Consider the following 72,089-nt stretch of genomic DNA (forward strand, 5'->3'; position numbering starts at 1 on the left):
AAGTGACCGCATATGGGAATTGTATACTTCATATGTCTGCTAAATTACAGCAGATGTATGATGTTTTGCACTCGTAGACGGACGGTCCAAGCTGTTAATCTATGATCTCATCCGAAGGAACAGTTTTGTTAGAGACGAGGCCAATGGCTGGACAAAAGGTGCTTGGGTGAGATAACATCCAATAAGCCTTTGAACATCTTTATCTGTGACACACGCACGCACACGCACACACACACACACACACACACACACACACACACACACACACACACACACACACACACACACACACACACACACACACACACACACACACACACACACACACACACACACACACTAATGAGGTGTTTCTGGCTCTGTCTTCTTGTATTCCCCTGAAGTCTCACTGTCTCTGCCCCATCTCAGTCGCAGTGTTTCAGTCCCTCTAGTGGTGGAAAATGGAGTCACGACTTCATCAGATAGCGATAGCTGCACATCTGAATCCAGCCTTCGTCCCCTAAGAGTGACAAAAAGAATCAGCGTGGTCATGAACGGATAATAAGTGTGAAAGCGTAATGATTTGTTCAAGCTGTGCGCGACTCTCAGGAGACTAATTCGTTCAGATTTCTCTTTATTTTATGATTCATAACAACACTTCGAAAAGCACACGGCTCACCATCAACATGGACACGAAAAACATTTTGGTAGCCTATATCATTATTCATTTGTTTATTTCTCTTAAAAAGTAATAGCATATGACAATAACATGATACAATTATACTAGCAGATGGTTTTACCATGTTACATAGGCCTATTGTTGTGAATACTGTATTATTATACCATGTGGCTATTACCCTTACAAAACAAATTTGTGGTATGGCCAAGCATGGTACAATGATGGTGTCACGGTTTAATACTATGGCATTTTTGAAATTCAAGTAGCCTACCATCGAATTTACATGGTACTCTGGGTTAGGCCTATGTCCAAAAATACCATGGCATTGCCAAGTAAATGTCCCAAAAACATGATATTTCCATTGTAGGCTACACTCTTAAGAAACTATGGAATTATCTTGATATTGTGTCCAAAAACATGGTAACACAACACTGAGTCAGTCAATCCTCACCCAAAATAGTAGATATATATCTACTATGTTCACTATGAATAAACTTGATTATTCGGTTATATTATTCACAATATCATAGTCCTTTGATATATACTAAAGTATAGTGAATGATTAGCATTTAATATACCATGATATTGAGCTAATACCATGGTACAGAAATGGTACTACCATGGGGACAGCAGGGAGCAGGCTAATTACACTATGAAAAATGTTCAAAATGCATTTTGAAAAATACCATGGTACTAAAATTCAAGTATCATGGCATTAACATGGTACTCCAGAGTATGTGCAAGAAAGAATATCATGGTGCTGTGAAAAAAATGGTATTTTTTGTGTACAATGACACTACAAAGACCTTTACTGAATACCATGGTATATTTCAATGGTACTCCAGAGTATTTCCAAGAAAGAATATCATGGTGCTGTGAAAAAAAATGGTATTTTTTGTGTACAATGACACTACAAAGACCTTTACTGAATACTATGGTATATTTCAATGGTACTCCAGAGTATTTCCAAGAAAGAATATCATGGTGCTGTGAAAAAAATGGTATTTTTTGTGTACAATGACACTACAAAGACCTTTACTGAATACTATGGTATATTTCAATGGTACTCCAGAGTATTTCCAAGAAAGAATATCATGGTGCTGTGAAAAAAATGGTATTTTTTGTGTACAATGACACTACAAAGACCTAATAATTTAAGCATAACCAGCAATAACGGGGTGAGAATTTTTACTGTAAGGTTACTGGGCCTCTGAAACACCCAAGAGATGTCAAAAACCCCACAGCATGTGTGTTTTAGAAAATTGACAGCGAGGCAAAGTATGCATGAGCTTGTGCTTGTTTCAGTGTGTGTGTTTGCTGCATATTTGTTCTCTCTTGTGTGCATGTGCTCCGTATTGTATCGGGGGAATGAATTGTTGCTCACCTGTTCACACACACTCTAACAAAAGGCAGGCAGCGGAAGCAGCTGTCTCACAACTGTATTGGTACAATACTCGGGTCACATACTCCTGTTTGCTCAGTACATATTCTCACCCTGGTCAGCTCAAACATCGCTCTCACACACAGTTCTCATGTACAGCTCATGTCTCACAGTTTAAACAGCTGAATATATCCTCCAGCCCTGTTTACCAAACAAATATTGAACGCTAAATTTCCTTGTGCTTCAGGTGTATGTACTTACTAAATCCTGCCAAATCAAACACATCTAGAGAATCTTTATAATAAAAATAAGAGGGATGTGTTATAAAATATAATCTTATACCAAGGTGGCGCTTTAATGTCTTTCAAACACATATTTAATAGTGTTTAGTAATCAATAATACCTATAAATAGTTCATATTTTCCAGTTAGTTCATTAAGACAATAAGTAATTTTGTCCCAATTGTAGGTACAATGTCACAGTTGAAGCATTCATCTTTAATACTCTAAACTGACCTAAACAACTAATTTCAAATGCTAAAAGTTCCTTAAAATTGATCATTCTACAAAAAAATATCATTTTAGCGGCTTCACTTTATTCCTGTGCTTTTATTATATAACTGATAATTTGCTATTCAATTGCAGATCTGAAAGTCAAATAGCCCACAGTTCATCAGTAAATCCCTAAACAATTAAAATTAAGAGTTCACATTAGAAACATTTCATCTCTAAAATGTTGAACAACAGTTTTAAATTACAAAAATATTAAATGATTGAAAACAGCTCGTTGTACAAATGTAAAAAGTAAAAAAAACAAATAACATTTATTCAATCAGTAAAGAGTAAGTCACTCATTCACATACTCATTAATCAGCTTATTAATTTTCTTAATGTGGTGTCAGATGCAGTTGTTCATCCCAAATGTCTAGGCCTCCAAAGCGTCCCAGACAGGTGAACCTGATTTCACCTAGTACAACATGTTCCTGGATCAACATCTTTGTTGATCCTGAAACAACATCCCAATCAAGCAATCAGATTTAAGGGACAAGTTTACGGTTTATGTCAAGTTTAGGCTTACAGCAGGCCTAGGTGCTTTTCAGTGTTATTCACCTACCATTTCCCTCTGATTTTAGGGGTAAGGAACATGTCTTACTTGGCAAAATCCCGGTGACCATCCAAAACAAAATTCTACAGCACTTGGTAATGTGTTTCACTCGTACCCCGCTGACCACCGGCCCTGCATTTCCTGATTTTGCAGAGTCGACGCACTCTTGGGTCAGCATATTTTGTTGATCCTGGATCAAAATTCCTGTCTGAAAATTTACTCCTAACCATATCCCTACCCCTAAACCCAACCAATTATCCTTACAATCTAGGGAAATAATAGGTGTATGACAAAAATCTTCAAATCTAATTGGTTGACTGGTGTGTGTTTTTTCTCATCCGTTTAAATTCTATTAAGCCTTAAAGTTCTTCTTAATTAAGTGCGTGGTCACGAGTGACAGGTGGATTGCCGCTGCTGTCACACTTCTAGCCGTCACGTCACCTCAGCTAAAACCGCCTCTTTGCCCATTTTCGGTTAATCTGGGAGTGACGTGCTGCCAAGATGGCGAGGGGCAAAGAAACCTACGGGTGACATCACGGACACTATGTTTTTTTAGAGTCTATGCTACAATCCCATCATTCTCAATAGGGCAGAGCTGATTGGTTCCTATTGTATCCGTAGCCAATGAGCTTGCATGCTCAACCTTCAAATACTTGGTTAGCATTGACCTTAGCAGTGTGCAGCACTCTTCTAGAAACCCTCCACCTTCCCCAGCTCCACCTGTGTAGATCTGCTAATTCATGTACGCTATGTCGTACAGCAGCAGCATGTCTTACAACATTGTCATACCCATTACCAAGCCAAACACTCAGTTGTCATGATATATATGTACTTTAAATTTCCCCCAGTTGAAATGGACACTACTATGCATGTATGGAGTAAAAATCATGGGTCAGTTGTGAAGTTATTTAATGTGTTCCAACTGTACACCCTATCAGTGAACACCACTCACTTTATTTAAAATCGAATTCCAAATCTGTTATTGCTCAGATTTCCACAAGTCCGTTAGTTTCTGTTTTGAGGAAGACAGTGTGAACTTGTCAAGTTGACAAATGACTGTCCATATATGCATGCAAATGAACACAGAGTCTTAAGGCAAAACTGTAACAGATACTTGAGTCTTTGCAGTACAAAACAAACGAGACACTGGCGTGTGTTCAAGCGCCTATTGCATGTTGTGCGTGTGTGTGTTTGTGCATGCTACCGCGATCTCTAGAAATGATACGCCTGTTGTTCTTTTGCAGTCATGATTGGTAGTGCTGTAACTGTGATGACATGTGCTGCTGATATTTACTGAAGACCTCAGGGGCCGCTGCGCACATCTGGAGTCTAGACTCAGCGGCTCTATAGGCCTGAGACTCCCTCACTCTCTTCCTCTCTCTCGCCACTGTCCACTGTTTGCATAGCTGCTTGTGTTTAATTTAAATTAAAGTTGCCCCCCTTCAAGTGGTTAATTGATTCTAGCGATGAGGGACAAAGTAACTGGAGCAGAGTGTCCTCAAAACACACAGAGAGAAATATTATTATGAGGACCAGCCTGTAAGCATCTGTGTTTGTGAGAGAGAAACAATATGATTATCGCTGGGATTGTTGGACTGAGAGGAGCCATATAGTTGACAATGCATTCCTGTGTTTACACAAACACTCAAAGGCTCTTGTTAGTTGCAGTGTAATGATGAATGCCGTGTCATTGTGGTGCGTGCGGTTGAAGAGGACAGTTTTACCTGTTAATCTCTTTATCCCCTCCCACCCGCTCTATAGCTCATACATCGAGAGCTCGAAAACTTGACAGTAGTTTATTTTACAGACGCTCGCCTTTCCGGCTTCTTCTGTCCTCCTTTTGAATTTGTGTTGAACAGCTGAAATCATCATGCTCATACAACATCCGTAAGGGATATAATGGAGTGAAACATTGTATCCACCACATATTCAAAATGCAAAAATGTGTTTCTTAACTATATGTTTTATCTCGTTTTCCAAATATATCTCTCCTAAACACACAATTTTATATAAATTAAGACTTTCTTTTAATTTTATTATTCATTAAAATTGTTATTATTATTATTTTAATCAAATAATAATAAACAATTTTTATAATTTAATTATTTATTTATTTAAACCTCATTACTATTTATGTTGTGAAAAAGCAATATATATCACACTGTATGTATAGATATATATATATAAATATTTGTTAATGTTCTTGAAAGAAGTCTCTTATGGTAATTTATGTGATCAGAAATCAATAAAAGTAAAATCAATATTGTGAACTATTATTACAAATTAAAATAGCTATTTTATGTTTTGATATATTTTTAAATATAATATATTCCTGTGATGCAAAGCAGAATTAACCCCGACCCCAGAATTTTTTAGAACAATGTAAAAGTCTTTACTATGAGCTTTGGTCAATTTAATACATCCTTGCTGAAAAAATTGTTCAATTTTTTTTCAAGTAGGCTAATTATAAAAAACAAAAATAAAACAAATATATAAATAATACTTATTATTAAAAAATAAAGTCATTTGAGAAAATGTAGTTAAGCATTTTAATGAATTTGCTCTTAGTATATTTGCATTTGATAAATAGCATATATAATGAAAGTGCATACCTTTGCAGAAAAAAATATCATACTAGTTTTTACTTTGGTTTATTTTTCCATAAGTTCCTCACAGTGAGGTAGTTCTGTATTCAAACCCTCAAAATGATGGAAAATCTGGTTGAAATGATCTTTGTGTGTTTGTGAGCGAGGGAGTGAGAGTGAGAGAGAAGGTATACAATGAACCCCTGATTTACAGCCGTCTTTAGGTACAGCCCCTCCTTGTTCCATGTTCACCCCTTCTCTCCTTTCTCTGCCCATAATAATGGACACGGTGTTTTTACGAGAGTACCAGACCAAACCCTATTCACACTGCAGCACTGAGTCGGCACTAAATGGCTCCGTTCAGCTCACTGCTATTAAACAGCTCATAAAAACTGGCCCCACAACTGCTTGAGTCACACAGATGCAACTACACGGCTCCTGATCCCAGCGTGATGCGGTTTGACACAGCTGGCTTTGCCTATTTGCCATCTAATGCATGATGGTTAGGTATCTAATATGACCTGAATCAACTATAACCATGTCATAATTACACTTGGGTATTAAAATCAGTCATGAATGAAAGCGGCCTGCGCACTGAGCATAAAAAGATGCAAAGCGTGCCAGACTTATTACATGACTAAATAACATGAACAAATAATTAAATGCAATACTGATTTTAGTTTCAATTATTTCATTATATGAGAAGAAAGACATACATGATCCATTAAACTAACCCAGTGTGAGTCAAAGGTCACGTAAAAAAGTATTTGACCAATCAGAATCAAGTATCCCATAGAGCTGTGCAACAATAATAATTGTTAGCGCCTTCTCTGAGGGTTGTGGCAATTCAGGTTCTTTCCCACCCTGCTGGCTTTCTCTTTCTTTGCTTTTTCTTTCAGTCTGACACACTGTGAGTGAAGCATATCAAATTCCCCAGAAAGCTCTCGGACAGGTGAGCGCTGCTTTGGGTGACCTCCATCTCTCACATTACGGTGCTAAACTGCAACTCCCTGGGGTTCTCGATTACATGCGCACACACACACACACACACACACACACACACGTGCGCGTGCACGCACGCACACACAGGTGTGATCCTTACACATCATTCTGTTTTTGTTGTCACGGAGTATCATACATCACTAAGGTCAAGAGTATTAAATTCCAGCGCCTTATCATACAAAAGTGTTTTTTCACTGACAATATATATATATATATATATATATATATATATATATATATATATATATATATATATATATATATATATATATATATATATATACTTTTGTATGATAAGGCGCTGGAATTTAATACTCTTGACCCTGTGATGTTAAAGCTGAATTTTCAGCATCATTACTCCAGTCTTAAGTGTCACATGATCCTTCAGAAATCATTCTATGATGATTTGCTGATTAAAAATATTTCTTATTATCAATGTTAAAAGTTGTGCTAAATGATATATAGATATTTTTTGTGTGGAAACTATTTCTTAGGCTTATTTGATGAATAGAAAGTTCGAAAGAACACCATCAACCCCATGTGACCAATTGAATGCACTGCTAAACAAAAGTAGCCTACTAATTCATTTTAAACAAATCTGTATAATCTTGAGATTTTAAGCACTTCTGTAAATGTACCTTGTTTTGATGGTGCAAATTTCCCCCCTGCAATGTTGTCACTTTCTGCACATTTGATATTATTAATACAAAACTTAAATACCTCTTGTTGCCATTACTTTTATCAATAATATTAAATATTTTCACTGACAATATCTTCACTTTTCACTGGAATTTGATACTTAATTGTGAGCCAATGTAAAGAGGTATTGGTATAATAATATTATTTTTATATCACATTAATCTAATAGACACACTGAGCAAAACCAGTCCTGTTAGACTCTCGGTGGGTAGTTACTACACACAAAAGACCAACAAAAGATTCTTATGTGCTCCTCAAGGAGCCAGTATATAATTACCTGTCTGCAACAACCACACATTTGAAAGACAACAGCAGCTTTACAAAGTGATGGAAAAACAAATCAGATGGAAAGCAGAGAAAGAGTAAGTGAGGAGAAAGAGAGGAAAAATAAATAACAGAAAGTTGATCTATGTAATCATCCCTAGATAGGACAACCGTGCTATTGTGGTCAGACTGGAACACTATGCTGAAGTGAAACCTCAAACAGTTTTCATGGGCTTTTTAACATGCTCTTATGAAGCACCTGCACTTTTCAGCTCTCACTGATGCATGAAATGATACTGACACATTCATTTTAAAGAGAGTCAATGGGTTTGTTTTTTTTGCACCCAATTCAAAAGACAATATGTTTAGTATCTAAGCAGACAAACAAGAGGAAGAGCCTACGTTGCATCCAGAATAGGTGGCATTATTGTAAACATGGCCGTTTTAGATACACATTTCTTCTTTTACCTACAGTGACTTAGAAGTTAATACTTCTCTTGTGGTTCTCCTCTATCTCCATCAGGGTTACGTAACACCGAGAGGGCAGTGTGTGTGTGTGTGTGTGTGTGTGTGTGTGTTCCAGGTGCAACCATTCATTTCTGTCAGTCACACTATTGTGATAGGCCTATCTAAGTGCAATGGCGAGGCTGGATATCACTGGCAAATGTTATTTAGGACAGATAATTTACAACAAATTATTGAATATAATGGAACAACATTCGATTACAAAATCTGTGATTTCAAAAAATATACGTCGATATAGCCTAATACAAAAGTTCCGGTCGTGGCTTCTGATTGGTCGTCACCTGTTTATCCCTAAGCAACATTTCGCATAACGAATCGTTATTTTTGTTGTGTAGAAGAGCTTTGGTCAGGGATTTGACTTACAGCGGAATAAATTTTCTCCATAAAATAATATTTTAACGTAAATATTTTATTAAGAACCAAATAAGGTAGCCTATTTGAGGTTGTGTTTTATAACCAAAGCATTAGCAGAACACAACCAATTTAACAGCGACAAATTTCACAATAGGCTATAGCACAGTTTCTAGTAGCCTAGCCTATCTCATTGCTTATATATAATGTAACAAATCCTTATCTGTCTTTCATCAAGAGACTTCATAAGTTAAGTCTTTTGGCGCCATCTGGTGGCTATCATGCCACTGTTACGGCCACACACACAAACACACAAAACAAGACGCACTCACTCACAGACACAAAATATAACTTGCACAATAACAGAAGTATGACATAACATGAGCTGTTTAATTGTATATATTTGAGAAAAGCATTGATACAGGCAACATTCTAAGGTCTGAGTATAATATATTTTTCTGTATATCGTGTGGCATTGCCATTGTAACAGCATGTATAATAATTTATAACAGTTAAAAGTCACATGGTGTGCAATATGTCCTGTGCCCTCACAGCAGTCACTAAGGGCAATGCATGCGTGGATATCTTAACTGCACCTTTTGCTAGTTTTATGCAGCTGGGTTGAACAAACCTAAACAAGTGCCGATGGTGTTAATGTTCTGGGACCCTGTCCCTGATCATAGGTAGTTGACATGAAATTGAAAAGTTGTGACATGCTATGCTCCATTTTAACTATTTTGAACACAATTCTGCAGCATTTTGCTAATGTATTTGTAATTATTGTGCATGCATGTAGCATTTATAACCTTATTTCAGAGCACATGGAATTACTTTTGAAAATTCATTTGTCACACCTTCATTTAAAATGTAGTGAGGCAAAAATGTGATTAAACATGTAAAATAAAAATGGAAAGTAGTAGTAAACAGTACCATGACATTTTTGTCTTAACATAAACCATCAAAAGTCTATTTTTGTGTATTTTATCCAATGTCATGGGTTGATGACATGCTGTTGAGAATAGTGCAGCTCCTCACACGGAAATATAAAACGTCTTAAACTAGTAATTCCAGTTTTAACAAACGCATAACCAGAGAAAACATTCCTATCTTAAAAAGCACATATTACATTCAAAACCTTAATAAAAACAACTTAGCGGTTACCTTACCTATAAAACATACCCATTTTACATACTGAATCCTAAAAATCCGTCATTTTGACATAATGCATCACACAAATACATTTATATAAAAATATCACATGAGTAGTTAACCTAATAAGAATGATATTTATGGGATATCGTACTAAGAAAATGTGCAAGACTAAAGAATGTGTCATTGTACTCTCAGTTATTGCATTCCTTGAAGCCACAAAACAAACGTTTCCTCTATCCGTGTCAAATCTCTCTTCCATTAATTCCTGAATAAGGCTAGTCTTCTTTCTGATGACTGACTATGGTATATATGAATATGTTGTAATAGTTATGATTGTGAAAATGCTTCGTTGCAAACAACATTGTGTTGCAACACAGACACTGTATGGAGGTCAGCATCAGTTGCACAACCCACGTTGTGTTCAAGTTCTATCAGAGAACATTCAAGAGGATTCTCCTTTGTTCAATCTTCAAGGCATCATCACTTAAAATAAATATTCTCTGTTGGGTCATAAATATATATATTCATATCATTCATACACATTCCATCATTCAGTGGGGATTTGTCATGATGGGAAATGTAGCATTTTTCATTTCTTTATCTAACACTGATAAAACAAGCAGGAGTTTGGGAGTCTAAAAGCAAAGTTTCAGTGTCATGCAGGATTTTGGAAATTCTCCCATCTCACTCAGAAGCGGAAACAGTCGTTAGCTTCATCTGGGCAGGCAAAGTTGATTCCTTCACACAAGGAGTCCTCGAAAAAAAAAAGTGTGTGAGTGAGAGAGAGATAGAGATAGAAGTTAAACTTCAATATAAGGAGTATCAGTATTGTTAAGTATCAAATTCTATAATATACATATATATCAAAAATACTATCACTGCCTTCAGAAAATATATAGCCCCTTTAGATTTCAATTTAAAAGACAATTCAAACTACTTTTTTTTATAAATAAAAAAAATAACTCATGCTTATCCTGGATCTATATGCTTGCAGTGTATTACTAGTATTTGACTTGGTGTAATAACGTATTTAAGCATTTGAAAAGGTAAACAGAATTCTCTACAAAGACATGTCACAAACACAGTTCTGAACAGTTACATAATTCAAGTCATAACACACATATAAAAATATGACTGATCGAATCTTCCGACATAAATGCAGGTTATAAGAAAGCTGGCAGAAAAGACAACCAAGAATCAACATACATGTTTGTGACATCACACATATATCGATTAAATATACTCACAGATGACTGCCAACCACACGAGACTGTGAGAACAGAGACAAGGATGAAGGATGAAGGGGGAATAGGAGAGACAAATATGGAGAAGACAACTGAAGCGCAAGGACAAATTTGCATGTTCAGAGTAAAACATGGAGGCACAACATCAGTTTGAAGAGACCGTTCACCCAAAAATGAAAATTAGGTCATCATTTACTCACCCTCATGTCATTCCAAACCCATAAGACTTTTGTTTTTCTGCATGAAATAAAACATGTTGCTCTGCTCGCTTCCATACAATGAAAGCTAATGAGTAAGAATCCTATCTTTTTATTAAGCATGGTCATTTCACAAGCAAATAGAACTTGAGAAGTCGAGAATTGAGGTAGGAAATTTCTGTGATACAGCCTGAAATCTTTTGTGCAATTTGAATATGTCAATTTAAAATGGACTTTTTACTCAAGTCATTTTCGGACATCATTCACTTTCATTGTGTGGAAAAGAGCAGCTAAAAATCTCATTTTTTTATGTTCCACAGAAAATAGAAATCTTTGATGAGAAAGGATGAGTAAATGATGACACAATTTTCATTTTTGGGAAAACTATTCCTGTAAGCACATTAAATATATTGGCAACAACTGACTGATTTTCTTAGGGAGAAATAATCCAGAAAAAGAAAAAAAGATTTTGTTGTTGCTATAAAGATATGTAGGATAATGCCAATTAGAACTGTTAGCTGGTAAGATATGGATATTGTATAGCCGGTGGCAAATACCCATACAGCAAAACAAAAAAAAGAAGCTCAAGCTGAACAAGGAGTTAAGAACATACTGTTACATAAAAAAAAAGGAAAAAAATAGAGGACACTGCCAAACTGAAATTATTTCATGCATTCAGCACAATCAGTACAGGGTGTGACATTCACAGGTGATTCAGAACACCAGGGTGAGGGTGCGTTCATGTCAGGACATCACTGGGTCAATCGAGTCCATTTAATATCCCAGGGTTTCAGATTCGGACACTAACTTGGCTTTGCTGACGCAGCAGCGCCCCGTCTGGTGTGTCAGGGAAGTGCAGGGTGGTGGGGGAGGGGGTGAGGGGCAGCCAGGACCGGTTGCCAGCACTGTAGAGACGGGGCCGCTTAACCTGGTCATGACTGGAAAGTGGGGTGTAACTATTCCGCCTTAGCAGCAGAGGGGCAGAGTCTCGTCTGACTTTCCCCTGGTTTGAGATGGGAGAGACTGGCTGGGTTAAAAAGAGAGAGCGCCTACACCGGAGGTGTCCAATCCTGCTCCTGGAGAGCCACTGTCCTGAAGAGCTCGGCTCCAACCCAAATTAAACACACCCAAGTCTTACTAGGCATGCTAGAAACTTCCAGGCAGGTGTGTTGAAGCAAGTAGGAGCTAAACTCTGCGGGACAGTGTCCCTTCAGGCCCGAGTTTGGACATCGCTGGCCTACACATATAGCTCATCTTTAAAGACCTTTAGCACACATCTCAATAGCGAACAAGACACATCAGTCTTCAGTCTCCACAGTATTCCCAAAGATAATCCACATGAATCAATATATACAGACTAAAAAGTATGATAAATTACTTCAGGTTAACATTCTAAAACATCAAACGTGTCTACAGTGATGAAGAACACATCACTAAAGCACAATGTCGTTCAATGGAGCGTTCAACACATGGATAAGCATAACTCACAAGACAAACGCAGAGTGACATTACTACCACAGGCTGCTGAGACATGTGATTTACACACAAAAACTATAGGCTGTATCACAACTGTACAAATATTCTTGTAAATCAACAACATATACAGGGGAAGGTTGAACCTCACTCTGATGAGGTGAATAAGCACAAGAGGAAGAAGATTTTTAATCAAACCATTTGACTGACAGTTTTGATTAAACATCAGAACATAGCTTAAAAAGTGTTATGGGTTAACAAGTAACCATAGGCAACAATTTTGACCCATCTTTCATTAGAAATAACAAACAATACATGTACAGTGATGCACTTAGAATCATTATCATTTTAGCATTAATATTTTGAATCAACTTTTTTAATACATATTTTCAGTTTTCAATTTGATTTTTAGTTTAAGTAATTTTGCTTTTATTTTACCACATTTTAATAGTTTATAGATAATATTTATATTTTAATAATGTTTTAGTTATTTTAGCATTTCAATTAAAGGGATAGTTCACCCAAAAATGACAATTCTGTCAGTATTTACTCACCCTCATGTTGTTCCAACCCCGTAAGACCTTCGTTCATCTTCGGAACACGAATTAAGATATTTTTGATGAAATCTGAGAGCTGGTTCACTCCTCCATAGGCTTTAAAAGGATTGAAACTTACCTGGCCTTGAAAAGTTATTAAAGACATCGTTAAAATAGTCCAAGTGACTACAGTGGCTCAATCTTAAGTTTATCAAGCGACGAGAATACTTTTTGTGCGCAAAAACAAACAAAAATAACGACTTTATTTCAACTATTCATTTCCTTCTCTGTGGGCCTCTAGTCAGTTAACTTAGTGTAATAGCGTAGAGCTACGTCACACGTAGGCTCACTATTGGCCGACGCTGGTCATGTGTGTGATGCGTGTGACGTACAACAACAGAAGCTTACGCTGTTACACTAGTGAACTGACTCGAGGCCCACAGAGAAGGAAATGAATAGTTGAAATAAAGTCGTTATTTTTGTTTGTTTTTGCGCACAAAAAGTATTCTCGTCGCTTGATAAACTTAAGATTGAGCCACTGTAGGCACTTGGACTATTTTAACGATGTCTGTAATAACTTTTCGGGGCCTGCACGTTCAATCCCTCAAGAAGCCTATGGAGGAGTATGGAGGAGTGATCCAGCTCTCAGATTTCATCATTTTTAATCATTATACACTGCTTAGAGTAGAAGTCTATGAGGCAAGGCATACATGGTTTAAAAACACACGTGTCGTTAAAGAACTTGCATCAGTTTTTCTACAAACGTATTATTTGAGCTGTAAAGTTGCAGTAGAGGTGGGACTATTGTTCCAGGAGGATGAATTAGTCAATTTGTTTAAAATGAGTCAAAATTATTTCCTGTGATAATTGACAGCACATCACAGATGCTGTGGACAGAAAAATGCTTTACCCAAGGTTCTCTAAGAAAAACAAGCATCACAGATGACAAACATGCAGTGATGAAATTGTAATTCCCAATCAATAGAAAGCCTATAAGATATCAAAAGCTGTACCATATGAAACATAGCATGCTTGTTGTAAATTTCAAAAACATTAAAAGAAAATTTAAAATCTGAGAGATAAATGGGGCACCAATTATTTTAAAATGAATATTTAATTACCTCCATTAATATTTCATACTGAAAGAGAGAACACCACAGAGACAGATGTGGACTCACCAGTGGTCGGTCCCGATGTGTATTCACTGCCTCCACATTCAGATAAAACATTTCCACTTTGCAACCTAAAACATAATTCAAAATCATTTGTGAACAGAATTTCCATGTGTATGTTTGCAAAAGTGAGGAAACAAATGTCCAACCCACCGTAGGCAACAGGAGTGAGCTTCATGACAGTGTGAAGGGGACATTTCAAATAGGGGAGATCATCTGAGACAAAATACAAAAATAGGTTTCAGTTGATGTACATTTCTGTGTTGTATTGATCACTGTTGTTGCATATTATGATATATATGGTCTTGAAATGCAAAAAAGCTGTAAAAAAAAAAGCAAAAAAAAAGTCGCTGTAATTAAATTAAATATAATATAAATATCAGATGGAAAACTTAAAATATAATTGAAACTTTGAAATGTTTCCTCCTTATATATATATATATATATATATATATATATATATATATACACAGTATATAAAGCCAGGTACAGTTACAAAGATTAGATTCTTTTCAAAATGCAAATGCATCTTGCCTGCGCTCTTGTCCAAGAAATAAGCTAGTAGGCAGCGCATAACCGCCTGATGGCAGATGACTAGTACATTGCCTTGTCTCTCAAGCTCCATAATCACAGGTTCCAGTCGCTGAACCAGGTCCATATATGACTACAAGAAAAGAGAGCATTTTGAAACACTCTGAAATACTTTTGAAATATGTCTCAGAGAGACATCCTCTGAAGAACTTTAACAAAGTGAAAAGTTCATGACATGCTGTACCTCTCCTCCTGGATATCTGTAGTGGTACTTGTCCTGATCCCTTAAAGCAAACTCTTCTGGGAATGTGTTCTGGATCATTTCATAGGTCATCTCCTCACATACACCCTGTTTCAGAGCAAAAATTGCTGATGAATGAACATACAATACATCTAAACTGCATGTAATCTCCACTGGGACCTGGGCATACTAACGGCATCTATCTCATTGAGGATTTTCCACTGCTCATAGGGAACTCCCAGCTCCTCAGCCGTCTGGATGGTTCTCCTTAACTGGCTGGTCCAAACCTTCAAGTCAGAGAGCTTAATATGCTCCTTAATGAACCCACTCAGGGCACTCGCAAACTACACGCAAAAGAGACAGAAAGTCAAGCATCTTCTGATGAATAACCACTATAAAGGCAGCAATGAATGAGTTCAGACCTGTCTACCCTGGGAGGAGAGTTCAGCGTCTCCTCCGATGCGGCCCTGGACGTTGTGCTCGCTTTCTCCATGCCTGCAGAGGTAGATGGAGTGCGAGTGTACGTGGATGTTCATGAGGTAGTAGACAATCTTGCTCTGGATGTAGTCCTGAACACGGTTTACCAGGAACCGACGGCCCACGTTCATCACCTTGATGAAGGACAGGTCTCTGGAGAAAAAAATAAAGAGTAAATTTTATGATCGTCTTTTCCTGACGTATTGTAATGTAAACCTATTGGATGAAAACAGTGGATGTCTGCCAACTTCCTTCAGTTAAATGATTCCAAGACAGAAGTCTTAATTTTTGGCTCCTCTACTTCCACAGAGGTCGCTGCCAGTAAACTGGGAACTTTAGCTGGCAATCTCCATAAACATGTTCGAAATCTGGGCATTACTTTTGACTCTGCTCTGACTTTTTACAAACAGATCAGTGGTGTGGTCAGAAGTTGCTTTTATCAGTTAAAGAATATTGCGAAAATTAAGTCATTTTTATCACCCAGAGACATGGAGTGTCATGTGATACATGCTTTTATTTCATCAAGATTAGACTACTGCAATGCATTATACTTGGGTGTCTCAAAGTCCCTTTTGTCACGTCTTCAATTAGTTCAAAATGCTGCTGCAAGACTGTTGACAGGAACAAGGAAAAGCGAACATATTTCCCCAGTATTGTTCTCTCTCCATTGGCTCCCAGTTAAACATCGTATTGAGTTCAAAATACTATTGTTTGCTTATAAGGGATTGCATAGGACTCCTCCATACATCTCTGATCTCCTTTCATCCCACCATAATCTTTTTAGAAAACTTAGGTCAACCAGCTATCTACAGCTGACTGTTCCAAGGACATGCTTAAAATTTAAAGGTGATCGTGCCTTTTCAGTGGCCGCTCCACAGCTCTGGAACAATCTGCCATTTTACATAAAGACCCCACCAACATATATTGATTTTAAATCACTGCTTAAAACCCACATATTTACTGTTGCCTATGGTCATGAGTGGGCCTAGTGGTATAAATTGCAGTGTATTGTTTATTTGTGTTTATCTTTACGTTTTACTCATTAGGATACCTGTCTACACTTTGTACAGCACTTTGGCCAACAGTTGTTGTTTTTAAATGTGCTCTATAAATAAATATGACTGACTGACTGACTGACTATTGTAGGAGACCTTTAGAAACAAAATTAGGAACCTTTAAAATAGCGAAATTGTAGCAATTTGAAGGAAAAATAGATAGAAGATTTATTCCAAAGAAAATGTATGTACATTCAGATACGCCAAAATAATGTTTGATTTTCGAATCATTCTTACTTCTCATATTCATCAGGATCTAGTGGTTGGTAAGTGACTTTATAACATTCGATGCGTTTCAGGAAATCATCCATGACTCTCTCTCTGTGTCTTTCTGGATAATCTGGACTTGAAACCTTGACTTCCTGAAAATACAAAAGGCACATAAGAGACAACTGTTGAGAAGATAATGAACAGTAATACTGTCGTGTTGCTGTACTCATTATAGCATCAGTTTAATGAAATGCAAACCAAACATCACAGCATACCAGGATGTTTGCAGCAATAACCTCTGGATCATCACAAACTGACTCCACAAAAAACAACTGCAAACGTAAACACACAGAAATAGGAAAATTATAATCACATATCACTTCCACACAAAGATAACTCAACTTATGAACGTTTAAATTGCACCTTTGGTTACCTTGAATGCATTTTCCTGTACAAAATTTAATATAAGATCCCGCCTCTCCCGGGTTGTGTTTGTGGCATCAAATACCTAAAAAAAAAAAAAAAAAAGAATGATGACAATGTCACATGATTATCTATGTATATATATATATATTTAAATTATATATTCTTAAAATTAATAAAACTCCACACTACAATAAAGTAAATACTTGATGTGAAATCACAGAAAAAGGTAAAACCTTACAGCTATTTGTCCACCTTCCTCATTAAAGTAGGTCTTGACATCTTGCAGGGCCACCAAGGCACATTGTCTATTTGGGATGCAAATATAGTCATAAACTTAGTTTAAAAATATCAGTGGTTCTCAGGAAAAACACAAAACTGTCCTGTCAGAAATGCACTGATGTAACCTTCAGGAAATGTCTTAATCCTTCTGACATCATATTAGTCTAACAGGCTTACTTTTGTCACATTAGTTTCTTGGTTTACAGAAAACAAATACATTATTATTTTATATACACTATTAACACTGTTAAAAAACATTGTGAACTTTTCTACACAGGACATTGTATGAAAGTAAACTTCTCTTTTCACGTTCCACAGATGAAGAACAGGTTTGGAACAACATGAGGGTGAGTAAACAATGACAGAAATTTCATTTGTGGGGGGAACTCTTCCATTAAGGTATAATCCTACTTCCGTATCTTCATGGCTTCCTCATTGTCATGTCTGAAGAAATCATATGACTTGTATGCTTTAACTGCTTCCCTCCGGTACACACCAAGGTTAAACACTGCACAATAAACCAATAAACAAGGAATGATGGTTAATCTCTACATTCTCACATTCTTCATCAGTTTTTGCACAACTGTAATGCATCATGGTGATATCACTCAGTATGTAAAGATGTAAAGTAAGTTACAGTGATTAAAACACTTGTATTGTGGGTCGTGATGCACTCAGGAGAGATTGAATAGAAAGAAGCCATATTATGCCCTTTTTACAATGTCTTGGTTTTGTCTTAAAGGTCTACTAGAATAGGCCTTCATGATTGAATGATTAAAAAAACACATTTTATATATATATATATACACATTACATTGTTGCAGAACCTCTCTTCCCAGTCTGTCATTAACACTGCTTATTTCCTGTCTCTATGAAATGTGCTCTGATTGGTCGGCTGGACAAGTTTGTTGTGATTGGTCAACCGCTTTGAGTGTGTTTCGGAAATGTCACGCCCCTTAACATAACCGCAAGTTTCAGCTTCTCAGGTGTAAGCACAAACACTTGGGCTGAATCCTAAATCGCATACTTCCCTACTATATAGTAGGCGAAAAAACTTTATGTAACAAGAGTAGTATGTCCGAAAAGAGTAGGCAAAAATAACCTTCCGACGAGATTCTTAAGTGTGCATACGATGGACAATTTACTATCCCATGAGGCCGTAACTGACGCTGGTAGGTCACATGATGATGACAACATGGCGAATGTAGTATGTCCAGTTTACATTCATACTACACCAGACATACTATATAAAACATACTTTTTAGCGGTCGTGAAGTAATTACTTATTCAAAATAAGTACCTACTCAAGAGATGATGTGATTTCAGACGCAGCCCTGGACATGGCGAAAGCACACTATTAAAGCAACTCAACCAGGCCTCGCGCTTTTTTGCGTATGCCTTGGATGGGAATTATTTAAATGAGGGATAAATTGTGATGTGTACGTTCCCAGAAGAAAACTCAAGACTACAATCGAGGCGTTTCAGGGAGGTCAGAATCAGTGCTTACTGATCTGAGAATAACTCCGTTTGCAGTGACTTTGTGCTTTGTAACTTTGCAGACCTTATTCATGCTCAAACAGCAACATTACACACTAAGGAAAGTTTCAAATGTAAAAAAAACCATAATAGGTCCTCTTTAAATGTGTTGGCTGCCAATGCAAGTTCAAATTTAACCTCTTAATAGACTATTGATAGAAATGAGGGATATTGAATCAGCTGAGAGTTAAATGGAGCATTTAAAATAGGAGACAGAGGATATTTATAGTGAGTGTCATTTGACATGTTGCAACTTTCTAAATCCAGCTGCCCGCTCACCCTTTGTGGGAACTCCTATCCAGTTGAGGTAGCGTGTGAGCTTCTTCGACATGTATGTTTTGCCTCTGGCAGGGAGGCCGATCATGACAATTAATGTGGGGGAGTTTGTCATGTAAGACGCCCATGCTGTGGTCAGACAAAAAACAGACAGACAATGTCAACAGCACATCATGGACTGGAGGAAGTTATGGTCTCCAGTACTATTAATTATAATCTGCCAAATATAAAATACTAAAATTTCACATACCAACACCAACTGCATCTGCACCAAAAATTACATAAAATCAAACAACACAATTACTTTATGCCTGATGCATGTCAGAATGCAAGAGTTTATGTTTGCACGTTTGTGGTTTATGGTACTTTCCACTACTTCAATACAAAATAGGACCTGAAACTCTGAGACTTTTGACATCTTGTATCAAGGTCGTAATTTGTTTCTTAAGATCACCAAGGATGTTTATAATTATTATTAAATATACAGTAAAAACAATAATATTACAATTTGAAATATTGGTTTTCTATTTTAATAATATTTTAATAAATTATTTAAAATGTAACTTATTCCTGTGATGGCAAAGCTGAATTTTCAGCATCATTACTCCAATCTTCAGTGTCACATGATCCTTCAGAAATCATTTTAATATGCTGATTTGCTGCACAAGAAACATTTCTTATAATTACCAATGTTGAAAACAGTTGTGCTTCTTAATATTTTTGTGGAAACTGTGACAGATTGCATTTTTCAGAATTATTTGGTGAATAGAAAGTTCAATAGAACAGCAATTATTGGAAATTTTGTAACATTTTAAATGTCTTTACTGTCACATTTGATCAATTTTAATGTGTAATTCTTTTAAGAATATGGAGCATTCAATTTCTTTCTAGACTATTGTTAAACAAACAGACATCTGCCTAGTTATTCTGCCAGGATCTAGGTATGTTATTTCCTTCTCAAAGGATAAAAAAAGAATACCACATGCAAATTAAAACCCTTTTAATAATGCACCATTATTGAATATTAGGTATGAAGAAAACATTACCAGTGTTGGGGAAAGTTACTTTTAAAAGTAATGCATTACAATATTGCATTACTCCTAAAAAAAAGTAACTAATTCTGTTACTTAGTTACTGTTTATTAAAAATAATGCGTTACATTACTTTTGCGTTAGTTTTTCTCACCTGGGCTGGGCTTGCTTGTTTGTTTTTTATTAACAACAAAGAAAGTTCTATTTTTGGCAAATGTTAAAGGTGCATTGTGTAATGTTTAGGAGGAACCTTACTTAATGAACCGTTATGTTTTTATTACCTTGGAATGAGCAGTTTCTATCTACATACACCGCAGGTCCTCTTACATTGAAATGTGCCGACATGTTTCTACAGTGGCCCTAAACGGACAAACGCGTTGTGTACAAGTAACAACAATAATATTCGCAAAAACATATCGTTTTACTAAATAATAAAGTAAACATAATTTCTTAAATTATCTTTGTAAAAAAAACTCATTGCTTAACTGGTTACTCTCTGATATCTCAGACGACGACATCTTTTCCTGTCGGCCACTGTAACTTTTCTTGTTTGCAATTCGCAACCTCACCCCTAGATGCCTCTAAAAATCACACACTGCACCTTTAAAGGAACGCCAGAGTTTTTTGAAATAGGGCTTATTTACCGTCTCCCCTACATTTAGATACATGGGCAAACGCATTTTTGTCTTACTCTTAGTTTTGCAGCGCAGACGCTAGCTTAGCTTAGCATAATGAATGGAATCCTTTGTTGCCAGATAGCATGTCGGGAGTAAAAGTGATCCAAAAAAACCCCCTAATTACTTCTTGTGGCCTGCGTATTCACAACGAGTACAAATAGCAATGCAGATTAAGACTAGGCGATTTCCTAGGCAGATATTGACTTGGGACTATATTGGCGTGAAGCACAGGCGAAGCACTGCTACTTGGCCGCAGTGATATCACACAACACCTGAACACCTGCAACGAGTATCTTCGCTTTTGGATTGTGTTGAGTTTGAGAAGTTACAGCTACAGTTACAGCAAACATGGTAATTACCTGCATAGTAAAAGGTTGTGAGAACAAGCAAAGGACATACACAAATGTAATGTTTCACAGAATTCCATCGAATGTAGAACTGAGAAATCAATGGCTAGCTGCTCTGGATATCTGAACTTCAACACCTCTCTACAAAATTAACCAGTATCATGTTTGCGAAGAGCATTTTGCACTGGAGGACCTTTCGCACCAAAAGTGTGCCTCAGGCTGAAGGAAATGCATATTTATGCCTGTACAGTAGAGGGTGCTGCTCAAACTAACCTTTCAGCTTTGCTGCCATTCTGGAACAATAGGATACAGGAGAAGGAAGTTCAACACTCTTATTTCTAACTTTAATCTAAAGTAATTTTTGCTTATTAGTATGGTGGAATTAGATAATTGAAGGTCAGCAGCCAAGACATTGGTTAATAAAGTGAGATTAAATACATAAAGTATATATGTGTAATTTAATATAGTTAATTATAAAAGTTTTGCATAAAAACACAATATTCTTTTCTTAAATCGTTTTGAGGAATACTGAATGTTTTGTTCAAGTTCAACAAGTATAAATGTTAATTTAGTCTAGAACTAAAATAACCATCATGTTTACACAGCGCACACAACAATTCTCTCAACATGGGGACAGTAGAGCTGTCAGTCAATAAATGTGAAAGTAACTAGCGTTACTTATTTGAAAAGTAACTTAGATATTTTGTTGTAAATTGAAAAAGTAATGAAGTACTTTACTAGTTACATGACAAAGTAATCTGAATATGCAATTTAAATTACTTGTAATGAGTAACCCCCAACAATGAACATTACCTCATGTCAGTAATTTGATGACTGGGGAAAAAAACCTAAACAAATGTGCCTCTACCTTGATCTGCAATTTGAAACCAGCATAACAGAGAATGCATATCTAAATAAAGGGAAGCACATCAGGTACATTTCTAATCTAGACCGTCAGTGAACTTCTGTTTTGCAGTCTCAGTGACAGCTGGCACTATAAGGAGGGCAACTGTGATATGATTCATGCCGTCGATTAGGCCTACATACTGGGCCAGGGACAAAACTGTTATGCGCAAAACATTCTCATCAGCTGAAAAGTACCCCAAACCCCACTAAAACTGACCAGCCTAAACAGCTGACCACCTTAGGCTGGTTTAAACTGGGATTCAAAACAACATGTTGTGGAATGTGAAAGCATGTTCATGTTGTGTAACTAACTTACAGCATTTCTTCTCTTGGCCTCTGGGCTCTGATTTCTTGGCTTCAGCAGAACTGGTTGAACCAGCCTCCTGCTGCAGCCACGCCGACATACTGAATCTGACTGACTAAATAACTCGCTTGCTCTTCCTGCTGTAAAAACACAGTGCACCTGCAGAGAGAAGGGGAAAACACTGCGAAATAATGACACTATACGCAACCTACGTTTGTTAAAACGACGTTAAGGGTTTATTCAAATGAAAACTAATGAAAATTGAAAACATTCCCCCTATACAATTATGCTCTACTCAGTGACATGCATCTTTTATTCTCGCCACATTGTCATTTTCTCTGTCATCCGCAGCGCAGTAACAACAAATGTCGCGCAACGTCACTCACAGCAGAGAAAAGGATGCTGAGGACACCATGGTACATCATAACCATAAACAGAGGGTTTGTCAACAATCAGTCACTGATGGTCTAATCCACACGTTTATTAGATCGTAGAATCAATATATTAAACAGACACATTAAAGCACTATGACTATTAAAGTGACACGTAAAACGTGAGACCTTACTGCGTCCTAATAAGCTGGTCACCCCTTCAACCTCGGGGGTCCGTATTTTATCCTGTATCTGCCGGTCCGACCGGCAGGTTCAATGTCTTTGGGAAGGCCGCAGGGTGTCTTTGCCTCCCAGCCGGTTTTGCACTTGATAACCTTCCATGGCAACCAGTGCCAAGCGCGTGGCGTGAGTGAAGGTGTGTCTCTACGTCACCTTTTACTTACCGTAATACCTGCAAAAGAATGACAGCACGTCCGTCTATGCAGACTGAAGCTCAGTTGACTTTAAAGGGATAGTTCACCCAAAAATGAAAATTGTCAATTTACTCACCCTCATTTTGTTCCAAACCTCTGTACGAGTTTCTTTCTTCTGTTGAACACAAAAGAAGAAATTTTAAAGAACGTTTATAACCAGACAGTTGACGACAGCCATTGACTTCCATAGTAGGAAAAAAAATACTTTGGATGTCAATCGGTGCCATCAACTGTTTGATTACCAACATTCTTTAAAATCTATTCTTTTGTGTCCAACATAAGAAACTCATACAGGTTTGGAACAAAAGGAGGGTGAGTAAATGATGACATTTTCATTTTTGGGTGAACTATCCCTTTAACCAAACATTACAGCGTGCTATGATAGTGATTTTGATTCTTCTCAGTGACTCATTTGAATCACCCATTTGTTCTTTGGTGAACCAATTTGTCCAGTCAGTGGCCCTTTCTCGATACTTTAATATAACGTTAAAGCCATAAGAGACTTTTATAATAATATAGAAAAAGACAGCTTAAATAAATATAAGAATTAAAAATGTTTTAATAACGCTCATTCGTAATTTGCATATTAATCATACGTATAGATTTTATGATTTATTCATTCAAAATAAATCGTTCACAAACGAAATACAGAATATATAACCCTTGCCAGTGATTGCAGTATAAAAAGTACAGCAGTAAAATCACTGAATCCACACTTTCCGTTAATGATAATTCAATGAAAACAACAATAACAACAATACATTATATATATATATATATATATATATATATATATATATATATATATATATATATAACATTATTTTTGGGGGGTATATTTAATGACCAGGAATGAAGATTTTCTATGAGTCATCAGAAACACATTGTAATTCAATGGTATTGAAGTTCTATATGTGCCCCCCAACCACAAACTCAAATATTTGATAAAGGATTGATGATTACAGATGACTTTCAGAGAAAGGTTTGTTTATTTGAATACAATGCCAATAAAAAGTGCTTCCTCCAAAAGCTTCAGTGTGCAAATTTTTCAGTACCCTTTTCTAAAAAGTCAACACTTTCATTTAATTGCCCATTCAGCAGTTGACAAATCCATGTCTCATAAATAGCTTATCTAAAAGTCCTGTTATATGCAACTATCCACAAGGCACATAGTGGTTCTGATTTAAGTGGTTGCTTCCAGACCAGATCATACACTTGCAGAGCATTTATGAGAAACAGCGAGCACTGGTTGGAATATAACAGCAAGCTGTTAAGTAGTTACCGTAAGCAAGTGCATCAAGAAAACCCACTGCAGTCCGGCTGTGCTTAATGATTCTACAATTCAAATGACGAAAACTCAACAAGGTTGAGCTGAACACAGGTTTACTCGGACTGGCCGAAGGCACAGAGTATTGAGGAAATGCATAAGTTTGGTCAGTAGATTTGCACAGTTTTTAATAGATAACTTGGTCATTTAGTAGGTTGTGCACAAGGACACTTAAGAGTCTGTCTGGCCCCAGTGTTAAGACGCTGGCAGTGTAAAGGCATCACATCAAGGTTTAATCTTCCAGAGCTGTTAAAAAAAAAAAAACATATGACGGACATTGTTAAACCTGTTAGTTAAAGATTGCTTGTATATTTTGTACTGCTTAAACACTGGTATGATAAAAGTCAAACACTATAAAGAGTGAGCAACTCTAATTGTCCTGATAACAGGAAGTAATACAAATGCATTTATGACTTAAGTCATAAAAAAACAGATCATCAAGATCAATAATTACAGACATCTGCATTTCAGCAGGATAATAAAACAGAGACAGGAAACAGGTGCCGATAACCACTGTACTTAAGAGTGCAATAGTTCCCCTCACCCGGATGTTGAACCCAAGTAAATCGCTGACAGCAGCTGAGATGGCTGACAGGATGACCACTCTTGTGATATTGTAGACGAGCGGATTCACCGTCAGACCCAGCAGGCGAAAAGGAGTGTCCAATTCCTGAAAGCAGCAAATGATGGTCAATGCAAGGCAAAGCATGTTTTATTGTTCTCAATGAATGATGCTTTTCTAATGGTCTCACTTTTAATAATTTCGTGGCCAGCCTCAGTACGTTGTTCACTATGTTCAGCTGGTCCTTCTTGTTTGGTTTCTTCTCCATCTTAAGATACAAGTTTATCTGAAGCAGAAACGCACAGCTCAGCCGTAAGCAATGTTGACCGTATTTATTTGCGCCTCGCTGAACGACCCCTTGTACGTGTGAATGGTTCACTTGTTTCTGAACAATACTGCCTCTTTGTTCTGTGCAGCTGAGATTTTTATCTCACCTGTTCAGTCAGAAGCACAGAAGCGTTGCTATATTTTCGATTGGTCTCTGCTCCGAGGGTAGCGAGGCGTAGGAGGAAGACCGTGAGAGCAGCACACCAGACCATCAACTCCCAGTTGGTCTCGGAGTCCAGAAATGTGTGATGACTGTGCAAAAGCTGAAACACAACAAGCATTATCTTCCCGTTTCCTTTGCCATATTAGACAGTCAAATCTTCAGTAATATGAAATCTTTCAGTTCTTCAAAGCACAGTAATATGATACTTAACCTTATATAAACACCTGAAATCACTTTTACGTCTCTGAAGATGACTTTATAGCACACACAACTAGTCAGGACCATTATGCTTACTACTGTTCTTACTAAATCCAAATTACAGAATATATATATATACATACAGAATATATATATATATATATATATATATATATATATATATATATAAAGTTTGAGAACCTGAGTGACAGTGTTATATTATTATTTATATACTATTAAAGTATTTCTAAATATTTTGAGTTAGCTTTTATTTATATATTTATTTTAAGTTTTAGTCATTTTGTTGTGCTTTTGCATTAAATATTACTATTTTTCTTTCATTTATTTTTATTTCGGGTATTAGTTTTAGTAATTTCAAAACTTCAGCTTAAACATATTTTAATTTTTTTCCCCCCATGTAAGTGTGTATTAGTTTAAGTCTTTTTCTTTACATTTTTATATTTTATTTAAGCTTTAATTCAAGGAACAAAATTAAAACGATTTTTAATAGTTTTAGTTAACAGCCTGAAAACCTTTGAATAGGATGAAGATGTCCAAATTTGTTATTTTGTTTAAATATGATTTTTTTTCTTACATTTAGTACTGCCCTTCAAAAGCAACAGAAGATACTTACAAATTTTCCCGGAAGACAAATGAAGTACAATTTACCTTGATCTTCAAATTCAAAAAGTTTTCAACCCCCACTGTTAATGATTTGTGTTTTCCTCTGGAGCATCAGTGAATGTTAAAACCCTTTTTAATAGTTATGTTTGAGTCTCTCAATTGTCCTCAGTGTGAAAAGATGGATCACAAAATCATACAATCACTGCTGGAAAGGGTTAAAATATACAAAATATGCTGGAAAAACGTCTTTGGTTACTATCATAACCTCGGTTCCCTGAGAGGCGGGAACGAGACATTGCGTAGCTACGCTGGGGAACGCCTCCATTCTCCACTTTTGTTGAAATCTTATGGGCTAACGCCCGCTTGGAACAGCTGGCCAATGGTCGCAAAGTATGCAAATACTGACAGGCTCGCGGGCAGTATAAAATGCATGGGCGCGACAATTGCGTCAAAATCACGACTGAACACTGCGCAGCTAATCGAACACGGTGGCTAACGCAATGTCTCGTTTCTGCCTCTCAGGGAACCAAGGTTACGATAGTAACCGGAGATGTTCCCTTTCAAGAGCGGTTACTCAACATTGTGTAGCTACGCTGCGGGAACTGTATTAGATCCCACCGTGAGAGTAGTGAAGATAAGCCCGGGGAAAACAGGACCAAGCTACACCAGCCACGGAAGAGATCGACAGCCACTAGGAGTGCTCGCATCTGATAGGTGGAATTAGACCAATGAGACATCATTCCCATCCCTATCAAACTTGCATATACAAACGGACTGAAAGTGAAGGCTGCACTGATCCAGGGCAGACACAACACAATAAGCACTCAAGCATGAAAGTAAACACAGTGTCAATGGTGTTAGCGGTAACAACTGTATTAAAAGCTAGTAGCCATATACACAGAGTCAACAGCATATAGCGGTAACTACTGCGTACAACTAGAACAGTTCACAATACATGAGTAAGGGATTTAACTCACCGAAAGCACTTGAGATGCCACAGACGGTACATCCAGGTTGTAAAATCTGGCGAAGGTGTTTTGAGAACACCAGCCAGCAACAAAACATACATTCTGGAAGACATACCTCTAGACCAGGCCCACGAAGAGGCAACAGCCCTCGTCGAATGAGCTCATATGTTGCGGGGGACAACATTCCCCCGCACGTGTAAGCCAGCGCGACAGCTTCCACAATCCAGTGAGAAAGTCTCTATTTTGAGACAGTTGATGTCTTTCCCTTACTACAGCAACCAAAGAACACAAAAAGCTGGCCCGACTGAAGGAAGGCGGCCACGTGATTCACATACATCCGCAAAACCCTTGCAGGGCCAACAGCGCTCTGAGCGTCAGTGTCACCCGAAGATGAAAGCTCAGCAGATAAGCGGGCAGAGAAACATCCTTTGCTTTAGGCACGCAGCCCCGTCTCGGCCTGAGAGTAACACTGAAGTCACCGGTCCAAAACAGATAATATCACAGTCTATGAGAACACGTGTAAGTCTCCAATGTGCTTAGCTGAAGCAAGGGCATGGAGCAGAGCAGAGAATGAGCCCTCAAAACTAGAGCTAGATCCCACGGTGGCACTGAAGGCAGCCATGAAGGACATAATCTCCTTGCTCCCCTGAGAATCTGACCACCAAAGCATGCCTTCCGATCGATTGCCCATAACCGGGGAATGAAACGAAGCAGTAGCGGCCAGGTATTCCTTCAGCGTGGGTGCACTCACATTGCAGGAGCAATCTCCTGCACTCTGTGCTGCAGGAAGCGCCACGGGGGGGAACCACCGGTTAAACGTCAGTATCCTGGCACCATTTACACCAAATCACAGAGTAGGACAATAGCCAATAGCGTCGATCCTCTGGGAGTGCTCACAGCTGATAGGCAGAGCTAGACCAATGAGCTGCTCAGCTCAAGTACACCAGAATGCATATCAGCTAGATTCTTAGGCTGTACTGAACAATACAATGACCAAACAATACCAATTTTATCTGCTTTAGGCCCCCCTCATCCAGCACTGGCCTTGGCCAAGGCTGCTGTTGGAACAACAACTCCCCCGGAAGAGCACTGCAGTGAGACGCTCTTGCGTTCCTTCCCCCACTCCCCACAGACACCTGCTGATTGTTGACTCTTTCTGGGACATGATCAGGGTTGTCTCCATGACAACTTGCTGTGTATCGCTATGACAATCCTGCGGACTTGAGGCACCTAGATTATGATGCCAGGTGTAGCGACTCTCCAGGCCTACACATACACAAACTCTTAAATATATACAGATATGCAAGCAGCACAACATCATAATCACATATCAGTATAGGCTATACATAATCACAGCGTCAGTGGCCGTAGTGACGACAACTGTGAATCAACGTAGTTAGATCAGAATAGCCAGTTGCACTGAAGGATACAGGCCAACATAACAGCATGAACACAAATTAGTATGTACATAAGCACAGCGTCAGCGGCCGAAGCGGCAACGACTGCACAAACCCGTAGTCAAGACTCAAGACTAGGAGATAATTGAGGATAATCACTCACCGAAAGCATTGTTCTGTGAAGATCAGCCGGTTGCAAAGCATACAACCCTAAAGACGCGCACCCATGGTCCATGAAGAGGCGATAGACCTTACATGTTAAGGGGGGTCTTTCCTCCTGAATGTGCACTAGCGAAGTGCCCGGTTGATGGGTCTCGGGTCCAGTATCAGACGGAGTCCTCCATACCTCTTGGGCACAACGAAATAGCGTCTGTGCACTTCCATTCTCAGAACTTTTTAGGTGAAACACCTGGAATTACGGTCCACGCGGCTAAGAAAATGACACCGGCCATATAGTTCTATGGTCGGTTTTGCCAGCTTGTACACTGGAGCCCTGCCCCAGCCAGGCTGGCTGGCGATCGGGCACGAGCAGTGTCGTGCACGGTGGGGGAACATTGGCACTCTCGCGTTTTTCTATCGGGAGGCCAATATAGGCATGAACTGCGACTCCAAGCTGCTCGCGGCAGGGCGAGTGACACAGTGTTGAGTGAATGAGAAGGAAACAGCCCTTTGTGTGAAGGGATATGTGCTCTTATTGTGGAGCTCACACAAACGGCACACAAACATTGCAAATGTCACCTACAGGAACAGAGGGGACATGATGCAGAACACGGCGCTTGGGGGCGGGGCCTCCAACGAACTTTCTCTTCCTTTTGGATGGTTCCATAGGACGAAGGCTTGGCAGCCGAGGATGGCGCTTTCCGTGGTCTGTGACGCTACATTCCCGGTCCCGCCCACTGCCTACGGCGAAGATCCGGCTCAGGAATCATAGCCTTCGCGCTTCTGTGCCTCAGAGAAATGCTCAGTAACTGACTCCACGGCGTCACTAAGGAGGCCGGAGGGAGTTATTGGAGCCTTTCTTTTGCAACCAGATAAGCCGTGAACTTGTACGGCTTGGACTACAAGCTGAGATCCGCTCCCAGAGACGAACGGACGGGCACAGATGCATGGCGACGGTCTCTTCAACGGGGGGCATGCGCACAGAGCCGAGGGCTTCTGCCCCGTCCTTTTAGACGCGCGCCGATTGTGGTGCAGACCACGATTTTAACCTGTGCTTGTGGACGTCGTTTCTGGGTGGGGGAGGGCCCACCAGCGGCTCGCTGGCGGCAGTGGGCCTCGACCCCGTAATAGCAAAAACCCTCTCGACTGCGCATCGGCAGGTCAGCGCAGTGCACGCACGTGGAGTCCAAAAAGGCCGCCTTGGCGTGGACCAGGCCCAGGTGGCACAGTACTCGTAGGTGTGGGGCAGGTCGATGGGGCCCGCACAAATCCTGCAAAGTTTAGCCATCAGATGCGAGGAAGAAAAGGTAACTAGTCCTCAGGTGCATCTTCGATGGTGACACCGTGAAGAAAGAGATTCTGTCGCAATTGTAGCACCCATGCATTTTATGCTGCCCACGAGCCTGTCAGCCTGAAGGATTTTTCAGAAGAACATCGGGCAGTTTAACTGCTCAGGACTCAAGAACAACCATCACAAAAACCCCCCCCAAAAAACAGATGTCGATCATCCGGGTAACAACACACTGTGGAACAGGGTAATTTTTATAAATTCAGCTATTTTATTGTCTTGTGGACTATATTTTATTTCAAATATCTTATAGAGGACAGTACTAAATAAAAATTTAACATGCTTTTCTATGATCCCTTTTATTTTTTTAAAATAAGATTAACATCTTGCAGATTCTGGAAGGTGTATGTAAACTGATGAGCACGATTGTTTGTATACATTTCTCATTTGATTTCAAGGAAAACTTAAGCGACATAATCTCCGGGAAAACACAAAGGGCCTGTTTACACCTGGTCACTTCATGTGTTTTCTCTGGATAGCTATCCGATCGTGAACAGACCAGGTGTAAATGGCCCTCGAAACACTTCCAAGATGGATTTAAATCCGATCCCTCAAACCCCTGCAGGAGGTTGGCCAAGACACATTCCAAGCGAAACTGGATAAGTGTAAATTGCCACAAATGAGTAGCCAAGGCAACGGACAAACTGCCGCAAATGAAACTGAAAGCAAGTCGCAGACGGTCAACACACAATCATCTTCATTAAAGTAGTGAGACTAAATTATCTTACCAGTGCTGATGGCGCTCTCTCTCCTATTGCTGTCTTTGATCTTGAAATTCGCTGATGATAAATAAAATGCAGCTCATATCTGTTATTTTAGTTGGCGTAAAATCCGTTAGATTTGCATGTAGCGTTTTATAATAGTACATCGGATTTACATCGGATTTATATTAGTTTTGTGGAGACGCAATTACATGGCCAAGTGTAAATGGAACCGTTTTAACAAATCAGATCATGCTATCCGATCAGTAAAAACACATGAAGTGACCAGGTGTAAACAGGCCCAAAGAAATTTACAATATAATACAAGGCTCGACAATAAGGGCCCGGGACAGCTTTATCATGCATTTGCACGCGTTTTGCCAATTTCAAATTTTAAACTATTTTGGCGCAAGACAACGCAAAAGAGAACTCAATTCGGGGCGGTTTTAATGAAGCGCGCACACTGAAAGCCGCCTCTCACAGCTGAATTGAGTTCTCCCTCACATGAAAGGATAAATACACACAAAAATATATCAAACTGTTATGGTGGGTATTCATTGTGGGTATTCATCCGTTTTGGTGGGTATTCATTTAAACAGTCGGTTATTTCTTGTACAGTGAAAGTAAACAGTTGGGAGAAATTCACATTTCGATCTGTGCATTAGTTCTTAAAGTGAAAATAGCCTAAACTTGCTGCTGTCTGAGTCCTTAATGTTAATTGAAACAACAAAAGATACAGAGAAAATCACTGACTGTTCTTGACTGGGTAACTTTAGCAGCTTTAATAAGGGTTTATAAAAAGAAGACTATGCACTGTTATTTTACATTTAATTACTTTATTACATTTCTGTAGGTAGTATTTCTTACCTGAATACTACTGTTAGACCTCCCTAAACAACTTAAAGCACTTTTTATTTTGTTTGTTCTATCTGTGTTCTACTTGAAATGGCCCAGAATTTTCCCACAGAGCAAATACTGTGTGCAAATATTAGTGTCACTGTCTTGATGGTGGATCTGGTGAAGAAGCTGCCAGCGATCAAAATATTTATTTTGAAGATGTTGAAAATGATAGCTTTGAGAATATGTTTGAGAATATGAGCCAGATGCTGAATGTCCTGCGAAATGAGCTCTGCTGGTGACAGGGATGATGGTAAAAATTATCTGCTCAAATTGAACTCTTCTTAGTTCCAAAAGCTAACAAAATATACTTAATTTATTATTTTTTAATTGTTATTTAAATATCAGGAGTTTTTTATTGCAGCAGTTAGAGAGCCATCTGCAATAGATATATAGATCCGGGTTGGTAAAGACCCGAATATGTAATAATGATTGGCGAAACATTCATGCATTAAGGGTTGAAGGTACAGATGGAACAGGAATAGTATTTTTTTGAAGTCAAAGCTTAAAAAATATGTCTAAAGGGTGTGTCAAAAGTATTGGGGAGTAGAACAATAGCTGACCTGGGCACAGATGATGAAGGCGATAGACAAAGCCAGGAGGAAAATCGATGACACAATGACATCAACAGAGCGCTGAGGGCCTCGTCTCTGTAATATAGAACAAAGAAATTATTAAATTGATCTTCATATAATGTGAACTAAGTATCTGTAAACTGCACTACACAACACAAATGTCAGCCAGCAGAAACACGCATTCACTGTCAATTGTGCTTAATATAAACAGACTGGTTAAGCAAGTTGGATTAGCATGTACAAGCAAACAAAAAGCTTATACCCCTAAGTCTATAAAAGGACAAAAATTATTTTCATGTTTTGGCTGAAATTAAAATTCTATTCTATGTTGTCTAAATAAATGAAAACTTAAAACACTAAAAACTCAAATCAGTCATTTTCAATGCTACAAGTGAATTTAGCCATAACAACATTATACTGTATACAAAAACAAATATATTTATTTTGAGATTTGATAAAGATTACATTTAAAGGGGTTAATAAATTATTGTTAATAATACTGTTAACATTATGTGAGCATTAGATGACAGGAAAGGTAATGTAAATGTAAAAATTTAACTGATATTAATAAATATCAGTTAAATTTCAGTTTCTTCTTTAATATGTTCGATAAATTAAAAAAATATTGCTAATATCAACACATGATATGGTACTGATATATTGAGCATCCATACATGTAAACTGTAGTAGGAAGAGGATACCTTCAGGAATGATCGAAGTGAAAGCCACATCTTGATATTCTGTACTTTCTTCAGCCGAAAGTGAGGAATCTCAGATTTTTTGGCTTTGCGTGCAGATGTGAGATGGCTGAAAAGTTTCGCAAATAAAAGGCGCTGTGGATGACATCACATTTGTTGAGAACAAAGATCCTGTCTGGCGTTATACAGATTTTGTGGCACTAAGGGGGCGTTTACACGACACCATTTTCAACTAAAAATGGAAAACTTTATGTGATTTGGCCGTTCATTAACGCCACAAAGGTGTTTTTTGGGTCTGAAAATGACTTTTGAAAATGGGATTTTGTACAAGTTTTTGAATATGAAACCGTTTATCGTCTTCATCCAAACTACAAAAACGCAAATTTGTGCAAATTTACGCAATGCACAAGCGTGTTACATGTTCAGTCTACAGGCATGTAGTTTTTATTTTCAAAGTGAAAACGCCAACTACTGGCCTGGCATGCATAATACAGAATTTTTAGTTGTTTTCACAGATCCGTGTGAACGGGGAACGTTTTGACAACACTGTCGCAAAAAAAAAAACGCCAAGTAAAACGTTTCCGTGTTTAGTACATTGTTGTCGTGTAAACATACTAGAGCTGCACAAATAATCGTTAAAAGATTGCAATCTCGATTCAAACACCCACGTGACCTTATTCCTAACTTACAACGATTCTCCAGTGTCTATTAAAGCTTTGACAAAAGCTCACCAGAACATTCAAATCTGCACGTGGCGCTGCCACTAATCAGAAGTACTGGGATAAAAATGTATAGTTCACATATAAACACTGATGCCTACGGTTGAAAATAGAGCAAATCAACTTTTAAAAGTAACTTGTCGCTTAAAATAACGGTTGTATCGATTGCATCGTTACGCCACTAGGTGGCGACAAATTAATGAGATTTTTTTTGTGGTCATAAATTTGAATCATTCTTTCAAACTGATTTTTAAAAATAAAAAATAATGAATTAATAAACATTTTTAAATACTCATTTAGAAATATTTTTTTTAACATTTTGTCAGAACCTCTAGTAAATTACATGATAGTTGTCTTTTCAGAATTGTGGGAGAATCGTGATCTTTATTTGGAACAAAAAAATTGTGATTCTCAACTTATCCAGAATCGTGCAGCTCTAAAACATACCGGCTCAGAACACTTTACAATAAAGTTCAATTTGTTAACATTAGTTAATGCATGTTAGCTCAAAATGCATCAGCTATTGCCCATTTATATAACTTGAAATGTAAAAAAATTATTAGAATATAGAACTGAACATAATGTAACATTATGGAAATTAGCGTTTTAGTCAAATGGTGGCCACAAACATAGCATTAATAATGCAAACACTCCAGAGTGCAACATACAAATTGAAGAGAATTCATTTTCATCTTCACCTGTTTATACGTCCTCTCAGCCACACACATCATGAAGAAGAAGAGTCCAGAGAGGAAAAATCGTTCCATTGTGGTGATGATGAAGAACGCATAAGACAAGGCACAAGGCGGCCCGATGGCCACTGCTGGAAGTTCCTCGAGGGAGACAGAATTGAGATTGGCAACATCCAGTTTCTGTGCCAGTCTGAAGCAGTATGGCAGCAGAGCCAGTGAGGCCGTGACCAAGCTGCCGAAAATAAGATAACCCATCCCTTGCTCAACCACCTTCACCTGGAAACAGAAATCATTCAGCATAAGTAAACCGCAACAACACTGACCTGTTACTTCTGAAAAGCAAATACCAATGCAAATCTCTGAAACAGTCAGGGTTCAAAGGCTTACATGGAGGTGTTTACATTGAATTTGAATAAAATGTACTTTGAGAGAGAAAGTCAACAGTTCGCTTCTCTTTCCAGGCAATGTAAACTACTTAAGAAGAAATAAACAAGGCAGAGAGGTAACGAAGGACTTTACTCGTGTGAGAATGATACCACTGATCTCCAGGACGGACATGTCAGCTTTTTTACACTCTCCTTGCTCCCAGATTATGGCACTGACGCGGTCTTTGGAGGGGTGACAAGCCTGCAGCCATGAGAACTGGTGCTGATGGGAGATTCAATTAAGAACAAAATTAATAATGTAGTCAGAGTCCTTTCTATGCCACCTATATGCTGTTTGATGACGTTGTTAACCCTAGTAACTAAAAGGAAGAATTCCACACTTTAAATGGTTATTCTATGATAAGCATGGTTGTTATTTTTTTTTAAATAAAATTCATTTAGACATTTTTTGGGGGGACATCAAGTTAAAAATGTCAAGGTGGTGCAATTGTCCTGATATCATAATGAATAAAAAATAAGTCTTGAAAAACTACAGCAACAATTTTTTTTTACTGTATATTAAATATTTAAAATTGTCTGGAGAACCAGTAATGTTGCCCAATCAACATGCAGAAGCAAAAAAAGAAATAAAAAAAAGAAAAGGAAATTATGTCATGACTGTCAAGTTCAAAAAGTTTCTTGAAATATCAGATTATTTGAGCTTTTTGTGACATGTTTTTTTGTCAGTTCAGGTTGTATAATGTCATGTGGTGTGAAAAATTTGTTTTTGCCCTGGATTAACATTATCCTGGATTAAGCTAATCACTAGCAGTTAGATTTACAAATTTCACACAACACATGAATAAACCCTGGGTTAACATTATTATTGGCATATGAGGTTGTGCTCAGAATTGCTGGTCTATTTATGGAAATTAAATGCATTTGCTGATGTGGTTCGACATTTTAATCGTTGCCTTCAGACAGACACTAAAATTAAAGATGCATGAAAGTATCTATACAAACTGTGCACAGCAATGAATAATTAATTAGGTAATTATTGTTTATTATGTGATTTGTTACCTGTCTAAACAACTTCTAAAGAGGTGGTCACACTACACTTCACACTACACTTCTAGATCCATTGACTTCCATTCATACTCATACGAATGCGGGAGACAGGAAACGCAAGCTCATGCGAAGAAGTTTCACATTTCGGCATTTTCCAAAGTTCAAGTTTGGTGGACTGAGATTTCGTATCACGTGAAGACGTCTGACCAATAGAAGATCGATAAGCCACGGCTTGACCTCTTGGCTGAATTAAAAGAACACACATTTTTGCAGTAAAGTAGAGCAGATTGTATATTTTTACTTTTATTATTATTATTTGTTACATGTAATTTATGTTTGTAATTTTTTCCCCACAGTAATCTTAATTCGCACTGGAGGTGTTTAAAGTGGTCTTTACAAGGGGTTAAAAAGACATTAAAGTGATAGTTCACATTAAGTGATAAGTGATAGTTCACCCAAAAATGAAAATCATCTCATCATGTACTCACCCTCATGTCATCCCTGACTTTCTTTCTTCAGATAAACACAAACAAAGATTTATAGGAAAATAATCCATCGCTGATTCCATTTAATGGCATTAAATGGGTGCCGCTAGACAAACCACACAGCGATTTTGACACTAATCCATACAACCCCAGTGGATAAATGAATGTCTTCTGAAGTGAAGTTAAGTGATAGGTGTGTGTAAGAAAAATACAAATATTTTTAACGTTTTCTTTTATAATAAATCGTCGTTTGCAATCTGCTGTCATACGAGTGATCACGAGAGGGACGTAACTTGTGGCACGTGACATAAGCGTGTGTATAGCTGACACAAGAAGTGTCTGTCCTCTGTGCTTCGACATTACTTCTAGTGTGAACTTCACAATGTAAAAATATATTACCGCACAACAGTTCACAGCATAATCTTAATTTGAGCTGGAGGGGTTAAAAAGATGTTAAACCAGGGTTTAAGAAATAGTTGACCCAAAAAGGAAAATTCTGTCATCATTTACTCACCCTTTTTTCCCAAACCCTTAAGATTTTCGTTCATTCTCCAGAACACAAATTAAGATATTTTTAATCAAATCTGAGCCAGTTCTGTACTCTCCATTGACAGCTACGCAACTACGCACATTGATGCTTAAAAAAGTTTGTAAAACTAATCGATATGAATCGAGCGGTTACGTCCAAATTTTCTAATATTATATGATGAACAGATTTATAGTTTTAGTCACAACATTGATCAGCGAACATACCGAACCTGCTTGATGAGCGGGTACAAGCCTTACTGGTTCTTGCGGAAGCTCAAACGCACTGCGTAACACATGAGAATGAACCTCATTGGTTAATTTTGGGTGAACTATCCCTTTAAGCAAAGTGTGAAAAGTCACATTACATTTTTTTCAGTAAAACTCCAGCCCACCTGCGGTAAGGCCTCATCCTCATCACTAGTCAGAGTGATGCTGGGAAGAGGGAGGGAGTGGCTATGACTGTGATGCTCCTCCTCCCCACTGTCACTGCTTCCTGTGGAGGCGGAGTCAGGATCATGCAGAAGCTCCTCCCATAACATATCATCTGTGTCAGAGGCTGGACGCGAGCCCTGTGAAGGCCGCAGAAGCTCAACTTCAGGAGGCAGAGCTGTGGTTTCTTTTGGCATCCCATTACTGTCTCCCTGTATGCAATCACACAATGGTAATGAATATTCTGAACTATTTTACAGACCTTTGCCTTTGGTTTTCAGATACTCACTTGAGTCTGTGGTGGCGAATTGTTCTTGGGGACTTTGTGAAGTCTATTCCTGAGCGCTCGGGCATATTTTGGCGGTGCTGATGAGAAGAGTCTCTCTCTTTGCAGCTCTGCTTCATCTGCCTCCTCTTCCTCACTGGAGAGATCTTCAGAAGCCCCATACGGAGGCCTTCTCAGGGAGTTCTGCAAAGCCCACAGGATCTCAATCAACACAAACATGAAGGTTCATGACTCTTCAAAAAGTGCAGTTCAAAGGAAAGTGTTTTACCAGTCTCCTCTCTGATCTGTAGAGCTGGTTGTTGTCTTCAAGTTGCTGGGGTTTGAGTCCTACTATCCCTCCCTCTCTGCTGCCCTCATCCTCAGACCTCTTAGCTTTTCTACTCTTCCTCTGTCTATGAATAAACAACAACAAAAATTAAAACATGACACAAATTGAATTAGATGGAAAAGAATACAGTATTGACCAAACAGAAGCCATAACCTATCCGTTTCATAATTTTAGTAGAATGATGTATCAAATTTGGTGCCTGTTTTGACACTAGGGTCAATGACATGAGTGCAATTTGTTAGATCAATTAATTTATTCAAAAATAAATGAAAATGTAATCCATTCATACAATGACTTGAGAACTTGTATTATGTGTATGTTTTTATGGTAACACTTTACGGTAAGGGTACATGAATTATCATGAATTCATATATAAATTCATGCATGAATTATGCATTCATTCATGCATTAATATCTCATGAATCATCAGGAACTAATACAAGTTCAACGTTTTTCATTCATGACTTCATGGATGAACAACACCTTAATTAAAACATTAACTAAAATGAGCACATCATCATGAATTATGATTTATTTCGCATGATCATGATGTTTTCTTTATTCACAGTTATGCCACCATTAATAGCACATTGTTCATCAGTGTTTCAAAGGACTAGTCACCACTTTAGTTGAGGGGCCACACGAATGATGAAGTCATTGATAGATAATGCTTAGTTAATGATGACTACTTTATTTGAATGTCAACACAATTTGTGTGCTATGAGTTGTGATTGGTCTATTTTGGGGTCTGTCCAATACAGTAGTCATTATTAACTAAGCATTATCTACCAATGACTTCATCATGTCTGTGGCCCCTCAACTAAAGTGGTGACTAGGTCACTGACCTAGACAAAGAACAAAGAAAACATAATGATCATGCGTAATAAATCATAATTAATGATGATGTGCTCATCTTAGTTAATGTTTTAATTAAGGTGTTGTTTATCCATGAAATCATGAATGAAAAACGTTGAACTTGTGTTAGTCCCTGATGATTCATGAGATATTAATGCATGAATGAATGCAGAATTCATGCATTAATTTATACATGAATTCATGATAATTCATGTACCCTTACCGTAAAGTGTTACCGTTTTTATTTTTTGAAATGAAAATATTTTTAATATATTTTTTGTCCTAATATCATTAGAAAAAACACACACGAAAAACAAAAACAATTGTTCTTAAAAACAAAAATTGAAAAGTAGTGTAACCTAATCGCTTCACAGTTTGTTTATATATATATATATATATATATATATATAAAAACATTTGTCACTCAAACTAAAGTCCAACAAACAAGCGCAACTAGAAACAAAGAAAAAATAGGATATGATGTCATAGAGAGGAACCCTGCAGATACTCATGAATGTGTCAGGGTCAATGGGTGCTTCTCAATACTCAAATTGATGCTTCCTCGTTTCCTCGCTCCTCCAGCCCGTGACCCGGAAACAGATCGTACCGAGCCATCTTGAAGGACATCTCAATTCTCTAACTGCATCGCAAGGAGGCGAGGAGCGAGGATGGCACAGGTGTATCCTTCCCTCTCATCCTAAGGGGGTGGAGCTAAGACGCAAGGAAAGGAAATGAGGATGCACAAATGAAAAATGAGAAGCACCCAATAAGCCTCTTAAAATATATGATAATTTGACATGACAGGTTGTAAAATTAAAATGGGTGCAAAAAAACAAACTAGTCATATTTATGAATTAATAATTCTTGAAACATATAAAATATAACTTTTTACCTTGAAAAATATAATAATTATTATAATATACAACAATATAACAATTATTTAATTATAATTAAATTATTATTAATTAATTATTAATTATACAATTTAAAATGTATTATATATTTTAATATTTTTTAAAATAAAGATTTTAAGCTGTAAGAAAAACATGTTCTTACTTTTTACCTGTTTATGACAAAAAATTTTTTTATAGCAATTGAATGTAAAGTTTTAATTAAAAATTATATTAAGTTTTTCAAAACCACATGACATCAACATGAATATAATGAGTACATTTCTAAGAACTTGGCACATGCGTTTTAAACTAGATTTTTCCTCCTGTTTATTGTGGACACTCTTATTTGTCATTGACCCACTGGTGTCAGCTGAACACTGGCACCGCTGATTAAACTGCCAGCCTTGCAGAAGATTAGATGTATTGGCCATTTGATGAGAAAAAAACAAAAAAACACTTGGTCCTTTATGGCTCAGAGTCAGTCTCTCACAAATCTGACACAGCAGTAGCTTAACCTTTTCCTGCGAACAGGGCTGGCTGTCCGGCTGAGGACAGGGCTGTTGTCCGGGCTTCTGGAGGTTTCTGTGGATACTATTTGGCAGTGTACTGTACCCAACAACAGCATGAGACACAATGGACCCACAACCTCACTGGCACAGGCTGCTGGTACCTCAAAATACAACACAGCTCCTGCCACTGCAATGAACACAAATCCATCAGATCATGACATCATATTGAGAATTTTAAGTGGAATTCACTTCCAATGGAAAACCACATGTATAATCTCTCAGCGAAATCTGAAATATTCAAAGAATGACTAAGGAAACTAGACTAAAACTCTTGGATGTACATTTTATGTCCACGTGATTGTTTTGCTGAAAAGAAGAAAAACTGCATACCTTGAAGGAAATACAGAACTAAGATGAGGGTGGAGATGCATTTAGATGTGACTTGGATCCACCACTGAAAGAAGAAAGGAAAAAAGAGGACCCTGACCAAGCCTTTACGAGTCAGAGCGGTCCAAGGGCTCTCTGGTTTGGCCTTGCTAAATGTAGAACCTGCAGTTGTAAAGACACTAGTTCAAAAACAGCATCATGATGTAAAAACTGTAGTCATTTTTAATTAGGAAAAGAACACAACAATGTAAAAGTAAAACCCTATTAATTATTTACCTGTTAGTTGCCATAATCTATACAGTGACATTTTTTAAACATTCAAAAGTTTGCGGTTGGTAAGATTTTTTACGTTTTTGAAAGACATCTCGAATGCTCACAAAGTATTTGATAAAAAATACAGTAATATTATTACAATTTAAAATTGATGTTTTCTTTTTGAATACATTTCTTTTAAATGTAATTTTAATTTATTCCTGTGATGGCAAAGTTGAATTTTCAGCATTACTACTCCAGTCTTCAGTGTCACATGATCTTTCAGAAATTAATCTATTAGGCTGATTTGCTGCTGAAAACAGTTGTGCTGCTTAATATTTTTGTGGAAACCATGATACTTTTTAAAGGACCGTTTGATGGATAGAAAGTTCAAAAGAACAGCATTTATTTGAAAAATAATTATTTTGTAAAATTATAAATGTCTTTTCTGACAGTTTTAATCAATTTAATTTGTTATTGCTGAATAAAAGTATTATTTTTTTCCAAAAAACTTTTACTGACCCCAAACTTTTAAACGGTAGTGTAATTTTACAGTAAATAAAAAAAATATATATTACCTTATAATTTATGGACAATTTACACTTGACATTAATATACTATTAGTTAGTTAAAACTATGTGTTTCCAGTGAAAATTAAAACAGAGTGTTCCCAGAAGCCCCTGTATGATACATTACACTTGATTATCTTTAGTTAACTTAGTAGATGAAATAAGTTGATATATTAATATTGTATATTTTAATTATAATATCCGGTTTTAAACTGTAAAACGTACAGGCATGAAAATGTCATCCTGTGATTGCTGAAACAATGTCACTTTTTACAGTGAATTTCTGGCAACCGTAGCTGTCTGTTTTACCGTACATTTTTACAGCACAGGTATGATTTGACAGCCTATAACAATTACAGATACGCAATAGATTCAGATGCTAAACTTGATAGTAACTCACCCCTCACGAAGTCAACATCAATGAGGTCTGGCTTGATATGGCCAGTCTTCTTAGGTTTGTTTCCAAAGCCCTGCTCAAAAAGGAACAGAGTTTCACACATCTTATTGCATACATTTTACACAATATTCAAGAACCACATCTATGCTGCAAACACAAAGTGACACATTACCTTGAGCTCATTCTGTTCCAGTGATTTTTCCCAAATCTGCTGATCATATGCTCCAATCTTTGACACAAGATGATAAGTGAACATTTAACCACTTTCCACTCACAATCTGTATTTACTGTAAGACAGATGTAGAAAAGCTCACCTTTTTCTGATACCATGCTATTCCTGCCATGTTTGAAATACATTAGGTCTGGTCATCTCAGGCAGTAATGTCAATCACAGAATATTTCATTCCTCGAAAAAGTCAGATATTCGGATTAAAAAAGGAAACTCCTGCTCGCAGTTGAAGGAACAATAGGAAGCGACTCATCAAGTGCAAATAATGAGAAAGGCTGTTTCAAAACCTAAGGATCCGCCGCCTAACGTTACCTAGACTGCATTTGATAAAAATCTCTACAGGTAAAGTTGCTGGATAAGTTCAAGGAAAATTATAGAATATTAAACTTACCTGGAGCCCAATATTCGGTATATGCCTTCGATTCCTCAGCAGCGCGTGTTGAGTCTTGTCAACATTTTCAGATGTTTAACGTTCACGTATGTTGTGGCTGAAACAAACCTCGCCCCCTACTACAGCAAAAGTATCTGACGCTACATCACAAACATCTCATTAAAATGCAAAAACAGCAGTCTAAAGTTGTGAGATAACTTTATTTACTGTCAAACCACCCTGACATCAATTCGGTTAAATCTGATCGAAGATAGAAAGATCTTCTTGTAAAGGAGAAGTGATTGTTAAAGTTCCCACTCTCATCAGCGCCTGAAAGTTTGTGTGAAGTAAGCGACGACAACCAACGTCACATCAACTATAAAAATGGCGGAACTGTATTTTGTACAAAGTAAACTTTAGTAATAAGTCTTAAATAAAATAAAATAAAATAAAATAACATAACATAACATAACATAACATAACATAAAATGAAATAATTATCAGCGAAGATGCTTCATTTCAGTTTTAAGGTCGAATTTATAGAACTCATACACAATGTGAACGTGTGTTGTAACGTTATAGAATGCTATATGCAATTAGTCTGATTCGTAAAAGAGTCGGTTTTTTGAGTCGACTCTTTACGATGAATCAGTCTTAATCGGTCCGAGCGGTCATCGAGTCAACATTGAAACAATACGAGACCCAACATTGAACCAATACTTCATTTTTTTTTTCATGTGAGCGTACACCATTTTAAACTTTTTTCTTCAAAAAAGTGCTTTTGAATTATTTATGTGTAGTGGGCTACTTGAAAAAAAAAACGGTTGTACCCTTACAGATTTAAGTTAGCAGAAAGTTACAGATTGTTGGCGACAAGGCATTTTTGTTGAACTATGCAGAGTGTGTTTAACCCTTAACCCTGTGTTATTTTTAGTCCGTTTTTAACCTTCATATTTTTTTTATACACAAAAATGTAACTACTTATAAATGGAAATTCTCGTTAGATGTCTCAGTAAAAAAACGAAATAACATGCCTTGTCAGTTATCAGAAATGACTATGATTGATCCATCGTTATCCGCGCTGAGTAAAGTAACAGTACCACTGCCACAATAACAAAGTCTCACGAGAATGTACTGCCAGATTTTCACCATTAGATGTCAGCATTTTAATTATTTTAGATTTCATCACAACAGATTAATGAGAAGATTCATTTGGCTTTGTCTATTTTCATCTGAGATGAAGAAGAGTAGATCAAATTTTAAACTTCAATCTGGCACTTCATTCCATTTTTATATAATATCTGTTGTCACTATTCAAGCAAAAAACGAACCCTTCATTTCTATAACTGAATTCATATGCTTGCTCCTCTCTGATAAAAATAAAATTACCGAATGCAATATTTTGACCCTAACTTACAGCATAAATCGTAAGATGGGTGTTGACTTTTATTTCAATAATATTTGTTCATTGAAAACAATTTGAGTCATATGTCTGTAATCAAGACAAACAGGCTTTTCCACTCTGATCTTGAACTTATTGGATAAAAAATGACTGCAGCTAACAAAAATTTTATGATAATATTGTTAGTTACTACTTGCAGTTCTGTGTTACTGTGATGACTGTCTATACAGAGCTTTTGATATAGAAATATAGTCCTACACCCACACTCTTTTGGATGGGTTATGTCACTTTCCTTGAACAATGCTTTGAATAGTTTCACAGCAACCTATAATGAAGGACATGCAGAATAATCACAGTAATCAGCACAATAACTAGTTTGACACCATAATGTCATATGAACAAAAAGAAATTACATGAAGCAGTTATGACAGAGACAAATTGCTGACAGTGATTATTATCTGGACCATGCTACAAGTCTGCAGTGCCTAAAAGCTAATGTTTAAGGATTAACCAAATGGACAAAATACATAAACAGAAATGGCTTTCACTTACCAAATCATGGATGTATTGTTGCATGGAGTCAATATAACAATAAGAATGAATATAAACTATCTAAATTTCTATATATCTAGACCCATATACTTGGGTCTGTACATTCTTCAGAAAGTACTTTGCACATTCAGATGTTTTTTTACCAAGAAAAAATGGCTAATATATCAGTTTCTATCCTTAATTAGTTTAAATTGTACGCATGGCTTTGAATGATCATTTTGAGCCTCTTTTAATCTTTTAAACATAATCATTACACCGTCTTTCAACATAATATTCTAGATAGTTTACAGTTTTTATTAGCCTATATTTTATTGTGTTTTATTAAGAATTATTACTTTATTTTAAAATCTTCTTATTTTTATTTATTAGAATATTACAACATGGAGTAATAGTAGTAAATGTATGCCATTTATTGGTATTATAATTATAAGAAGTATATTATTTATACATATTAATTGTGTTATTTTAATTTATTAGCAGTAGTATTAATAATTTAATTAAAAGTAGTATGCCATTTATCAGCAGACCCCCCCCCCCCCCCCCCCCCACACACACACACACAATATGAAAGCCCTAATAACTGACAAGTATGATTATTGTTAAAAAAAAATGTTTTACCTGGCATGCAGTATAAAGAACTTGATGACGTGTGGTTCTTCCGTCTGTGTAATTTGAATCGAGCAATGAAAGTTTTACCATTAAATTACAGTGAAAGTTTCTAGGAAATCTCAGATTGTTTACATGTGTTTTCTCATTTGAATGCACTAATGGTTTCTGGCCTTCAATATGCCCGTAGATCACCTGCTATTTTGTCCAGGAGTAATTACCCAGTGCTCTGTGGGAGCGTACGTGAGCAAAGTGTATACTGCTTATAGATTTCATTTTGTGAGGTTTCTCTCTCATTTCCCTTGCCTCAGCAAGGTTGTTATTGACCGGTATTATATGAAATGTCTCAGTCGATTTTTCAGTCCACTAATACTGGGACCTGGGGAACTTCATATGAACTTAATGAGACTCAAGCCAGATCTCACCTCCAGCAGTTGGAGAAGATAGATGATTTCACTGTATTTCCTAGTTGTCATGTATATCTGTCCAGTGCTTTTAGACCTCATCATCAAAAGGGGTTTTTATTATTCATGGCACTGTGAAGTAAGAGGTGGGAATAGCAATTTTTAAACTCTGTGTTTTTCTTACATTAATTAAACTTGACTGTCAGTTGTGGGTCGACCACAGGTCTGGTCATCTCATCAGTATGTTACACACACCTAAGCTTTCTTTAATCTCAGTCCAAGCCAAGTAACCGTGTAGCCAAAAATACTGAGGCTGGAGACTGAACAGAAATAATGATATGATTTGTTTACATGCTTTTACAAATTTGACAAGCTGGCTATGAGTATTTATTTAGTGCATTTCACCTCCCTAATCTTAGGAGTTTCTACATCTGCTTCTCAGACACAGCTTGCCTCGAGCACATACATACATACAGACACCTACAGAGGAGATGACAGGAAAACAGAATATTCTGCCACCCTTTGCTCTCTTTCTCTCTTACACATGATCCAACGCAGAAGAAGCACAGAGTGTTTTGTGCTCACAACACCCTGGCCCACAAAGCTCACGCTTTACAAGCTGCTCGCTGACATGGATCACTTTCTTTCCTGAGTTATATAACTAGGAGTGTGTGCACATGTGTATTTGCACAAAATAATGAATAATACAATATAATAAAAAGATACACAGTTACAAGATTACGAGATTAAAGTCACAATGAAATCAAAATGGACAATTCTTGTTTTGTTTTTTTACGGAATATTGCAGTATTTATTACAAATAATTTTTCCTTGCACTTCATTATTATTTTTTTATTCATGCACTATAGTAATCTTTAAAGACCCACTGAAGTGCCTTGAAACCCGCAGCTTTGTATGATGCGTGGAAGTAATTTAATTTCCACTGAAACAGGAAGCTAAGGTGGGACATATTGAATGGCTCCTCCCCCTTTTCAAATAGCCAATAGCGTTTAGTTTACCTCACAGAACTTACCTCACAGCAAGTTGTACTTGACAGCACCATGAAAGCGAATCCGAGCGCTGATGATATGTTAAATTCAATAGTAGAGGATTTTTCTACACCACATTCTCCTGCACTAACGGACTTTGCAGAATCGTCTACTGATGATGAGGATTAAAATGAACCAACCGTCTTTGAGTCAGACCGTATCAGTTTGAGCTTTAGATTCTAGAGAGCATTTGATTGGACAGAAGATGTGATGAGATGCTGAAGTTCGCGGTGATGTCATAAAAATCCGTAGGCTATTCCATTCTAGCGGAAGTGAGAGTCTGTAAGTTTTGAATGCTTATATCTCCTAAATGTGAATTTTGTCATTGTTTTGAAACACACTAGCTTATTCATTACCTTAATGCTAACATATTCATAACATAAATTTTGATTTCAGGGGGCATTTAATGAAAAGAACTTCCCCTCCCTCTTGCGATGGCAACCTGTCACTCACATGAGATCACACAATAGCCAACCACAACCTTCCAATGATCCAATTAATTCATTTTTTTCTTGTTCAAGGAGTTTTTTCACTCAGATATACATCATATAATATATATAGATGTAATATAGTATAACAATATATTGATATAATGGAGTGCAACAGTGCCTGCCCCATTTTTCCAGCGACGCTGGTTTCGGAAGTAATTTTCCATTCATTTTTCCCATAGGGATTTATAAAAATGTTGTTAAAGAGTTATAAGCCATGAACCAAGTCAATCAGCTATGGTGAATCACAACTTTGATTTGAACCAAAAAAGCTTTTGAAAATCAGACAAAATGACAAAGGTACAAGACTGTACTTTGCGGCTTTAGTAAGGGGAAAGAATTACAATCCCATGAAGAATTGCTAACAGCATAATCGAATATGCTATGGAGAAATAAAAAACTAATTTACAAATGTTGATTATGTATGTAAAAACAATATATTTTTTGTTAATTACAAAATATGCATGTATATAAAAACATTTAAGTATTTTGAGAGTGTAGATCGGTCGACTCCATTACTTTGGCAGTGCTTCATTGGAGTGGGCGAAGCTAAAGTGATATTTTGGCATGTGTTGCTTTTTTCAACTTTGGTGTAATTGGTAATTGGTTACAACAATTTTTTTTAATTGGTGTAATTTTCAGTAAAGCATCATGGGTAATGTTTTTTGTTTGTTTGTTTTTACCAGGAATTCATTATTATTTAAAAAATAATTTTAAATTTAAAAATAATGTCTGATGGCTTCAGCAGAAACAAATACCACTGATATAGTTCACAGTAAATCTGACTTTCTGAGGTTTCTTATCGTTAAAAACCAATTTCCCTATGGTGAAAATGAATGGAGTTTTTACTTGCGGAACCGACTACTGTATTCTATTGGGATGAAAGGACTATCCCAACTTCCATTTCATGCCAACTTTAAAGGGGAAATTGTGTTTTTTCACAACTAGTGGCACCAAACGGAATTGTCCTAGAGCATTGAAATCGCATTCACAACCACAATTTTATTTCCATAATGATACAGTATTTTTTTAAATATATTTTTGAGTGAAATAAGATAGTCAATACAAGAAAAAGATTAAACAGGACTACACCAATTAATTGCTATAAAAAGTATTAAAAAGCAAACAGGTTTATTTTGTTTTCATGTTGACTGTCCTGTCTTCATAAGTAAAAGAACAGGTCCATATGGAAATTTTCGATAACGTAAGTATTATGAAAACGAATGGTGTCCATGTACATTTTAGTCTGTGTCTATGCATATTTACAGATACACCCTGTAGGCCCTACTTCTTAAATCATATCACAGTATGAGCAGAAACGGACGTATTGTGGACTAAGATGTAATTGAATGTGCCATGTTAAGCCTGAGGTAGAGAGTAAATGTACCAAAGCAGAGCAAGAGAGAGAGAGAGAGAGAAAGAGCAAGGCTCTAAAAAGACTTCAACAATATTTTCTTTGTGAGTATAGGCCTATATAGCCAAATTCCGGTAAGACACGCATCTTCTGAAAGTTATTTTGGAAAGATGCTGTTTTGAATTATTCTGGTCTTGCACTGCCTGAAACTTTATACGTTTTGAATTGACCTATATACTCATAGGCACTGTAACAACTAGCTATATGGCCCCTTTATCCTGGCATATGTTTGATACATGCTTACTTTCCTTATTTTCATCTGGATTTCAGCCAACACTGTATTATAGCTCACACATAAAGAAACGTAAAGACTTTCTGCCACACAGAGCCTCAAAGCGCACTTTAACACATGCAAGAGACATTAGCATAAATTATGTGCTAGCGTTAGCTGGCTAATCCTTTATCTGGAATTAGCGCTTATAATGGCTCTGTCTCTGTTGTAGAAAGAGCTATTAAATGTGGGCCAGCAATTAGAGGTTATCACCAAAAGTTACGTAAAAAGTTTAAAGCTTATTCTCTTGAGGCAATCCAGACCTTTAATGGTTTGTGAACAGAGCACCTAGCTCTTTTCATCTCAATTTTCATGGTATGTGGTGGTAGGCCCTATTCTATTCTATTCTATTCTATTCTATTCTATTCTATTCTATTCTATTCTATTCTATTCTATTCTAGTCTATTAACAATTTTGGTGAACTTTTTATGTTTTTGACTGTCTGAGCAGTCATTACTCCAGTCTTCTTCAGTGTCATACAATCCGGCAGAAATCATTATGCTGATTTGCTGCTAAAGATGTTAATGATGTAATTAATATAATATTTTTGTGGAAAACCGTGATGCATATTTTTCAGGATTCTTTGATAAATGTAAAAGTTTATATGAACAGAATTCACTTTTGTAACATTATAAATCTTTTTTTAATGTCACTTTTGATCAATTTAATGCGTCCTTGCTGAATAAAAATATTATGCTAATTTCTTTCAAAAAAACATATTGACCCAAATTGTTGAACAATATAATATAATATTATATTTAGTGCTGTAAAATAAATGAATCACAATTAATTGCATCTAACATAAAAGTTTGTATATCTGTTTATATTATATATATATATATATATATATATATATAATGTATGTATATGTGTGTGTGCGTGACAGCACTAATTATATTATATTATATTATATTATATTATATTATATTATATTATATTACACTGCTGAAAAAGTACTTTAAACAAACAAATAAATAACAACAACAAAAGAATCATAATTTTGGAAAATAATGACACAGTTTGTAAGTCCAGAACTCTTTGGAAGCCTGGAATTCCGCAGATATCTCAGATATTTTTCCTCTTTCCTTTGCTCAACTATTTATAAAAGCTATCAAACATACTGTCCTGTTTTTATTTCACTGCGCCTTAGAGCCTGTTCAACCCGTTGTGTCCTTTAGTTGCTATATACAGTGTGTCAGGAACAATATCATCATTTCAAATGATAAAATCCAGATACAGAATCAATGAGCACGAGCGGAAACCGTTGGTGCACAGCGCAATCTTAAAGGAGGGCCTTTACTTGACAAACTGAATAACAGGGCCACACTTAGAAGATTTTGTCATCTAATGTTAGTCTACCCTAAAAATTTTTTTTTAACAAATCACCATTGGTGTTTACTGTAGAGTAAGGTATCTGCCACTAGAGGCAGCAGTGTGGATAGGGAGTGATCTGGACCTTGATCAGAGTTACTTTTTATCTTTTCCACAAATGTGCTTCTTTATAGACACATTTGCTTTAATGGGGCCTATATAAAAAAAATATTTGTGTGTGTGTGTGTGTGTGTGTGTGTGTTTGTGTGTGTGTGTGTGTGTGTGTGTGTGTGTGTGTGTGTGTGTGTGTGTGTGTGTGTGTGTGTGTGTGTGTGTGTGTGTGTGTGTGTGTGAAACCTCCCATACCCTTTGCAAAATTCACATTTAAGGGTACAAAGTCCTCATCTTGCATAACATTCAGCATATTGTGTCTAACCCATGGGCCAGTCGAGGTTATGTGTTTGCTGTAATTCACTCACCACTCATGCTCCAAAAAAAGGAGGAAATGATAAAAAAATGGCAATGTAATTTGTAGGTAATATTGTTATTGAAACTGATCACACCAGAATGAATCTCATCCTTCCACATCACTTTCAAAGTATTCCTGCAGTCTGAGAGGAAGCTGACACTGGAACCATATAAAGAGATACTGGGGCCAAGCAGCATGGTATGGTTTGGAGCTGTTCCAGGTTCTACAGGAGCTTCCTAGACACACATAGTCATACTACATACATAAGAGAGCAGGAGGTGCTCTTATAAAGCTGCGGTTCACTGAATCTGTACAAGAAGCCCCACAAAGTGGGTGGTGAGGAGCAAAAGCCAAAGCAGAATTGAAGCATTGATATAAGCAGATATAGCCTACACTTAAAGGGACAGTTCACCCCAAAATTGAATTCATTTTCAAAATTGTTTGAATATAAAAGGTTATAAAGTTTAGTATCAAGTTTCAAGTATAAAGTTTCAAAGATCATATAGTGTACGATCAATGTTATTGTCTCCCAAATGAAAGGATTAATTCTGAACCGCCTGAAACGAGTCGTCAGTAATTCCAGCCTTATATTCCTGCATGAACCTACAGTACATTTGTAACAAATGTGCATAATGCCAGTCTATGGTCTTCATTTGCTGCCTGCAAACAACACCTACTTTGACTCACCCTCAAACACTAGTTGTTGCTGGGGCCTGGATGACTTTGGTTTGTGTTGCTGACATTTTTGTTTTTTTTGGCGCTGCGAAAATCCACTTTGCATGCACTTCCAAAGGATGAGGACTTGGTATGGTGAAGCTTAAACCTTCGTTACTGTTTGTTTCACTGTGTATCGAGTGCTGAGGAAGCCTCCGGAGCTGAAATTCAGAAATGGTAATCGATGTTTCATTTCTGACACGCACTATAAGCTGTAGACCAGTCAACAGAATGGGCCATCTGACCAATCACAGCAGAGTAGGCTCTCGGAAAGATGGTGTTTAGAGAGACATAAACCTTTATCGAACCATTTTAGACACTGAGAAAAGAGGTGATGCTGCAATGTATATTATGAGAAAATTTAAGTGTTTTTGACCTTGAATGCATGTTAACCAAGAGACAGAAGAAACAAAACTAACTTTAAAAAAACAAAACATAAGGAGCACTTTAGATCCTGTCAACATTTACATGCACAGGAAAAAATTTCACCTGTTCATTTAATTTGTCATTGATACTGATGACAAAAAGTACAAAGCAAAACAACAAAATGGGAGCATGAATAATTGAATACATGAATGACATAAATACATCTGAGTTTTACACCTATCAAAGAAATATGGTGTACAGAGAAAGTTACATGATTGAGCTGTACAGACCCACAAAATATTTTCTCATCTGTGCACATAAACACACTCCCAGGGTCAAAGTCTAAGCAAGGTCACAAAGTTCCTATCTAGACATTTAACATTTCTCTTCAAATAGTCAACAAGATCAAACATAGACATGTTCACAAGGACAGAGGTTCAATTAAAGCAGAACAAAAGCCTTTTATTCATCTTGTTTGTAAAGCCTATCAAGGCTGATTCCAAAGTCCATCCATGTTTTGAGTGACAGTTTATTTAGAATACCTTGCACATCACCGTGAACGGACCATTTTGATTTAATAGAAAAGTTCTTCATGTGCCTCTTTTCATCTAGTAGCCAATGAATTCCAATAAGTTTTGTTTTTAGGTTTAACTGTGTTTTGATAATGACTTTCAAAGAAGGATACAGTGAAACATTTCAAGCTAATCCAAAAATCAAACTGGGCTTAAAAAAAGATTATTTTAATCCACCTGCTGAAGAGTTTTAAGGGATCATATTCTGACCAAAGGATGTTTGAACGGTTTTATGGTACTTTCCAGCAATTTGATAGCACTCAGAGTGCATTCATATTAAGCTAATGAACAGGATTGCAGCCACAGAGAAAGAAAGACAAAGGATAAGACAGAGGAAGAGCAAAGAAAGAGAGATTTGAGCATCCAGTCAGCTGGTTTAGTTAATAAAGATTATGCAGCAAGAGTGATGCTGACATCACTGAATTAATACGTTTACTTGGACACTGTAAATACATAATATCACATTAATGCTCATTTATTTAAATTCACCGTTTTACATTTCATGGAATATAAACAATTTATTTAATTTTCATATGATGGTATGTAACCACACAAAATAATACCTGACAATAATCATTGTTGCCTGTTTCCGGTACAAGTGATTTGATTTATTCATTGTAGTGTGAGTTCAATGTGGGTGTGATGGAAGAAGTGTGGGTGTGATGGTCGTGGGTGTGATGGTCGGCTTGACTGGAACTCATACACTTTATTTACTTTTTAAAAATAGAACGATAATGTGCGCGAGGTGCGCCTTCACCATAGAAAACTCTATAGCAACGTTCACAATATACTCTTTCCACTTATAAATAACTCAGTCCAGCAAGTTTCCTTTTCTCCAGTCACGGGTGGTGTACGAGTCCACAGTCCTTCTCTCTCTCCCCGCTCTCTTGGACCAGCCGGCTTTTAAACCGCCTTTCCCCACGCCAATCACTGCAATCAGAAACAGGTGTTCGTCATTTTGCACTTGACCCACTTACTCACCGCTCGGCTCCGCCCTCGCTCTCCGCTAAAGACTCCGCTAAACCACGCCCCCCTTGCCACATACCCCCACCACCGACTCAGGCCGGGGAGCCATCCGGCCTGCAGCCCCCCCCCCCCCCTCCTCCTCCTGGAGAGGAAGTCAGCCGCAGCCATCTGTGCACCCGGCCTGTGGATCACCTGAAATTTAAAAGGTTGTAAAGCCAGATACCACCGGGTGATCCGCGCGTTGGTATCTTTCATGCGGTGGAGCCATCGCAGGGGAGCATGGTCCGAACAGAGGGTGAACTCCCGTCCCAAGAGATAATAGCGGAGAGTGAGAACGACCCAACTGATGGCAAGACACTCCTTTTCAATGGTGCTGTACTTAGTCTCTCTTTTAGAGAGCTTCCGACTAATGTACAGCACCAGCCCTCCATCTCCTGGGACAGGACAGCGCCCAGCCCCCTGTCCTAGGCGTCAGTCTGTAGGATGAAAGGGAGAGCAAAGTTAGGAGCCTGTAAGAGCGGTCCACCACATAGAGCAGCCTTTATCTGGGTAAAGGCCCGCTGACACTGCTCCGTCCACTGGACGTTATCTGGTGCTTCGTTTTTTGTTAGGTCAGTCAGCGGGCTAGCGAGGTCCGAATAATTAGGCACAAACCTTCTATAATATCCCGCTAGCCCCAGGAACTGCCTAACCTCCTTTTTGGTCTTAGGTCTCGGACAGGTCGCAACTGCTGCCGTCTTATCAATTTGGGGACGCACCTGTCCATGACCCAAGTGGAAGCCCAGATACCTAACCTCCACACGCCCAACCGAACACTTCTTTGGGTTGGCCGTGAGCCCGGCCCCTCGCAGCGTCCCGAGGACAGCCCGCAAATGTTGCATATGACGCTGCCAGTCATTACTAAAGATGATAATATCATCCAAGTACGCAGCGGCATATGCAGCATGCGGCCGGAGAATTCTATCTATCAGGCGATGAAAGGTCGCTGGAGCCCCGAACAAGCTGAAAGGAAGAGTGACAAATTGGTGTAATCCAAACGGCGATGTGAAGGCGTTTTTTTCTTTAGACATTGGAGTTAAGGGGATCTGCCAATATCCCTTCGTTAAATCCAGTGTCGAATAAAATCGAGCGGTGCCGAGCCGATCAAGCAACTCGTCAACCCGAGGCATTGGATATGCGTCGAATTTCGACACAGCATTCACCTTGCAATAATCCACACAGAACCGGACTGAGCCATCAGGTTTAGGTACCAAAACTATCGGGCTTGCCCAGTCACTGTTGGATTCTTCTATTACCCCATGTCCAGCATAGCTTTCAATTCATCCTGAACTATTTTCTTTTTATGTTCAGGTAAGCGATACGGCTGCGCACTACTACACCCGGCTCGGTCTCAACGTGGTGCTGAATGAGGTCGGCTCGGCCGGGCAGGGGTGAGAAAACATCAGCAAACTCCGTTTGTAAATTAGGTATATCAGTGATTTGGAACGGCGAGAGGTGGTCTCCACCAGCGGCCAGAGTGAGAGATTGAGATTTTGAATTCGCTTCTGGACCAAGATCCTCCTCCCCACTCACTACCGTTGCCAACATCCCTGATTCCGCCTCATTCCATTTTTTAAGGAGATTGAGGTGGTAAACCTGATGTGCTCCTCCTCTGTCTGTACGAATAACCTCATAGTTGAGATCCCCGACTCGCCGTGTGACCTCAAAGGGTCCTTGCCACTTCGCGAGTAATTTCGAACTGGACGTGGGAAGTAATACAAGTACTTTATCTCCCGGTGTTAATTCATGTAGTCTAGCTCCCCTGTTGTACAGCCGACTTTGTTTGTCCTGGGCCTGTAACAAATTCTCCATAGAAAGCCACCCCAAGGTGTGGAGTTTTGTTCTCAGGTCCATGACATATTGAATTTCATTTTTGCTATTCGAAGGTCCGTCCTCCCAAGTTTCTCTAAGCACGTCTAGCACCCCGCGGGGCTGACGCCCATAAAGACGTTTGAAGGGGGAAAACCCCGTGGAGGCTTGTGGGACCTCGCGTTCAGCGAACAAGAGGGGTTCTTCTAGCCACTTATCCCAATTTTTGGCGTCTTCTTGAACGAACTTCTGAATCATGGATTTCAACGTGCGATTAAAGCGTTCCACCAGTCCGTCTGTTTATGGGTGATAAACGCTGGTTCGAATCGATTTAATACCCAATAATTCGTAAAGTTCGTGAATTGTCTGTGACATAAACGCCGTGCCTTGATCGGTGAGAATCTCTTTAGGGATTCCCACCCGGGAGATTAAAGAAAACAGCGTGCTCGCCACGCTTTTCGCATAAATATTGCGAAGCGGCACTGCTTCTGGATATCGCGTTGCATAATCCACTAGGACTAATGCAAAGCGATGTCCCCGTGCAGATCATTCTAATGGCCCGATGAGGTCCATGCCAATTCTTTCGAAGGGGACGTCTATTAAAGGAAGGGGGCACAATGGTGCTTTTGTATCGGCCGGTGGGTTCACCAACTGACATTCACGACAAGACACGCACCACTTGCGTACATTCTCGTGAATGCCCGGCCAAAAAAATCGGGTCATTAAACGATTCAGTGTAGCTGCCTGCCCTAAATGCCCAGCCATCGGATTACAGTGAGCCGCCTGGAAAAGCATTTCCCGGCGGCTTTTCGGAACTAATAATTGAGTTGTATCTTGCTTTGATTGAGGGTCCTGGGTCACCCGATACAACTTATCTTTTATGATTGCGAAATAAGGATATGAAAGAGAACGATCTGGATGGAGAGATTGTCCGACGATTGTACGGACCTGATCGAACACATTTTTGAGCGTCTCATCTCGGGACTGTTCCAGAGGAAAGTCATCGCGCTCTGAAAGAGACGTTCTTTCAATAGCACTCTGTCCCTCTGGCACAGGTTCCGATGGTCCCGGTACAACCTCTCCTACCTGAGCGACCGCTCTCTTCCCCCGCCTCTTTTTTCCCCCAGAGGCACCCGCACACAAATGCCCCAATAATGTTTTGAATCCTGGCCAATTGGTCCCCAAAATTAGCGGGTGACGGAGGTGCGGAGTAACGGCCACCTCCACGCTATGCTTTTGGCCCCGAAATTGGATAATGACTGGCATTAAGGGATATTCTACCACCTCCCCGTGCACACACCGTACCTTAACCATGCGGCTTTTATCCAATGCCCCGGATTGAATCAGATTATGATGAATAGAGGTCTGGTTACAACCTGAATCCACCAAAGCCTGATAGGTACCCACCTTTATACTCACTGGTATCTGGTACAGCCCGGCTTGATCGGGGGCAGCCTGTGGTGTGTCAGGGACCCTGACCAGTGTCCCTACCTCCATCACAGGACACCGGTCGACAAAATGCCCAGGGTCCCCGCAACGCCAACAGGCCGGCCCGGCCCTTCCCGCCGCCCCAGTGGCGGGAAGTGGGTCAAGGGTTTGGCGTGGGGAGAGCATGGGCACGAGAGAGGGAGAGGATCCAGGGGCGGAGGATGTTTCCTTATTCGGCGCTCTGGGAGCCGGGACAGGCTCTAACGCCGGACGGGTCCTCCATCGGGGCGCCGGCCTGGGCACGAACCCACTTCTGGACCTGGGAGAAGGGATAGGGCGAGGAGACAAAGAGGGAGGAGAGAGAGAGAGAGAGAAGCCGCTGGTAAGGGCTCGCCGACCCCTGGGCACGCCACCATTTCGTCCTCCGCCATTTGGATGGCCTGGTCCAGCGAAGTCGGGCGGTAATACTGGACCCACGAACTGCTACCACTGCACAAAGGGTCGGCCGGATTCCCCCAACTCCAGAGACCGGAACCGCTGGCGGCTTTGCTCCGCTGTAGAATAGCGCGTCTGAGGTCTTTATAGACCAGGAGGTTCCGGACTGGCAGCTGTTGTGCGGCGACCTGAGCCTCTATGGAGAGCAAAGGTATCAACTGCATTGGCCAGTCCGCGGCCGGCCAGCCCCAGGCCTCGGCCGACCTCTCAAAGAGGTCCAGAAAAGCCTCTGGGTCGTCTTCCGGACCCATTTTGCTGAGAGGCACAGGTGGGGCCGAGGACGTGGCTGGCGATGATGGAACGGGCCGAACCTCCCGTTCCATCCAGCTCCGGAACAGCTCGCGGTCCTGCTGCTGGGCCCGAAGGAGCGTCTCGAAACGACGCTCCTGCTGTTCCTCCATGGCCAGCAGCACTTGATGTTGTTGTTGGTGTAGTCCCGCGAGCGCGTGGATGATATCCACAAGTGGGGTCGGGGACTGTCTGGCCACATTCATTTATTCAGTGAGCAAAAGATACTGAGATAAAGCAATATTCGTCAGGTTGTGTATATCTCAACATGAGGTGATCCGCTCCATGTAAAATAAAACTTAATTTATAAGGCCAATAATATGACAATATTCTGTCATGTGAGTGTGTACACAATTTTATAAATATTTATACAAAAGTGCAATTCAGCTATTTCGGGGTTAAAATCCTTCAGTGTGTCTTTTATAGTAGCAAACACGTCAAAAAGAGGCGTAATAACAGTCATGATTTCGGCTTTAGCTAAAATCTTGAAACAGGCAAGATCAGCTCTACTTAAGTCAAAAATGTGTACTTATTTATTTCCTTGCATATTATGAGAATGGGATATTTACTGAGTCAGGGGAAAAGGAGATTACACAAAATCGGTATGTCAGTTTTATGTTTGTTTTCCCTCTTTATCTCTCTCTCTTTCTCCCTGCAAAAGAGGTTAATAGGTCACATGGTATTATAGATCAGGACATACTGCTCGCAATGCCAAAAACCTAAGCAATGACTAGACAGCACTGAACTAGTGAACATCATGGCATGTGCTACAAAATCTTAACACGCTATATGCAAGTTTCTTGTCTTGAGATTTGTGAAAAGCTTAAATGGATAGTTCGCCAATAAATGAAAATCACTTGTGAAGCAAACACAGTTGAGCTTCTGTTTACCATATTTAATGTACGTTATGTACAGTGTATGTGCGTTTATAAATGAATTAAAGCTTGAATTAAATCTGTTCATCATATAAAGTGACTGAGTCTTTTCAGAAGACTTGGATTAAATTGCTCGATTCATATGAACAATTTTTTACAATGTCTTTATGAACTTATTGAAGGGACATTTAGGTTGCGTGGACTTTCAATAGATGGACAAAAAATTATTTAAAAGAGAAAATATTTAAAATATCTTCATTTGTGTTCGGGAGATGAACAAAAGGCAGTAAAGTGAGTAAATGATGAGAGAATTTAGATTTTTGAGTGAATTATTCCTTTAAAGAAGCACATGTACAACCTAAAAAATAAATAAAACATTTTTTAAAATAAAATAAAATAAATAAAATAAAAACTTTACTTGAAGCATGGAGAGGTTTTTTTTACACCAGCCTGCTGGAGTACCCTTGAAAAACACCAGCGGGAACTCCATTTCCCATAACCCATTGCCTCGACTCATCATGGTATTACTGCCACCTGTTTTGTCATTATATCTTGTTTATGTTTGCGTATTTAAACCCTGTGTGTTCATTCACTCATTGCAAAGTGTTTGTGTTTATGTTATACTGCGGTCGGTCTTGGTCTTGGTCTTGGTCTTGGTCTTGGTCTTGGTCTTGGTCTTGGTCTTGGTCTTGGTCTATTTCACTGCTTGTGTGTGCCCGGGACCTTTGTTATTATCTGGATAGTTTTCTCTGTGGGTTTGACCTTATGCCTGTTTTATTACGAGTAAAACAATAAAAATGCAGTACGTAACAGTTATCTTATTAGAGTGACTAATTCATTAACATGCAGTCTATAACGAATTGATCAGGGAAATAAAGAGAGAAATGTTTGATAATGATTTCAATGAACATGAAAAATCATTCCTTGTTTTCAATGAACATGAAAGTAAAAGAGACACGTTTGTTGGCAAAGCCATAAAGAGATATACAGTATTGTGTAGCAGAATTAAAATGCTTGTCACTTTCTATTTGCATTACACTGAATGAAGCTGAATAGTCTTTTTTTTGAGACAATGACCTTTATCAGTGTCATCTGTTCAGTCAGACAATATATCACACAATATATCCATTACGTTCGATGTTGAAAGCAATGTTTGCCACTTACCAATTGCAACAAGTAATATTACAATCCATATTAACGCGTGATGTGTATGCTTTTAATGTCATATGTCAATTCGAGACTAAAAAGAATAAAAAAGCAGAAACCAAATTTTGAAAGTTCATCAGAATCTATTAAAATACAATGGTATTTTGTGGAGAAGTAATGCTGCATATACAATGTACTGTAGGTCAGTTGATAAACGTATTTCTCATGTGTGAGAGCAAGGAGGGGGTTGGGAGAAAAAAAATACAGATTGTTCACACACTGTGATAGGGGCTGATTGCAGGAAGAAACGTAATGAATCAAATGAAGATTCATGGAATCAAATGAAAAAGGAGAAACAGGGGTCACAGACACTGTGCATCAGCCTCTGACTTAAATGACGTGTTCTGGCAGGGATGTTTGTGGTAGAAGGCCAGCGGTGAGAAAGTCCTCTCTCAGGTCATAGAGGATTTGACTGGCAAAATGAGAGAGATGTTGCTAAGTTGCACTCTCAAATATGCAACTCTACTTCCACATCAGGTGAATGCCATGTTCCATACTTCCTTTCGGAATCAGGAAGTCTCAATGCGGCATTGAAGCGCTTGTAACATGCAAGCGAATTGAGGTTTAAGTCTCAGCTGGCGCTGGCCGGCGACCTCAATGAGAGGGACATCAGGTTTTAGCTGTGCCTTTGGAGCCAAACAGCATTTGGTTTCCACTTCAAATTTGCTCATGATTATTTCAGGAGTGAAATCGTGTTAGACGAGTTACATCATCATTCAAAGATCCCAGATGCAGCAGGCACGAACGCAGCGTGCGTCTGATAGCTCCACTGATGATTGGAGGAGAAGTTACACGATTTAAGCTTAAAAGCACTCTGTTTCCTGTCCCATCCAGGCCAATGGTTGGCGTCTCCAGGGAGAAGGAGTACTTTGAATGTTATTTTTAGGATCAGAGAGCTCATTTGCTTTTCCCAAGGTGAACAGCGAAGCATCTGATCCCGACGACGGCCCTTCACGTGTCAGGCTGTGACTTGGTGTCAGACAAACACATGCAGGAAAAATATACTGACTGCTGACATATATGAGAAAGGGACAGAGGTGAAGAAAATACAGAGTGTGATTTAAAAGGGATTTTCAATATGTGGAAACATAACCTACATTTACAAATAAAAAGTCATAGAATGATTCTTGAAGTTAATTACTTTGGTACAGGCCAATGACTGGATGGCCACTTTTTCATATCCGTTACAAATACCCATACTGCAGCCTTGCAGATAATGATGCCAATCCAATACTGGTAATTGTTTTTCTTTGATCAGTTTCGAAAATATCTATACCCCATTAACTTGCCACCCACTTCTTTGTTATAAATAACGAGAGCAAAAAACAAAACAGAAAACACATAGAATATTATAGATTATAAAATTAATTCACTTATAATATATATATATATATATATCATATAATATGTTATTTAATATTGTATTGTTATATATACTATATATTAATACATATAGTAATATATATTATAATATAATATTATAATATATATTATAAATAATATTGTTAACTACTAGGCTATTGTATACAGCAAATGTACAGTAATTTCAGTGAAAATCTTAAATCCAATAATAATTCGAAATGACTGCTCTTACTGTTACATCTGGTAAAATCAAATTACTATTTGTGTTACAAGAGTGTCAACGTTCTTAAAATCTTATGATTAATTATGATTGTGATTTATTAATATGTTAGTTATTATTATACAATTATGTGTTATTTTTAGTAGCCTACAATCAACTTGGTTGTTTAAGTCAGTTCAATTTATATTAGTCAAGTCAGTCAAGTCATCCTCATTTATATAGCGCTTTTAACAAGATTGTTTCAAAGCAGCTTTACAGAGATTGGTTTGGTTTTATAGTGGTTCTTGAAAAATGTTTTTTCCAGCTAAAGTTAGTTTTGATTGATTCACTTCCGTCTAAATGATCATTTGTTATTAAATTAGGGGCCGCTAAGACGACACCGTTCTCTCTAAACAGACTTTAAACGTGAACCTGTGATAGACGCTGATGGCGTTCACATGCGCATTAAGAATTGATTCTATAGTTATGTGCGTTTGAATATATGTGCGCCGGTTTGTAATTCCTTATAAACCATGCCTAAACAAACTACTTGTCTTGCCAATAAATTTTGATGCAGAATTTTATTTTATCTTATCACTTCGGGTAGGTACGCGAACTGAAAATTCCACAACGCTTTATCTGTAGAGTGGTATAGGGATCCTCCATAGGGAGAGGCTAGTTGGCACTTCAGCACTGCATTGTCATCGGGTCCAGGCGAAAGTCCTTCGGATCCGGCCCTGGATCCGGCAGGCTGCGGGAAAACCTCGGGATAAACAAAGACACTAAAATTAGCGTAGATTCCATTCTTCTTATGATGTAACGAGTACATCAGGATTTAATGGAAGTGTTCCCAGTTCCGGCTGACCTAATCTATGCAGTCTAATATTGAATTATAGAAGTCTATAGAGTGTTATGTGAATGCTAGGTCAAAGAGATGTGTTTTTAGTCTAGCTTTGAACTGACAGACTGTGTCTGTTTCCCTGACAATGTTAGGAAGATTGTTCCAAAGTTTTGGTGCTAAATAGGAAAAGGATCTACCGCCATGCAGCGTCGATTTATATATTCTAGGTATTATCAACTGGCCAGAACTTTGAGATCGCAATAGACGTGAAGGACTATAATGCGTCAAGAGCTCGCTCACGTACTGGGGAGCTAAACCATTTAGTGCTTTGTAAGTACTCAGCAATATTTTAAAATTTATACGATGTTTAATAGGGAGCCAATGCAGTGTTGACAGAACCGGGCTAATATGGTCGTACTTCCTGGTTCTGGTAAGAACTCTAGCGGTTGCGTTTTGAACTAGCTGTAGTTTGTTTATTAAGCGTGCAGGGCAACCACCCAGTAGTGCATTACAATAATCTCGCCTTGATGTCATGAACGCATGAACTAGTTGTTCCGCATTTGTCAATGAGAGCATATGACGTAATTTAGATATATTTTTAAGATGGAAAAATGCGGTTTTACAGACACTAGACACGTGACTTTCAAATGAAAGATTGGTATCAAAGAGCACACCCAGGTTCCTAACTGACGACGAAGACTTAACATATTACATTAAACTGACTTAAAAAATGAGTTGAATCTTGTATAACATAAAAAAGTTGAAAACTGCTTAACTCATTTAATTTAATTAAAGAAATGTAAAAACATATATTGTCAACTTATTGATCATATATAGCCTATATTTTTTTTTTTTACTGTATACAGACACTATAAACAGTGTTTTGGAAAATTTGGCACAGTTCTTTTAGTAGGCTACAATAGACATGATAGGCAGGTTGAACCTGATTAACAAGGATTCATGGGATGAACCATTCAATTTATACTCAAACCGACAAAACTTGTTGCACGAGAGTGAGCAAGGAAACAATTCCTGCCTTTAAAACAGAAAGTCTTTAAACATAACAAAGACAAAACTACGTTTGAAAATCTTTCATGATTTATGGCTAAGGCCCAGTAGGCCTACTTTGATTCTGGAGATGTTATCAATTCATCTCATTAACCAATTTTATATGCTGATTATAGCCTTGAATACAGTCCAGGTGCGATTATTTATACATGTTTATGCTTGTATTTATTTATTCCCGGCACTTGGACGATTTATAATGAGAGAGACATTTAATCAAGAGTTTACAGAAATCGGGATAGGTTCTTAAATACTATTCTTTCTTAGACGGACTTTAGGACCTGGTGACGGGCGCAGAGAGGATTCCCTTCACGAGTCCGAAGGGAAATAGTGCGCATGCGCGCACTTTACGCTCGCTCCATCCCTAGTCGCGAGCGAGCAGGCAGAACAGGACAGGAGAAATGTATCAAAACAGACGTCAACGCTGTACCTGTTTAAAGGAGCCGTGAACTAGGAGGAAACGCTCACCAACACATTCTGTGCGCCAAGGAAAGCTGGGGAATTGTACTTAGAAGTGTTTTAGAATATATTAAACTAAGCCTAAGACTTAAAGAAGTGTAGTTAAAGAGGTTTATGAAATTAAAACACAAGCAGATGAGCGCAACCAAGGGGATTAAAGGGGGAAGGATGTTAAGAAGATGAGGAAAACAATACAGGCTAATTAGGGAAGCGGTCGGACCGGGAATTTTATTTAGTGAACAGCCGGACAATGGCTTGATTTTGTTTTTTCTTTCTTTTTCATTTTGGGCTGCGAGGAAGCTGCATTCATGACCGAGGGGACGGAAAAGAAACTTTACAGCGCGTGCGAGGGATATTTCATTCTATGAAACTATTTCGTTTTCTCGTCTGTCAGCGGAACCACTTGTTTCTGGACGGATTTGATTGATTCATCATGTCCAAAGTGGTACAGAAAAAGAATCACTGGACCACCAAAGTTAACGAGTGCACGGTCTCTAAGGACGCCCGTGGCGAGCTGAACGTGCGGCTGCTCGGCGGTGCGGAGAATGGAGAGTTCGCCTATATCGGACACGTTAACGGGGATGCCGTACAGTTCAGAAATGGGAAAGTGTCAGAGGGGGAATTAGTTCTGGAAGTGGAGACGCTCTCTGTCTCTGGATTGCCTCTATATGATGTGCTGACAGTGATCAAGAACTGCAAGGGACCTATTAAGTTGAAAACTGTGAGGCAAGGTAAGAAGAGCGCTTTGATCTCACTTTTGTTTTTTCCATGTGATTCATTTCCTGTAAACAAATCATCAAGGGATCAACCAATCAAGGAATTGCTTTCCAATAACCAATAGGTTTATTTATTTTTTGAAACCATACTAAATAACCACACACTGCAACAATAATAATAATAACATCATACATGTTTAATGCTACAATTCACTGGCCAAGTCCAACTTTTTATGGGTCGATTCAAATTACTTAGTTGTGTCTCCCTAGGAAAGCCCTGAGCTACAGCAGCAGTAGGCCTAGTAGGCCTAGTAGAAGTGTTTTTATTTATTTATTTATGCCATTACATTTATGCATTTTGCACATTTATTTCCATCTTTGTTTTCGACTTTATGCAGCCTAATGCTTTTCTCACTTCAGAATGAACGAATCTCTATTCTTAAGCATTGTGAAACGTTTTGCCCCAGTTTAAGTTAAAATAAGTGTAACTTGACAAAATCCATTTCACAGAAGTTCAGATAATGCTGAACACCCTTTGTAGCTTTGATAAGTTTAAAGCAGGACTCATTAAATAAAGTCGCATGTGATACAGTTCTTCACATTTCTAAGCCAATTTGTTATTTTTTTCCCCGAGTCCTTTATGAGGAGTTGATGAGTGAACCGTAATTCCCAGGTAAAGGCACTACAGACTGTCTATTGTGCTGAAGCGGTGGTAACTCCCTACAGGGCTCTGCCTCATCACATGGTTTGAGTTATGCTTCTGCCTATTTCACCAAATGACTTCAGACAATATCAGGAAACCAGCCAATCAACTCGGACTGCATTCCCAGAGCACCACTGGGCCAGGCTCCAGCTCTCTCTCTTTCTCTCTCTCTTACACATTCTCCTCATATACATTCTGGTGTTGAGTTTCACTGTTTATAATCTATCATGCTGTCTGGGAATTCTTTGTTGTATCCAGCCTTAATTATGAAAATGTTTTTGGCAACAAATGCCATCTGTGTTTCTGTGAGTTTGTGAACAAAAGTCTTTTTTTTTTGTCTCAACAAGCTGATGATCTCAAACTCTCCCATTCTTCAGACTTGTAGGATGAATAATTGATATGAAATGCATTAAGCTGAGCTTGAAGTGCATTTCTTGTGGACCAAGACTCTTGTTTATGTAAGAACCTGTGGGTCTTCACGTGGCCTTGTTCATTTGTGTGGGACATTATTATATACAGTGTCAGTGTCTAATCATGAGCATACAGCCCATCTATAACCTTCGGCACAGTTAATGCAGCGCACAACAAATTCACTCATTAATCTTCATTGATTTTTACATTAAGACTCTCAGTCCTGTGGTGACCTCACTAACGGTCTGTGCCCTGGCAGCTCTCTCTTGAGGTAATATGTAATAGGAATACCTTTCAATGCTGTTGTATTGATTGATGGAACAAGCCTCTTCAGCTGAGAAAATGTCAGCGGAGTTGGGCAGAAAGTTACATGGAAAGGCTGTTATGGACGTCTTAAAGTGGGGAAAATGTAAAAAGATTCATGGGTCAATCAATGACATGAAAGGCAATTTGTATATATACAATGACTTGAATAGATCTCTTCTATGATGGGCATGTTTTGCTATTCTAGTTTAAAATGTTTGAAACAGTTTTGCCCGCCAAATTAAAGTTACAAGGCAAGGTTAGTTAAGTTTGTAAAATATCATGTAGCGTGACTTCACGAAAACATAATTAATGATAATAATAATCATATTTTTCAAATTCTGAAATGTTTTGAAAAGTATATTTTGAAACTTTTGAAAATATTAGGGATGCACCAATGTGAAAATTTTGTCCGATACCAATGACCAATGATTCTTTATATTTGAAAGCCGACAACCGATGGATGTATTGGCAGATAATTTAAATTCCAATTTTTAAATAACTTTTGAGAGCCTGATTACAAAAACAAAAGTCTTAACATTAAAAGCCATGTCCCAAGCACACAATTATAATGTTCTCATTATAATTTTATGTAGCTTATATGACAGACTTGCGCTGCACATGTTGCGCTTTTCCTTTTTTTGAAGTGGCAAACAGTGCTCAGCTGAAGGAAATAATCTATTATTTATCGGCTTTAATATATCTGTATTATCAGCCAACGGACGATACAGATATGATGCCGATATATCATGATGTGTACAGTCACATGTTCAAGTTTCAAGGAATTTGATGGCTATTTGACATTTTTGAAACTGAAAATAGTATTATCATTTTTCAGGCCATATTAAACAAACATGAATACAAATAGTACATTTATAAGAATAGGCTGTATTTTAAATGATATTTTCAAAAAAAAAAATTCTCTTTCTTTTTTTTGGTGAAAACTTGGCGTGTAAGAGTTTTCGTCAGGCTGCAAATGTGTGCATACAATGTCCGTCCAGACTCCAGATGGACCGTTGACTTGTTGTTATCATGATGCATTTTACAGTAGGACATTTTATCCTGTATCAGATTTCTCCCATGTCTGTGCTCATTGTAAACAAATGCTGATCCTAGACCTGAGCTGCTTTCTGAAGGGGAGAATGACACACTGCTCTACATCCATCTGTCTGGGTGCTTCTGTGTGGGATTTGACATCGAGCTGGATTAGGCAATGCCTGGGGAGAAAATGCATGTGTGTGTGTAATGTATTTAGCATGTTCACAGCCTCAGTTTGCACAGGGATCGTGCTAATCTACCCTGAACCATTAGAAAGAGGACTGTGAAATGCCATGAAGCCAGTGGTCAAGGGGTTACCAGCATACAGTTATTTAGTATCTGGATCACATCAGACTGTCGAGGCTGTGCCCTTATGTTCTGCATCCATTTTTATTGTTTACATAGTCAAATATCAGTCCTGATGCTAAAGTAATACACTATATCTACTCAATAAAATTGTGGCAACATATTACAAGCAATATTATTAATTAAATTTAACAAATTAGCATTGAGTAAGAATTAATCAAATTAATTCCCTAAAAGTCAACCATTTAAAAGGAGTAACATTTAAACAAAAATATATGAATAACAGACAGACGTTAAAGATGAATTTAGAACTATTTATTTTTTATTGCTGATAATAAGCTGATAACAAGCAGAATCACCGAAGGAAAGAGAAACACAAGAACTACAACTGATTTCAGCCACAGCCTTAGATGAAATCAACTGAAAGGACATTAAATCCCTCTTATTACTAACCAGACTGACTTTATTTCTGTCATTTGTCTACAGTTCTTTTTGAGAATTGACAAGTTTAGATGTTAATGGTTTATTGAAAATATTTGTTCACCATTATGGAGATCAGTGTTTCATTTAGTTGGGCAGTTTGACTCAGGCTTTTTATGCTTTACACTGGTTTGTGTAATGGCGTTTGCCAAAACATTTAAATTGTTGCAAAGAAAAACCATAAACAAAGGCGATCAGATGATAAAGTTTTAAACATTGTAAAGAAAAATAGCTTCGGTGTTTCTGCGTGTTATCAGCTAATCAGCAATAAAAAATAAATAGTTCTAAATTCATCTTTAAAGTCTGTCTGTTATTCAGATATTTTTTTTTAAATGTTACTCCTTTTAAATGGTTGACTTTTAAGGAATTAATTTGATTAAGTCTTACTCAATTCCAATTTGTTAAATTGAATTAATAACATTGCTTGTAATATGTTGCCACAATTTAATTGAGTAGATATAGTGTATTTCTTTTTACAGTGCATATATCAATCACAATTCCATTTCATACATATTGTGTATATAAATTAGCCGAAGGGAGGGGTGGAGGCCTCAGTGGGTAGATTTCATGTGGAAGTGTTTATTTCCTTTTCCTGAGTTCAGTTTAAACATGTGTTCTTCAGGAGAAAGAGAGGAACCCACTCTGCTTCCTATCGCAGTCGGTGAGCCGGAACAACTTAAAACAATAAGGAAAGCTAGCCATTCTTTCAGTGCTTCAAAAAGAGGAAGGGACAATAAAGGAGTGAATGAATAACCAAATGATCTCAACCGCACGTTTGTGCATCCACCTATGGTTATGCAACAGCAATTTGTGAACATTACGATTAAGGCAGGGTTGCCTAATCCTGTTCCTGGGGATCTACCTTCCTGCAAACCTGATCAAACACAACTGAAACAGTTCTGATATAGTTTAGATCGTGCCACTATTGAGGAATTGTGAATTTAAACTCAGGAAGGTGTTTTTGTGTCAAGACCCTGGACAAAGAGTTGTACACCATGCTTGGATAGGAAAGGACTGCTTTTCTTGATGTTGTGGAACACATCTTTATGACCAAGCGTTTTTTTTTTTTTTTTAGCAATGTGCTTGGTTAAGTTCATTGACCTTGATGCCAATATCATTACATTGATAAGCCTGTTAAAACAAGTCCTTATATAAATAAGGGGGCTTGGCTGCCATCTCACTTAATCATTGACATTTTTAATAATATAAGTTAGTAAGTGGAACTGGTTATATTAGTGTTTGTGCAGAATGACCATTCCAGGGTAAAAGCACTTTTCCCCCCTCAAGCTATGTATCCACAGGGAAAACTTCAGTCCAACTGGGCTAATGGGGTCTTGTGACTGACCTGTGGAGGATTCCGTAAAGAATTTTTTATTCACAGATCAAATTGGATTTTACTGTATCAGTATCAGAGAGCTAAAATATATATATATATATCTATATCTATTTTTTTTACAAGGGGACACATAAGGAGGTGAGGTGTTTATCTGAGATTTCCCCCTCTGCTCTCAGTCTCACAAAACTGTTGCTTTCTTGCTTGCTGTTTGAGAAGCTGACATGAAGCAAATTGTGTAGTTAATTGTGACTTTCTCAGAATTGTGACTTTATTTCATTCAATTCTAACAGTTCCATTCAATTTTGACTTTTTATCGCGCAATTGTGACATTATATTGCACAATTCCTACGCAATTTTTTTTCCAAATTTTTTATAGAATTGCAAATATTTTTTGTAGATATGTAACTTTACATTTTACAATATTACAATAATTGGGACTCTTTAATTCTATAATGCAATGTAGTTTTTTGTAGTTAACTTTTTCCGTAGTTAACTTTATTTCTTTATATCTTGCAATTGACTGTTATCTCACAATTACAGCTTTATGTCTCACAATTGGGACTTTATATCTCACATTTGTGATGTTTTTTTTCTCTCACATATTGTAGATACATTTTGTATCTTTATATCTTTACATTTCACATGTGACACTACCTTAGTTTTTTTTCTTCTGTACATGTGTGTGAGTGTTGGAGGTTATAGATTACTTCCATTTATCTGAAGCCCCGTTTACCAAAGAGATGAGCAAACATTCAGCTGAATGTCAGATATTTGGGGCTGGTGTGTGCTCAGTGATGTGTCAACAGCTTACCTGTCTCAATAGAGGTTTCTGGGGAAAGCTTGGGGTGGCTCTTAGATAAAACTCTTTCGTCTTTGTTTTGCCTGTCACATTTCTCAAGATATAACATTTACATACTCAAACATACTGATTCAAAACAACTTAAAACCTCTGAAATCTGATATCTTATGCTATCTGGTTTCTTTCTCTATTAGGATGTTGTTTTTTCTTTCAGTTTCATCTGAGCTTAAATAGAACTTTTTGTTTATTGTAAAAGCAATCATTGCAATCCTTCTCTTAAAGCTTTTGTCACCTTTCAGTCAGTGATGCTGTCCCACATGTTTCACAACGTCAAGGCATCCGGCATGCCATGCAAGTTTGGTTAGTGCTTATGGAAGTTTTTTTTTTTCGCTCCAATTTTCCATTAGTTAGGCACTTAATTGTCACAGTCGGTCTCTAGTTGGCCAGCGAAGATCAACTAGTCAGACAAAACTGAAAGAAAGTGAAAGATGAGATTTCTGAATAAGCAGATAAGCTTGTGGTGAGTGATGGCTGTTGGAACATTACTCTTTTGCTGGATGGCTGAATAAATTCTGATCTGTCAGTTGTTAATCTGGGAATCTAAATTTTCAAAAGTTTAGCTACTCGAGTAGGATATTTCTCCATCTCTGGTCCTGTTTACTTGGGCTTGAACAGACACGTATACACAAAATTATGTCAAAATACCCGTCTCGGCAAGTATTCTCCCTGTTATGCATAAGTGATCAGTTGAGAAAGAAACGGAGGTGTGTCAGTATATTCGGTCCGTGCATTTGGCCTTAAAGTGACAGCAGCCTAATATTCCAGCTGTTGTCAGTGTCGTTAATGTAAAAAAAAAAACATCATCATCTACCATGTTTGAGAGAAAAGAAGATAGTAAGGAGAGCAGAAAGTGATGACGACAGCTCGTAGGATAAGTGTGCCCCGTAAAGTGAGAGTAACAAGGTGCTCCCTTGAGAACCAGACCAAAAATGTTATGTGCACCCCTGTTTATAGTTGAAATCTGGCCTATCTTGCAGTCATTATGGGATGGGTGGCAATTATAAGAAATTAATGAATCTGATTCGACGAATGATTCTTTTTCTAATTTGGAAGAAGAAAGAATACAAAATGTTTGGTAATCATTTGTTATTGCATTGATTCCCAACCCTGCTTTGAAATCACGCACTACAGACTTGGACATTGATGAAAGTTGGAAAAAACCTGGAGAATATATCCTTCAGATAATATTATTCTAAGTGACGTCTGTGAGAGACTTTGGTTAGTGCAGAGAAGCACGATTTGATAGTTTCTCCTGCAGGGAGAAACATTGCAGAAACATACTTGCACATACTTGATCAGCCATGCATAGCCACGGCTCTGCTGTCGTTGCCCTCTTTTCTTGATGATTTTCAGAGCAGTCTCTCACACAGGCACTAAATTGAACTTAACCTCGGGATAGTCCTGACCTGGTGTGAATAGTCAGTCGTTCCCAATATCCCAGAAGTCACCAATTAGCGTTTTGTGGTTCATGAACACTCATCCACTTCATTTTCTTTGTCTGGCTGAAATGTAAAGGTTGTTTTAGTGAATTCTTTCTTATTGATTCTTTAGAAACTGCCATTGTTTGGAGTATTTGGAAAATGCTATTTTTACAGTAAGTAAATGCTTTTTTACAGTAAGTATTCCTGCAGTGCACATTGCTTATAGCATACAAGCCGTATTGGCTACTAAAACTCTGTTCGATTTGATTGTCTGTACTATAAAGAAATTTGTACTTTAACTTTTAATCGAATATCCTGTTATATTCAGTTGGATTATGCTTCATCATCCCAGGGTCTCTGGAGAGGTTGCTGTGTGTGTCCAGCACGATGTGTTTTTACAGGACGGTTCCGTTCAGCCAAAGCCCAGGGGTCTGAATACCAAGATCTCATTAAAGAAGCCATTTCTTTCTCTGCCTCTTCTCGTACGGCCTTATTACTGAAAGAGAGACGGCAAGAAAAAGAGTATGGGGTGTCTCGCAGAGAGTTCGGAGGGGGTCAGACTAGTTCAAGAGGATTCAGACAGGCTTTTGTGGTCAACAATAGCTGACAGACAACACACTGTGCCACTCCGGTGTCCGATTTGGTCGGCGGCTGCACATAGATCCTTCTTTGGTGCCTTCTTTTATTGTGCTTTTCTTGTTGCTTTTCATGTTAGAGAGCCATGCATGAGCTAACCACTTTGCTCCTGCTCTTTTCAAGTACGTTTTCTTCCAAAATGCTTAATTCCAGAGATTTAAAATGTAAATTAATGCAACCTACATGTATGCATTAAGTTTTGTTCTCTGACGTTCTATAGACATTCCCAAAATATATCAATATATCTTCTCAGGGTCCATCAGAATAGTGTGTCTTGATGCACATGAATTTCCTATAGATTTCAAAAGCTCCCTTTAGCTTTGTACAATCAGTATACTATTCTCAAAATTAGGAATGTTGTTATTGTTAACTAAAAAAAATAAAAAACTTGTTTGAAAAAGAGACAGAGACAGAGATGTATACACACCCAACCGTGGAAGGATGCACCCCACTTTCGGAAGGGAAAACAGATCAAGCTATT

At 38.0% G+C, this 72,089-nt stretch overlaps 3 protein-coding genes across 29 annotated transcripts in view; 1 reads left to right on the plus strand and 2 right to left on the minus strand.

Moving 5' to 3' along the window:
- Window positions 1-8,938: 8,938 nt before the first annotated feature.
- pfkfb2b (6-phosphofructo-2-kinase/fructose-2,6-biphosphatase 2b) lies at window positions 8,939-23,424 on the minus strand. Of its 4 annotated transcripts, XM_077203195.1 has the most exons (17): window positions 23,205-23,424; window positions 22,652-22,798; window positions 19,378-19,503; window positions 17,974-18,070; window positions 17,522-17,588; window positions 17,291-17,365; window positions 17,133-17,189; window positions 16,885-17,009; window positions 15,538-15,745; window positions 15,310-15,459; window positions 15,119-15,223; window positions 14,878-15,007; window positions 14,497-14,559; window positions 14,350-14,414; window positions 11,971-12,165; window positions 10,969-10,991; window positions 8,939-10,475 (listed from the first exon to the last, which is right to left on the minus strand). In XM_077203195.1, exons 2-17 carry the CDS (start codon window positions 22,737-22,739, stop codon window positions 10,406-10,408), a joined length of 1,644 nt encoding a protein of 547 aa, XP_077059310.1. In that variant the 5' UTR covers window positions 22,740-22,798; window positions 23,205-23,424; the 3' UTR covers window positions 8,939-10,405. The 4 variants fall into 4 exon arrangements, with proteins under 4 accessions (XP_077059310.1, XP_077059311.1, XP_077059312.1 ...); XM_077203196.1 differs by lacking the exon at window positions 10,969-10,991; XM_077203197.1 differs by lacking the exon at window positions 10,969-10,991 and having other exon boundaries at window positions 23,200-23,371.
- Window positions 23,425-24,414: 990 nt separating this feature from the next.
- On the minus strand, window positions 24,415-43,312 carry phtf1 (putative homeodomain transcription factor 1). Of its 2 annotated transcripts, XM_077203199.1 has the most exons (18): window positions 42,771-43,123; window positions 42,465-42,556; window positions 42,323-42,379; window positions 42,154-42,223; window positions 40,936-41,094; window positions 40,552-40,732; window positions 38,229-38,352; window positions 37,964-38,143; window positions 37,638-37,886; window positions 35,319-35,447; window positions 34,806-35,075; window positions 33,392-33,523; window positions 32,679-32,765; window positions 31,246-31,296; window positions 25,768-25,923; window positions 25,524-25,619; window positions 25,316-25,441; window positions 24,415-25,017 (listed from the first exon to the last, which is right to left on the minus strand). In XM_077203199.1, the coding sequence occupies exons 2-18, from the start codon at window positions 42,492-42,494 to the stop codon at window positions 24,997-24,999; spliced, it is 2,118 nt and encodes a 705-aa protein (XP_077059314.1). In that variant the 5' UTR covers window positions 42,495-42,556; window positions 42,771-43,123; the 3' UTR covers window positions 24,415-24,996. The 2 variants fall into 2 exon arrangements, with proteins under 2 accessions (XP_077059314.1, XP_077059315.1); XM_077203200.1 differs by lacking the exon at window positions 31,246-31,296 and having other exon boundaries at window positions 42,771-43,312.
- Window positions 43,313-62,880: 19,568 nt separating this feature from the next.
- Window positions 62,881-72,089, plus strand: part of magi1b (membrane associated guanylate kinase, WW and PDZ domain containing 1b) — a 139,980-nt gene continuing 130,771 nt past the window's right edge. For 20 of the 23 annotated variants that reach the window (XM_077203224.1, XM_077203203.1, XM_077203207.1 and 17 more), the window contains exon 1: window positions 63,305-64,130. In XM_077203224.1, the coding sequence (XP_077059339.1) occupies window positions 63,833-64,130 (298 nt within the window). In that variant the 5' untranslated portion in view covers window positions 63,305-63,832. Of the gene's footprint in view, window positions 64,131-72,089 lie in introns of all 23 variants that reach the window. The other 3 variants (XM_077203209.1, XM_077203213.1, XM_077203219.1) reach the window with 3 other exon arrangements.

Source organism: Siphateles boraxobius, unplaced genomic scaffold (assembly GCF_051911475.1).
Source record: "Siphateles boraxobius isolate OS27281-9 unplaced genomic scaffold, OSU_SipBor_1 5, whole genome shotgun sequence".
NCBI lineage: Eukaryota > Metazoa > Chordata > Actinopteri > Cypriniformes > Leuciscidae > Siphateles > Siphateles boraxobius.

Bases quoted from the DNA above. Each gene is read 5' to 3' on its own strand.
- pfkfb2b (XM_077203195.1), bottom strand. From the start codon at position 22,739: ATGTCGGCGTGGCTGCAGCAGGAGGCTGGTTCAACCAGTTCTGCTGAA. The intron at 17,190-17,290 runs GTAACCAAAGGT...TTACGTTTGCAG, and splicing joins TACAGGAAAATGCATTCAAG to TTGTTTTTTGTGGAGTCAGT. The intron at 10,992-11,970 runs GTTAGTGTCCGA...CTGTTCTCACAG, and splicing joins TGCTGCGTCAGCAAAGCCAA to TCTCGTGTGGTTGGCAGTCA.
- phtf1 (XM_077203199.1), bottom strand. From the start codon at position 42,494: ATGGCAGGAATAGCATGGTATCAGAAAAAG. The intron at 35,076-35,318 runs GTAAAGTCCTTC...TTCTGTTTCCAG, and splicing joins GTGGTATCATTCTCACACGA to GTGAAGGTGGTTGAGCAAGG. The intron at 25,442-25,523 runs GTGAGACCATTA...TGCTGCTTTCAG, and splicing joins TGGCCACGAAATTATTAAAA to GAATTGGACACTCCTTTTCG.